This window comes from Diaphorina citri, unplaced genomic scaffold, assembly GCF_000475195.1.
Source record: "Diaphorina citri unplaced genomic scaffold, Diaci psyllid genome assembly version 1.1 scaffold653, whole genome shotgun sequence".
NCBI lineage: Eukaryota > Metazoa > Arthropoda > Insecta > Hemiptera > Psyllidae > Diaphorina > Diaphorina citri.
Window position 1 is genome coordinate 157,417 of NW_007378086.1, and position 66,230 is coordinate 223,646.

General features: G+C 36.5%; 4 protein-coding genes across 18 annotated transcripts in view; 2 read left to right on the forward strand and 2 right to left on the reverse strand.

Annotated features, from left to right (window-relative positions):
- LOC103510888 overlaps positions 1-1,293 on the forward strand; it is a 9,200-nt gene extending 7,907 nt beyond the window's left edge. Inside the window, exon 7 of the mRNA XM_017444776.2 lies at positions 1-1,293. This exon is cut by the window's left edge and continues 4,536 nt beyond it. Coding sequence (XP_017300265.1) covers positions 1-1,293 — 1,293 coding nt within the window.
- A 7,168-nt stretch (positions 1,294-8,461) lies between these two features.
- LOC113468140 lies at positions 8,462-9,232 on the forward strand. Of its 2 annotated transcripts, none has more exons than XM_026824832.1 (2): positions 8,462-8,769; positions 8,887-9,232. In XM_026824832.1, the coding sequence occupies exons 1-2, from the start codon at positions 8,665-8,667 to the stop codon at positions 9,157-9,159; spliced, it is 378 nt and encodes a 125-aa protein (XP_026680633.1). In that variant the 5' UTR covers positions 8,462-8,664; the 3' UTR covers positions 9,160-9,232. The 2 variants fall into 2 exon arrangements, with proteins under 2 accessions (XP_026680633.1, XP_026680632.1); XM_026824831.1 differs by having other exon boundaries at positions 8,462-8,688; positions 8,806-9,232.
- Positions 9,233-13,973: 4,741 nt separating this feature from the next.
- LOC108251835 (5'-AMP-activated protein kinase subunit gamma-1) lies at positions 13,974-48,621 on the reverse strand. Of its 14 annotated transcripts, none has more exons than XM_026824820.1 (11): positions 48,343-48,621; positions 47,383-47,615; positions 42,917-43,001; positions 42,232-42,395; positions 28,489-28,528; positions 19,433-19,768; positions 18,666-18,818; positions 16,737-16,912; positions 15,961-16,164; positions 15,207-15,353; positions 13,974-14,492 (listed from the first exon to the last, which is right to left on the reverse strand). In XM_026824820.1, exons 1-11 carry the CDS (start codon positions 48,452-48,454, stop codon positions 14,244-14,246), a joined length of 1,899 nt encoding a protein of 632 aa, XP_026680621.1. In that variant the 5' UTR covers positions 48,455-48,621; the 3' UTR covers positions 13,974-14,243. The 14 variants fall into 14 exon arrangements, with proteins under 14 accessions (XP_026680621.1, XP_017300257.2, XP_026680620.1 ...); XM_017444768.2 differs by lacking the exons at positions 28,489-28,528; positions 42,917-43,001 and adding exons at positions 28,612-28,651; positions 43,115-43,199; XM_026824819.1 differs by lacking the exon at positions 28,489-28,528 and adding an exon at positions 28,612-28,651 and having other exon boundaries at positions 48,343-48,619.
- Positions 48,622-50,176: 1,555 nt separating this feature from the next.
- LOC103510889 lies at positions 50,177-59,083 on the reverse strand. Its single transcript, XM_026824830.1, has 3 exons — positions 58,350-59,083; positions 51,065-51,155; positions 50,177-50,470 (listed from the first exon to the last, which is right to left on the reverse strand). Exons 1-3 carry the CDS (start codon positions 58,995-58,997, stop codon positions 50,226-50,228), a joined length of 984 nt encoding a protein of 327 aa, XP_026680631.1. The 5' UTR covers positions 58,998-59,083; the 3' UTR covers positions 50,177-50,225.
- Between the last annotated feature and the right edge of the window lie 7,147 nt (positions 59,084-66,230).

The following is a 66,230-nucleotide window of genomic DNA, read 5'->3' on the forward strand; positions in this document are numbered from 1 at the left end:
GATAAACACTATTTCAAAAATATTGATGTCCTATTCTTTACATCGTTCATTTTCTTGAATTATCCTTCAAGCCAACTTTTCATGTTTGAAGCAACTTATGCATTGAGTAGAATGATTCGATCAAACTCTGTATCAAATAGTATTAGCAAACATTATACATCTCGGCAAATGAATGAACTCAGAACTTTTGCAGAGTCACGTTTACCCCTGTGGGAAAAAATGAAAATCATAGATGATATAATCTTGAAGAAAAAAGGACCACATATTTGTGACACTATGATGATTATGATCAAAAAAAGTGACAACAAGAAAACAAAGGAAAATATTTTGAAAAACATTCATGAAGATAAAATTGAAGTAAATAAATGTAACAAAAATCCAAAATGTTATGGCAAAAAGAATTCAATAAATGATGGTTCCAAGTTCAAGTTTCCTCATCCATTAGAGCCAACTGTTATTATTACAAATGAACCGGAAGATAGTAAAGATTTCGACATGGCTGATGATACTACTAATTATAAGAAATCGTCCAAAAATGACCGAAAAAGACCTTACCAAGCATTGACGTCAGTTAACTTTGATGAAATAGAGGTGGATAATCCTAAAATACCCGTACCTAAAAAGAAGAAGAAGTATGGTAGAAGGGCTATCACATGCTCAAAGAAAACTGACGTTTCTAAGAAGACGCATCCAACTCATGGAGAAAAGCCAGGTAGTAAAATGTGTGAAAATAATAAACGGAATGGTCGAGTCTTACGAATAAATAAAAAACAAATCTTCAAGCCATCTATTCGGAACAAAAAGTTGAAACTTAATAACAACAAAAAAATGCTTCTGAGGAATAAAAACACACAGTCTGGCATGAATACCAAGAATTTAGGTAATCCTTTTGTTGGAAATCTAAGAAACAAAAGCCATCTGTCGCAACAAGGAAATGATAATTCAAATAGAGAAGCGAGTGTGAACAGAGGTAGCAGTAAACTACAAGTGCACAAAGCTGAAGAGCAAAGTACTACACGAAATAATATTAAACCCCGAGCTAGAAGAGCAAATAATTCCTCTGGAGTAAACCTAAATTTCGACTGGAATATTTTGGAATCAAAAATAAATAATGAAAATAAGGTACTTACCAGACAGTCTGCTGGGTCTAAACTCTTGATGAACAATGGTCATGAAATAGTTTCCAACCAAAAGTGTAGGAAGAGATCTCCAAGTCTTGTACAGAAAACTGTGGATAACATACCACTTGCACACAATCCTAACTCAAAAGTAATTGGAAAGAATAAGGGATGAACACCCACTTTTCATATTATAATTTTCTTTCATTTAATGTATAGATTGTGCCTTTTGTCCACACAATTTCACCTACGTTACAACTTACAACACCTTTAATTTTTTTACCTTTTTTCCAGTTTGCTGATATTGATTTGCCATTTTGTATCGAGCTGTTTACTAGAGCTACCACTATAAATATCAATGAATTCTCCAGTACCAAAATCAGCAAAGAAGAGAAGCAGAAGTTATCTGAAGTGTTGTGTAAACGATTCTTGAGGCTGGCAGAGTTGTTTCATTCATGTCATGGCATCAGAAAGGAGTGTATTCTAACTGCTTTCACTTTATATCCAACACAAGAACTATTGAAACAAATTGTCAAGCTTTGTGGATTTCTACCATCTTCAAACACTGTTATCAAGCAAGAAATTATCTCTGATGATGAGAATGAGCAGGTATAGTGTTACTTTGTATTATGATCAGATTATCCCTTTATCCCTTTTATATGTCATAGCTACTCATTTTCCTCACGAGGCTGAGTGGGCTCCGCAACATCTCTCAAAATGCAGTTTTTAAACTAATTGCTTGATCATATCATACGGAAAAAACATTGCAGTTGATTCTGCCTCATATAAATACGCAAGAATAAATTTTGTCATAATTATTTTCATTATTATTTATTTCAATTGTAAAGCTACTTTAACTAGGACTGATTTTTTTTCTTTCTATTACAATAAGTATCGTTTACTATCCTTCCAGCATAGAGGTGGAGGCTTAGGTCTGTCTGCGACTTCACTTCTAGTCAGCCTTTTTAAAACCGTTCTTAATTTGATCAACTCATCACTATATAACGAGTGTATGAACTCCATATTTCATATTACCTCCTTTTTATTTCTAGCGATTTTGGTTACAACATTTGTTTTTCGTTATCGAAAATGTGATTGAGGTAGAATTAACTGAAATTCCTTGTACAGCTGATATAGCAAAATTGATGATTTTATTGGTCATAAACCTTGGATCCATGTAAGATTTTTTCCATTTAAAAGTAAAAGGATACTTATCGCTTTATTGTGTTAACCTTTACTACTTTTTAAGTATTATTGAAATGTTTTTTAGATTCTAAAAAATTAGCCTTTCTTTTCTAGATTGTCATCACACTAGCTTAGAACACAGAAGGCCGGAGTTCGATGTCCAGTAGACTCAATAAAACTAAACTTGATTTTTCTGCTCTGTGGTTGGATTTCGGGCTTTATTTGGGCCTCATAAGGACTTTTAGGTGACCAGTACATCTAATGTGATGTCCTCCCATAAAAGTTTTGCCCAGATCCAGAAGAAAAGAAATAGGTCCATATCCCTAAAAGCATTATGTTTTCCTGTATTTTGCATTAAAGTATTCAGCATAGACTTGAAGTGGTTTGCTTCAAGGGTGTACATACCCTTAGGTTTCAATATCATGGTTAATTTATTTATAATTTAATACTGTCACATTGTGAGAATGTAAATTTCAAATTAAATGTTTTCAAACAACCCCCTTCTTTTGCAAGACATGGAATTTTTGGTGTTGCGTATTTTTTTTCATTTTCATTTAATGCAAGTGTTCATTATTTTTTTCAGAACTTGAACAACGCCGTCAACCCCGTTTTCTCGAAACCCAAGCCTCAACCGAAAGTTGAGAAGAAAGAAAACGGAGTTCAACAGAATGGTGAAACCGAGGAACATATGGATGATTCATCGCCCAAAGCAGAAACAAAAGCAGAACCCGATACTAAAGAGCCGGAAGCAGCTGCTACTAACTAGGCAGAAGACACTATTTACACTTCTGAATCCTATTGCTATAAGACTTTGTCCAATCTAGGTTTTTTACAATTGTAAGACGTCACGCTTTCGGATCGCTATTGCGGGATCCTAAAGTGAACGTATGTCATACCTAGTATTAGTGCATTATGTTGTTATATTGTACCTATTATTATGTACCTGTTGTAAATGAATTTAAAATAAACGAGAGCACTTTTTTGCTGATAATAATAATACGAAATGTTTGATGCAGCTTAGGGTTGTGAGTGCACGGTCAATATTAATATAAGTGTTAATTATTTTTTTCAGAACTTGAACAACGCCGTTAACCCCGTTTTCTCGAAACCCAAGCCTCAGCCGAAAGTTGAGAAGAAGGAAAACGGAGTTCAACAGAATGGTGAAACCGAGGAACATATGGATGATTCATCGCCCAAAGCAGAAACAAAAGCAGAACCCGATACTAATTGTTAAAATGAAATAATTTACTCAACAACTTGAATTATTTATTGGAACACGTCTTTCTTGTTATATTTTTTCTTTAGAACTGAAAACTGAACAAACCTTTTTTTCAAAAACAAAAACAAAAAAAATATTTTTTTAAAATTTCCCTCCTTTTTCACGATAAGATCATTTAACAGATATCTTTTAATATCTAATTTATAAACTCCAAATCAGTTTATTTCTATTTGCGAGGGATGCATCCGATCTGATTTTTTTCTAAAATATTTTAGATAGATTCTATTTCCAAGGTGAATAATGTAGATATACCGAAATTAGAAAGGCCTCCCATACCGAACACGAGTCACAAAGGAAAGTCACAACTTTTAATATCTAATTTATAAACTCCAAATCAGTTTATTTCTATTTGCGAGGGATGCATCCGATCTGATTTTTTTTTTTTTAATATTTTAGATAGATTCTATTTCCAAGGTAAATAATGTAGATATACCGAAATTAGAAAGGCCTCCCATACCGAACACGAGTCACAAAGGAAAGTCACAAAGTCTGCTTATGATTTCTCCTTGGACACTCAGGGACACCATTGGGCACCTTTTCTGAATGAGGTCTACGATATTGATATTGCTATTTCTAGTTAGTAATGCCATCACTGTCCTATTGCAGCCTCACAAGGTTGAGGGCACTCTGGTCTCTGAAGCCAGGTACTGAGTTAAAAATATTAAAAATCTTGGTTCTGCTAGGATTCGAACCTGGGTCTCCTGAGACCAATGTCAGGAATACTTTTACTCTTAGGCAAATTTTAAATAAATTCTTTTTTTTTTTTTTTTTTTTTTGGGAAAAAAAGATTTAATTTTTTAAAAAATTTTTATTTTATTTATAACTTAACACAGAGCCTTCATGAGCTTGTAAACTTGTAAAGTTGGCGGGAAATTCGAAATTTTGATTTTTTTTCCGCAACGCGTACAATCTGAATTCATTTTTTACTTTTTATCTCTAGTTTGCACGTTTATATTATACTTTTCATTTAAATTAGATATTACAAACAAGCGAATTACAAAGCAAACAAAAATAAATATAAAATAAATTTTAAAAATTGCCGCCGGGACAGAGGGTTAGAAAAAAAGCCCAACAATCCCACGCTTTCCTCGCTTAAGTTACCACTCCAATGCAAAACTGTAGAAACAATATCCTATCTCACCTCGTCCGAGCTCATCTCAGCCCTGTTCATAAACACAGCCTAAAGCAAAGGCTAGGAAATAACTTGTCCTGCTTGTTGGATGATCATGATTTACCGTAGAAAATAGCGCTAGTGGATGCAAGTTTCCATAAGTTACTTCCATCCGTCATAGGTACTCGATTTTTAGTCAATAGAAGGCCAGAAATGTTTGGAAAAAGAACCAATAATATAGCATAATGCGAAAATTATTAAAAATTAACTACGTAGTAAAATGAAAGTAAAATGAATTCTGTTTTTTTTTTTTTTTTTTTTTTTTTTTTTTTTCTCAAAATTTTTTTCCGAAAACCCCGGGTGGTACTTTTTTTTTTTTTTTTATAAATAAACTTTCCTTCCAAAATATTTTCTGGTCTTGGTGTGAATTTGTTTCTCTAGTCCCCTTTGAGTGATTAAAAAATTTCAGCTGTAAAAATAACTATTCAAATTTTTGTACATCTTTTCCATGTTTAAGTATATCTATATTGTATAATTCCATGTATTCTTCATAGTGAATTAGTGTTAAATATAATATTAGGTAGGTGGTATTTGTTTAGAATTCACAGAAGGTCTACTTTTATAAAATATTGTAAGCCTTGTATAAACTCTTTTCCATCTCTTTATTTAATATTGTTCCTGTATTTGTGTTCTTGAAATATTAATAATATATATATAGGGGGGAAGTCATTCCCTGATCCGAAATCTCGTCCTCCTCGTATTCTTCTATCTTAACTAGCTGAATTCCGTCGCTTTGCTCCGGAATCCCGCTAGTTCATCCCGAGGCATGGCCAAACTTGTAGAAAAGGCATGGCCGAACTTGTAGAAAATAATAAAAAATACGGTCGCGCTGCGCGCTCCCTATAGTTATCAAACTAAAAACATAAACAAAACTCAAAATGTTAGTCGAGAGCGGAACATTTCTCTCCCACAGTCTCTGCACTCGGTGTATTTTTACTTTCTATTACTACAGTATAGCGAGCTATACTAGTAATGAAAGTATTGCAATCGGTCCAAATTTTAATGGAGATTTTAGCGATCAAAAATTGGCCATATCTCAGGATCGGTTTAGATTTTCGCAAAATCCTTTCTTATTGCACACCTAGACCATAAAAGGAATATTCCTACCAAATTTCAGCTTTCTAGGTGTTGTGGTTCAGGAGATATAGCGATCAGTGTGTGAAATGTGAATGAATCTTGATTTTATAATACAAGATTGACTTGATTTTATAACACTTAAATACTCGTCACAACTATTATTTGACCAATTGTTGGAATATTGGCGAAATGTACTTCGGACCTTACGATTTCCCAGTTCTCGGATAAGGGACTCTCTTCAGACTCACAGTCTCTAATAGACTTCAATCAACTCATGCTTATGAACAAAATGCTGGCTCTTAAGTTCGTGCTAAGCATAATCTCAAGGCATTTGATTGGTCAATTTTGACTTCAGACTGATCTAAGAACGATCATTCTTGTTCATAAATTCGAGTGTCAGTCTCGACACTGTCACTGGTAAACTGCAAACTGATCTTATATCAAATCAAAAAGGAGCAGCACTCGCTACTACCCCTCGTACCCTTTTCCAAAATCAATGTAGGGGAAGAAGTGGAACTCGGTAGAGTATATAAAATCAAAAAGGAGCAGCACTCGCTACTACCCCTCGTACCCTTTTCCAAAATCAATGTAGGGGAAGAAGTGGAACTCGGTAGAGTTGAGTCCTTGTACATAACGCCTCATCCCCTTCACATATATATATATATATATATAAAAAAGAGAAATAAATGGTTGTTTTTTCTTCTGGTCGCTGATATTTTATTGTAGGTTTGTATAATTTGTAGGATGATCAATCTGATTGTTTGCCCTGCTGGGATAGTAATGAAAACTGAGAAGTCCTTAAGAACTACTTCAATGGGTGAGTAATATGTGAATAAAGCAGGAATGGAAAGTCTTTGACTCTACTAGGAATTGAACCCAGTACCTCCGGAAATCTAGCCTAGTGTGATACCCACTCGGTCATGGATGCTACTAGTGTACTCCTGAGTTGAAGTTAAGAGAAAAGAAATAACAACAAATTAGGCAAATAAATATTAAATTAATAATGTAATAATTTTCGATTCATAGAGACAAACTTTAGACCAGGTCTTGTTGTAAATTTATGAACAAATATTCAAAAAAATAATGGATCCAATAGAAAAACATATTAAGATATAAATTGATACAAACTCTTTTGTTCAATGTTGAAAATTCACGCAATCTAACCTAGGAAATGGATTTATAATTTAAGTTTCGTGTTGAGTCGTCTTGAAATGGCTCAGAATAAGGCTGCGGTTACATTGGTTACAATGCGACATCGTATCAAACGACATCACCTTATGCAATAATTCACGCGGACAATGTCATCAATCCTTCTCGTGAAAATCCATCCAATGTAACCACAGCTTTTAGATTGCATGACATTAATCAAATACTTTATTTCATTTTATATCTTGATTATTTGACTATCCTGGATATAAATACATGTAGAAAAATTACATCATAAAGGCCAAAACAATTTTATTTTTGAAAGTCAATCATATTAAGTAAAAACAAAAGATAGCCACAGTAAAATGTACACGAACAAAAATAAAAACAGAAGAATACAATTTCATTTAAGAAGCAAAGTGAACTAAACAGTAGAAAAGGCATTCATGAAATAATAAGAGATAGGTAAAAACAGAAGAATACAATTTCATTTAAGAAGCAAAGTGAACTAAACAGTAGAAAAGGCATTCATGAAATAATAAGAGATAGGGCCTAGATAGGATTATAAATTGTCTCTGGGCACTGTGCGTACAGACGTTGAATTTTGGCACGCCACAAACCTATCAAAAATTGGCAAGCAACAAAAGAGGATATGTCGATAAACAGAAATAAACCTGACATGATATTAGAAATCAGTCGGGTTTAGTTCAACCAAAAACTGGCTTCGGAAACATAAACGACGGAAATACAGCTCGGAGATTTTTCAGAATTGAAACGGGCTTGCCAAAACTTCGTTCAGACATTGAATTTTGTACTCCCGTTAGAATTGTGGCATCTTATTCAAGATGCTCATCTAACAAGGATGGTGACAAACGCCGACCCAGTTGGAACGGGAAAAGGCAAATCAGAATTATTTCTCTGACTTGCCTCATTTTCCTGGCTTCGGAAACACAAACGACGGAAATACAGCTCGGAGATTTTTAAGAATTGAAACGGGCTTGCCGAAAATTCGTTCAGACATTGAATTTTGTACTCCCGTTAGAATTGTGGCATCTTATTCAACCACAAAGCAAAGACGCTCATCTAACAAGGATGGTGACAAACGCCGACCCAGTTGGAACGGGAAAAGGCAAATCAGAATTATTTCTCTGACTTGCCTCATTTTAACTTGTAGTAACTTTCCCTGCCTCGGTGGTGTAGTCCCTCCCTCGGTGGTGTAGTGGTCAAGGCGCTCGCCTGGTAAACAGGAGGGCGTGGGTTCAATCCCAGCCGAGGTATGGAATTTTATCCATAATAAGAATTTGTCTTTAGTTAGTCATGTGTGACGAGGGAGGGATAGAAGATAGGAATTGGGAAAGAGCGAAAGCTAGAGGAGACCAAAGTTCAGTATTGTTTTCTCACTTGAGTATAAAAATCAACGAACTTTCGAAATTATCACATAAAAAGTCCTCAAATTTTAACACCCTTTCCTCCTTCTCTTTCCGTTGTTAAATCGCATGTCTTTGCTTAATGGATTATTATTGAGCAAATCCAGATTTGCAAACTTCAACAGTGCATCATCATGTTCTGCATCATATGTGTCCTCAAATTCTTCACCTGTTTTATTGAATACCAGTTCACATCCATCTTTACTTAGTGCCTCAAGATCAATTGGTTTGGCTAATTTCCTTGAGTGAGCTTTCATTTCCATGATTGGATTTTCACCGTCCCATCTCTATCCGGTATTCACAATTTACAAATTTGTCCACGGAATATCGAAAGGGTTATCCGACACCGCCGCAATCGTAGCGGAGATAGCCATTTCCATGATTGGATTTTCACCGTCACATCTCTATCCGGTATTCACAATTTACAAATTTGTCCACGGAATATCGAAAGGGTTATCCGACACCGCCGCAATCGTAGCGGAGATAGCGCCCAGATTTCCGGAGGGTCACCCAACAAAGGTGAAGAGATTCAGCCCCTTACATTGGTTGCTACACAGTTGCTGCAACATCGCCACCACGGATGACACAGACGAGTTGTTCCACACCCTATATCATCTCTCCGCCCAAGTCGAAAACTTACAGCTGGCAGTGCACAACGAACATCGAAATGTTATTCAGGCAGTGAGCAATATGGAAGAGCTCACAAAACAATTCAACACAATCACAGGTGAAGAAGAAATGAATTTTCCGAGATGAGGGATTGTTCAGCACTTTCAACTTGCTGATCCTGAGATCTATTTCCATCTCCCCAATAAATTGAGAAATGAAGAGGAAACTGTTAGACTTGCCCATCTGAGGAGTGCAGTAGACTTGGAGACACATGAATTAATAGAATCCTTCAAAATACAGCATGAAACTTGTCAAAATGTGCTCAGGGCACTGAGCGAACATTTCACACCTCAGAAAAATGCTGTAATGGCTCAGTTCAAATTCTTTTCACATAATCAAAATGGTGAAAGTTTTCTAAACTACTACGCCAATCTCAAAAAATTGGTGGTAGAGTGCGGTTTTGGTGAGCAAGAGGAAACAATTTTATTATGAAATCTCGTATAATTCTTGGTATCCGAGATCCTGAATTACAGGAAAGACTTCTGCGAAACAGCATTAGTAATCTCTCGGAAATTGTGCAGTACTGTAAGAATGCTGAAGAAGCCAATAGGAATAAAGCCAGCCTACATCGGAGATCGGAAGTTGGAGGGAAGTTTCCCTTGCGAAACAAACGGAGCGAGATCAGTCGCCCTCGCGCATATCATACCCTCGCATTGGATTCCGGAGACGCCTGGATGGCAGAGTCCAGGACCAAAGAGGGAGATTCAAAACGGCCGGATCAGCCCACAACCCCCTCTTCATCCCGAGATGAGTATGGTATCTACATCAATCATTAGGATGGCCAATCAAAACTCAGCAAAGAGCGCAGATCTTTGGGACGCCTGGATGGCAGAGTCCAGGACCAAAGAGGGAGATTCAAAACGGCCGGATCAGCCCACAACCCCCTCTTCATCCCGAGATGAGTCCAGTGGATTTGTAAAACGGAGATTTGGTAAACGTTTATATCGCTCCCTGATCCTGAAAACCTCCAAGGCGATTGGAAATGTCAAGAATAATCTCTTGAAATGTCATGAACCAGAGACTCGTGGGACCCGAATGGTAGGGTCTGGCATCCAGCCCCTCCACCACCACTTGTCATTACGGCTGGCGTAAGCGGTACATTAGGGCGAGTGGGTCCAAATACCCATTACAATTATACATCATGCTTATCACCAAGTATCACAATGATGAGCATGCTCCAAACACTACTAGCTACCTTGCAGACAAAAAAAGAATCCATTCGTGTGAACCCTACTTACTTTTCGGGAAAAGAAAGTGAAGATGTTGAAAAATTCATCAGTTCCTACGAAAGGGCAAAACAGGCAAATAATTGGTCAGAAAGTAATGCAATAAACTACTTACCAAACTATTTGAAAGGTGCAGCATTTGAGGCCTTGGACAATTATATGTCCGAAAACCCCCTAGCCAACCAAATTCGTGACATCTACACATCGATCGGTTTTTGAATCGATCTTTTGCCCTTGAATCGAGATCGATTAATCGAAATTTGAAGAGAGATCGAGACGGAGTCCATTCGTGTGAACCCTACTTACTTTTCGGGAAAAGAAAGTGAAGATGTTGAAAAATTCATCAGCTCCTACGAAAGGGCAAAACAGGCAAATAATTGGTCAGAAAGTAATACAATAAACTACTTACCAAACTATTTGAAAGGTGCAGCATTTGATGCCTTGGACAATTATATGTCCGAAAACCCCCTAGCCAACCAAATTCATGACATCTACACATCGATCGGTTTTTGAATCGATCTTTTGCCCTTGAATCGAGATCGATTAATCGAAATTTGAAGAGAGATCGAGACGAGAATCCATTCGAGTGAACCCTACTTTCTTTTCGGGAAAAGAAAGTGAATATGTTGAAAAATTCATCAGTTCCTACGAAAGGGCAAAACAGGCAAATAATTGGTCAGAAAGTGATGCAATAAACTATTTACCAAACTATTTGAAAGGTGCAGCATTTTATGCCTTGGACAATTATATGTCCGAAAACCCCCTAGCCAACCAAATTCATGACATCTACACATATCTAAGGTTGTACTTTAAAACTAACAAACAAAACCAACTGAAAACACAACTCGAAAATCGAATTCACCAAAATGGCGAAACGGTATTCGAATACATAACAGACGTATTAAGATTGGTTAGGCTGGCGGATCCTAAAATGTCCGAACCCGAAAAGGTCAGAAATAATTAAAGGATTAACCGAATTAACCGAATCAGATTATACAAGGTTGAGTATGAAAAAAGGCAGGGTCTTGCTCAATTAAGCTTTATGTAAAGGTTCTAAAGCTTAGTTACACATTTTATACTTCATTTGTCATTTTAATATACCTTACTTTTATATTGTTGGAGTCTCAAACATTCCGCCAACCCATTGTTCATCTTGCCAAAAAATTGGTCGATCAAAGGCCCTCCCAAAGTCAAGTGTCACATTTTTCAAGCTCTCAATCTCAAGTTCAATGGTAAAAAAGGTCGACTATTAATACTCACAATAAAATATAGAATCACAATATAGAGCGTATCATACCGACACAGGAACTTCCCCCCAGCAAGAGTTTTGTACGTAGTCTCTAGGCTCTTCGTTCTCTTCAAACACCTTATCGTCCGAACTAGCTAGGTCTGGGTCGACAGGGACTTCTGAGTCTGAAGACGTTTCGTCCACACCAATATCATCATCAGAAGGCTTGAGTACAAGGTATACTAGAATGTCGGTATTATTAAATAATAAGAAATTGTCTTTAGTTAGTCATGTGACATGTGTGACGAGGGAGGGATAGAAGATAGGAATTGGGAAAGAGCGAAAGCTAGAGGAGGAGACCAAAGTTCAGTATTGTTTTCTCACTTGAGTATAAAAAATCAACGAACTTTCGAAATTATCACAATAAAATATCACATAAAAAGTCCTCAAATTTAAACACCCTAACTTTCCTCCTTCTCTTTCCGTTGTTAAATCTGAAATAACCCAAAACTGTTTTGAACATTTTATTACTAAAGTAATTGGAAAGTATTGCAATGAGTTAAACAAGCTGGGCCCGTCCCTCCGGGAATTTTTAAGCCCGTAGTTTATTTGATCGTGGTTAAAGAAAATCAGTACCTATGTACCTACCTAATGTGTTTAATATTCAGTTTATTATTATTATTACTGATTTGATTTTACTTTTAAATCTGAAATAACCCAACACTGTTTTGAACTTTTTATTACTGAAGTAATTGGAAAGTATTGCAATGAGTTAAACAAGCTGGGCCCGTCCCTCCGGGAATTTTTAAGCCCGTAGTTTCGTGGTTAAAGAAAATCAGTACCTATGTACCTACCTAATGTGTTTAATATTCAGTTTATTATTATTATTACTGATTTGATTTTACTTTCATGTAATGATTTAAAATCAAGAGAGCCCGATCTCCCTTTATTCCTTTTAATGTTTACTAATAACTACCAATATAATATTTAAGTCACCCATCCATTTATTGGCCTTGCTCGGCGTAGCTTAACATAGATGACGCTTTAGAAATTGACCATTAAACAATGTTCTTTCATGTATTTTATGTGCAAATAAAACGTATATTATAATTCTATTCTTTTCCTTCTTCTTCTGGTATACCTACCCTATCCTTTCATAGCTTCATACTCCGCAATATTTTCCTTCCCATCTCTTTGACTATTAGCTCTCATTGAAGTCTGCTTTATTTTTCATCCTTCCCTTCCTATCTTTGACTAATATTGGCTTCTCAATCTATTTCCCATTCTTCCTAGAGAAATTTATTGAGATAACCTGTTGCTCTGGAAATTCATTTGTTGAACGTAAAGTATAAAGTCTTTTTGTTATTTGACATCAAGGGTAATTAATTATTTTTCCTAGATACCTACGAGGTAGCTCTGGCTTTTTGGTTTTCTGGACAAAATTTGCACCACCACTTTCGTTTTCCTGGTAAAAAGACCTTTAATTTGATATATAGGTCGACCAGGTTTGGATAAGTCCTTCTATGGGAACAGACGACACCGAAGCAAATACAATAGTCCGTCCCTTGTACCTTTTATTATTACTATTGTAAATTAATAAAGGAAGGACGGACTAAAAAGAAGAAGAATTTGCTTGGTTTGGCCTGCAACGCTATAAGTTTAGTTCACTTTGCTTCTTAAAAAAGAAAAGAAAAATAGCATAAATATTAAATAAATACAGAATTAAACACAATGTCAATATTTCTCAAACAAACGTAACATTCTGGTATAACAAAGAACTAATGTGTGTTTTACATGGGTTTCATTAACTTTGGCACACTCAAGTACCTTGGATTACTCTACGTAATAAAACTCATTTTAAATTTCTGGAAATCAGGCTAACATGGATTCCCATTTAGATATTTTTCCCATAACAAATTAAAAAAACTTCAAGTGTTACAAATGCATATTATCTAATGTAACTGCTTTGACAGTTATTATTTTTATTCCAATAAAAATAGACTAGTTGAGTGGAAGTTTTGGGAAAAATGAATGCCTAAGGCGTTTTCTACCACTCTAGGAGCGCTATACGTAACCGATTTCTCATAGAATAATATAAAAAAGAAATTCCATGTTTCGGTTGGGATTGAACCCGCGCCTTTCTGCTAACCACACGACCTGAACCAATTTTCCAGCAAGGCAGGCAGACATTTATATTTTAAACGCAAAATATTTCGTTTGTTTAGTTTGAACAATACACTTGAGAGCATTGAAAAGGGGGACACTCGGTATTTTTGCAGACACATTTTTACCATTTAGGTATGTTTCTTCAAAATTTTACAATCACTATCTAATTGGCTCTATCTTTAAAATTATACTTCAAATTGAAGATTCGTACAAGGTTGAGTATCTTTAAAATTAAAACTCAAATTGAAGATTCGTACAAGGTTGAGTATGAAAATAGGCAGGGTCTTGCTCAATTAAGCTTTATGTAAAGGTTCTAAAGCTTAGTTACACATTTTGTATTTCATTTGTCATTTTAATATACCTTACTTTTATATTGTTGGAGTCTCAAACATTCCGCCAACCCATTGTTCATCTTGCCAAAAAATTGGTCGATCAAAGGCCCTCCCAAAGTCAAGTGTCACATTTTTCAAGCTCTCAATCTCAAGTTCAATGGTAAAAAAGGTCGACTATTAATACTCACAATAAAATATAGAATCACAATATAGAGCGTATCATACCGACACAGGAACTTCCCCCCAACACGAGTTTTGTACGTAGTCTCTAGGCTCTTCGTTCTCTTCAAACACCTTATCGTCCGAACTAGCTAGGTCTGGATCGACAGGGACTTCTGAGTCTGAAGACGTTTCGTCCACACCAATATCATCATCAGAAGGCTTGAGTACAAGGTATACTAGAATGTCGGACAGAGAGAGAACACCTAGAACATGGTCGTCTTCGTCTACCACGACTAGTCGATGAACCTGGAACATGAATTAGAACCATTAGAAACTTGGAATCAGGTTCATTAGAAACACTTTTCTTCTTCTTCTTCTTTTAAGAGGTTTGATAGAGGGAACTGCAACCGATAAGGTCTTATCGTCCCGAAATCGAAGAGAGAAGGAAGATAGTTAAGAGGTTTGATAGAGGGAACTGCAACCGATAAGGTCTTATCGTCCCGAAATCGAAGAGAGAAGGAAGATAGGATAGGAGAAAGCTAGCCGTTCCGAGAACCGACATTATCTTTTCAGGATAATATCCGCCCCGCGGCCTAGCCCTTACAAGGTAGACGCGTTACTAACCAAACTAACTAGGCTGTTGTACCATGATAACTTGACAACTCTGGGATAATGATCGCAGACTACACCTGAACAGAATCCGCCCCGCAGCCTAGCCCTTACAAGGCAGACGCGTTACTAACCAAACTAACTAGGCTGTTGTACCATGATAACTTGACAACTCTGGGATAATGATCGCAGACTACACCTGAACAGTCTCGGAGAATTCTCCAAAGTTAACGAACCCTTACTATTCTCGACCCGGCAATAAGTTATTCCATTCTACTCTGCAGAACCCTGCTATTACTTATTTATTTAGACTCTTTATTGGTTTTAATTCAATGTACACAAATACATGAAATTACCAACAAAGGGTGAAATTATTGCCTGGGGCAATCTCTACCATTCAACCCTACTTACTTCTGCTCGAACTATTCTTTCCATCACAGTAAATAGGGTTTCGTCAAGCAGACATTTCTCCACTCCTTCGAACCAGTCCGTTTTGTGTTCGTTAGCTTCTTTAAGTGTAACATCTAAATTTGTGTAAGTTTTTTCAGCCGCTAAATTCTGAAAAGAAGAAAGAACAGTCTCAGTTATAGCAGTCTTAACCGATGGGGATTGACTAGATTAATAACCTCTATGTTGTTGTTGTTGTATTATTTTCCCTTTTGTGTCCCAATATCTCCATGGACCCAAGGTTCTCAGAATAATTAGTATCAAATCTGCCATATTCGTAAGAATTTCAGGACCGCTGGGGATTGACTAGATTAATAACCTCTATGTTGTTGTATCATTTTCCCTTTTGTGTCCCAATATCTCCATGGACCCAAGGTTCTCAGAATAATTAGTATCAAATCTGCCATATTCGTAAGAATTTCAGACGGGACTTGGACAAAATAAAGAAATCAGTTCAAGAATCGTTCAATACTACAAACAATAATAGTTCACAATTAATCAATCGTGAATTTATTTGTGTTAAAGCAGAGCCTTTTTACAATTTTTGTGGATATCACAGCATTACTAAGTGCTTCCTTCGCAAACAATTTCCAACTTTCAATAATCTTTTTACACTGGTAATGCCGCCACTGGTCGCTACTCGATTCAAGTAGCTTGGACAAAATGAAGAATTCAGTTCAAGAATCGTTCAATAGGTACTACAAACAATAATACTTACAATTACATCGAACTTGGCGAATATGTCCACCAAATGTCCCTCACTGTCAGTCATTGGTAAGGCACTAACTCGTCGCTCCAGGAATTTCCGTAGGGCGTGAATGATGGAGGTCTCCTCGGCCACTGTCTCCACATTCTCGTACGTCCCTATTTTGAGATCTCGTAACGTTTTATTCAAAAAACTTGGCTTTGGTAAATCATTGATCTGAAAGAAAGGAAAGTAAAATTAGTGGAATGAAACCACTAGGCGAAGTTGAGCTGTATTTTATTATGCCACTTTTTTGATTCCGCCAAGGAGATTCATATTTGGACGTAATAGAATGACCACATTTGCTGCCACGGACCACTTGTGTAATTTCAATGGTTATTTGACATTGACAGAAGGCCTCTGAGTGAAATTTTGCCAATCTTTCATGAAAAAATAGCTTTTATGTTAAGGGAGAGGTTTTAATGCATGGCTCTCTTTGGACGTAATAGAATGACCACATTTGCTGCCACGGACCACTTGTGTAATTTCAATGGTTATTTGACAGAAGGCCTCTGAGTGAAATTTTGCCAATCTTTCATGAAAAAATAGCTTTTATGTTAAGGGAGAGGTTTTAATGCATGGCTCTCTGTGAGTAAACAGCATGGATTATGCTTTGGCAGTCAGGGTGTTGATGTTGAAAATTCATACCTATTTCCTTGGTGGAATTAATAAAAAAAATCACATATTAAAATATAGCTTTAATACTCAACACAGATACGGGATTGCTCCGCCACGAAGTATGTACTTACATATAGAAATAAGAATCGCAGAATTCGCTTGTGGGTCAGAATGTAGAGGACGTTCCCCATTTCGTCAATCACAGGAAGTCGATGAATTTTATAGTCTATCAGGTTTCTAATTGCGTCAAACAGAGATTTGTCGGGACCTATACTCACTAGAGGTTTTACTTCCTCTTTGAGTACCTCTGAAACAAAAAACAAAGAGAACATCTTAAATGAGGAATAGATCAGTTGCGCTTACTTGGGTGATGTTTCAAAGTCATAGAGCAGGAAAAATGAGGACCAACGGAATTTTTCTTTTTCTTGAAAGAGAACATCTTAAATGAGGAATAGATCAGTTGCGCTTACTTGGGTGATGTTTCAAAGTCATAGAGCAGTAAAAATGAGGACCAACGGAATTTTTCTTTTTCTTCTACGACTTCTAGAGAGAGAAAAAAAAAATGCTAGTTTCAGAGACTCTGTATTTGCAGTGTAATGAGTTCAAATTTAGAAAGCGGTCAATATTGACTAACGGAAATAAAAGAGACCTTTGTTCATACATCATACATCATCATACATCACCTTTCTTTTCTGACAAAATCACTTAGTTCGGAGTCCAATATTTAGTATTCGATAACTCTCAGACGTAAACAAATATTTTAGGCTGTTTAATTACCCTAAAGGTAAAGACTTCGTTTGATAAAAAATAATTCCATAACAAAATCAATTCATATTCGTACCTTAAGTAGCTTTCTTCAGAAGTTTACCTACAATATTGATTATTGCCGACCCTTAATGCCGACCCTTGGTAATTTTATTATAATTTAATCACTACAAATTGATTTCAATAGGTAGTGTTATACTTTTTGGTATTCCTATAACTCGTTTGTCGTATGACGACTATTGACGGCGCTTTACATCTTTCCTGTCACCCTGTAACTCGTATCAAGTAGTTTCCTACCGTACTACTGACCTAAAACAACCTGATATATCAATGTTTCCTGTCTCCATTGGTGTAATTTTGAACCTACTGTTTGCGCAAAACAACGCGAAGCGCATAACGCAAAACAATAAGACCTGTTTGGAAAATTGAAACAGGTCTTATTGTTTTTTCTTTAAAAATGTTGTGATTTATTGCCAATCAAACATACAATGAGACCTTGTTTAGACTGAGAGCGTAAAGGGACTTTCCAGCCCTATGCTGGCAGTATTAAACAAGGTGTATTCTATTCCATTCTATTCTACTGATTCTATTGGTTGATATTATCTAGTCAATTCTAGTCACCCGCACAATAGATAGTTAATTTGACTCGTATTTCACATGGTTTGTTAAAAATTTGACTCCTATTCACATGGATTTGTAAAACGACAGAAGTGATTGAAACGAATACACCTTCAATAGATAAATCAATTTGAAGGCGAACCTTCTGATTTGTATGCCAGTTCATTAAAATGAATATCTTCAATGTACCTTAGTCTACGGCCGTCGATCGACGCGACGAGGTTAATCACTGTCGAGGCAGTGTGGACGGTTTCAGTCGACATGGATCGACGTTCGTCGACATTACAGGTAAATTGGACAGTGCATATAAAATCATAGACAGTCACTTTTTTTGTTGATGCACTCTTTTAAAAAGTAAATTGGAAGCACAGTTGGCTAAGTAGGAAAGCGCTTGCTTAGCAAAAGGTCCGGTGTTTGATTCAAACCATATAAAAAAAAAAAAATGGGTAGATACGAGTACATGAATCGCAAATATTTCAACGAGTTATTTTCTCGTGGTTTCCTGTTGACAAAGCACCTAAACGGGAAGTACCGTGTCTTTTCTCGGCCATTCGAGTTTAATTTAGAAGTTATAATAATAATAATAACAATAATAATAGTGCTTATTTATACTGCTCGAATAGGACTGAAAAGTCCTTTTACTCCAGCAGTAGGCTACTACTATTATTGTGGTCAACCTCTCCACGTTTCTAGCTTATGCTCCTCTAATTCTTCCATGGTTATTGAAGATGACGTATAATACATTTGTAGAATCTTGATGAAGTCTGTGATGGTCAGCATACCCACGTATTGTTGATGTACACTGTCCCACAGTGGAGCTGCCCTGATTCCTGCAAAACAAAATTAAACATGGTTATAATGATAATATACTCTTTAATGGAATTCAATCAATGGGTGGGATTATTGCCTATGGCTATGCAACCCAACCGTGCCTTGGGGTTTTTCCATAAGGAACTGTTGAAAATGTACCCGCTCCCCCAAAAAAATGAACGCTAGTCGGAGGTTTTTTTTTATGTTAAGGCGGTCTGGTCTCTTCTTGATCCCTTGTGTGCCGCATCCATTTTAGTTTAGGACTATTGCACTGGTCCTTTGCATTCGGAGGTGGTGATGATGATGATGAGAGCTCTGGACGAGGCGCATTCGGAGGTATGTATCTGTGATTTAAAGGAGTCCGTTTTCACTGTAAAACTTAAGTCTCTTACCGTTATAAACTAAAGCGAAGAACGCCTTTTTGACTAGTAACTGCGTGTCAAACACAACGAGTCTGGTCTCTCCTTGATCCCTTGTGTGCCGCATCCATTTTAGTTTAGGACTATTGCACTGGTCCTTTGCATTCGGAGGTGGTGGTGGTGATGATGATGAGAGCTCTGGACGAGGCGCATTCGGAGGTATGTATCTGTGATTCAAAGGAGTCCATTTTCACTGTAAAACTTAAGTCTCTTACCGTTATAAACTAAAGCGAAGAACGCCTTTTTGACTAGTAACTGCGTGTCAAACACAACGAGCTTGGCACTGGTGGGTATCAGATCGTAACACTTGTGAAACTTGAAGAACTTGACGAAGATCTGATTGCCGCCGTCTTTTTCCAGATCCGCGAAATCGATCTTGTCCAGAAATGACGTGGCTACGGGAAGGCCTCGGGAGTCGCGGAACAGGACTGCCGCGTTAACGGCATGATGCAGGTCTAGCAGGTCAGAACTGCCGCGGTAAGAGGAGTTGACTGTGCCGAGGGACAGACGGCGCCTGTCCGGGTCCAGGGAACTTCGCCGGAGTAAAGCACCTGGGATGGGAGAGGAAGAAACACTTTTAGGCCGGGTTTACCGTGAATTCAATCCCAGGCGAGGTATCGAATTTCATACTCAATATAATTTGAGAATTTGACCACAATAATAGTCGGAGCCTATTACTATTGCCGACCCTGGGAAAATGGCAAAGTGAAAGAAGAAGAATAGTAGTAGCCTATGGCTGGAGTAAAGGGACTTTTCAGTCCTATTCGAGCAGTATTAATTAACCCTGTTATTATTAACACCTCACATTATATAACCAATTGTGTCGGAAGTTAGGTGTGTCTCATTTACCGGAGTTAATTTGATCTCTAAATCCAAATTACTGTGTTCGGGGAAATCACTATAGAACGGAAATATGAACCTCCCAGTTATTTATCTGCCCGGAAAATAATAATAATAAATAAATGACTAATAGAGGATAGAAAACCATGACAGAGAAAAGGTGACAAGAATGGATCATCCCTAAAACTTTAAAAGTTTTTGGAGAGAAAAAAAAAATGCTAGTTTCAGAGACTCTGTATTTGCAGTGTAATGAGTTCAAATTTAGAAAGCGGTCAATATTGACTAACGGAAATAAAAGAGACCTTTGTTCATACATCATACATCATCATACATCACCTTTCTTTTCTGACAAAATCACTTAGTTCGGAGTCCAATATTTAGTATTCGATAACTCTCAGACGTAAACAAATATTTTAGGCTGTTTAATTACCCTAAAGGTAAAGACTTCGTTTGATAAAAAATAATTCCATAACAAAATCAATTCATATTCGTACCTTAAGTAGCTTTCTTCAGAAGTTTACCTACAATATTGATTATTGCCGACCCTTAATGCCGACCCTTGGTAATTTTATTATAATTTAATCACTACAAATTGATTTCAATAGGTAGTGTTATACTTTTTGGTATTCCTATAACTCGTTTGTCGTATGACGACTATTGACGGCGCTTTACATCTTTCCTGTCACCCTGTAACTCGTATCAAGTAGTTTCCTACCGTACTACTGACCTAAAACAACCTGATATATCAATGTTTCCTGTCTCCATTGGTGTAATTTTGAACCTACTGTTTGCGCAAAACAACGCGAAGCGCATAACGCAAAACAATAAGACCTGTTTGGAAAATTGAAACAGGTCTTATTGTTTTTTCTTTAAAAATGTTGTGATTTATTGCCAATCAAACATACAATGAGACCTTGTTTAGACTGAGAGCGTAAAGGGACTTTCCAGCCCTATGCTGGCAGTATTAAACAAGGTGTTTTCGAAAAACATTTTTTAAAAAAAAAAAAAAAAAAAAAAAAAAAAAAATGTGAAATTTTTTCCAAGTCCCAAGCCGCCTATATGGCGGACGATTTTTGGTCGAAAAATTTTTATCTCAAAATACTCCCCATGTAATAATAAGAGGTCGTTTAAAATGTTCAAAAATTGACCTTTTTTTGAAAAATTTTATAAGTGCCGAGCCTGAGCCACCTGTGGTGACCGATTTTTGGTGGAAAATTTTCTATCTTAAATACTTCCCGTGTAATAAGGATGATAAAGTATAATGAAATTGGACTTTTTTCTTTTAATTTTCTCCGAAGCAACATTGACTTTGGTTGATATCTGAATGAGTGACAGTCCGATTTTTACCAAATTGTTACAGTCGCGTCCATACGTACGTACATACAGACCATGGGCTAAAAACCACTTTTTTGACATCAGGGGATCCCAAAACGAATATTTCCAACCATTTCTCGATTTTGAAAATTTGGACCGATTGCAATACTTTCATTACTAGTATAGCTCGCTATACTGTAGTAATACGAGTAGAAAGTAAAAATACGTACTTTTCTTTACGAGTATACCCAATAACTTAAAAGTCTTACCAAAGAGGGGCCTTACAACTCTACTCTGCGGAAGTGAGATTAGAACCAATTTAGTTCCAAAATTAACACTAAACTTTTTAGTTTAAATTAACACTAAACTTCAGCACACACATATACACTCCTCAACTCACACACTTCGACTGCCACGAATAGTGGCTATGTCACATCCAAGAACTCCCAGAACTGCTGACATCAGTATGCAATACTTTCCCTGGTCATTTTTTAGCCCAAATTAACAAGTTAGGTTTGTCGGACAACTCCCATTTTTACATTAAACGAACCGTCTACCCATCAGGAATCTAAAACTGTAAAAAAGTTAAATTCGAAATTATGTGACTAATTCCCTTTTTACACTCAGCGATTCATCTAATCTGCCTCGGTGGTGTAGTGGTCAAGACGCTCGCTTGGTAAACAGGAGGGCGTGAATTCAATCCCAGGCGAGGTATGGAATTTCATCCTCAATATAATTTGAGAATTTGACCACAATAATAGTCGGAGCCTACTACTATTGCCTACCCTGGGAAAATGGCAAAGTGAAAGAAGAAGAATAGTAGTAGCCTATTGCTGGAGTAAAGGGACTTTTCAGTCCTATTCGAGCAGTATTAATTAGCCCTGTTATTATTAACAACTCACATTATACAACCAATTGTGTCGGAAGTTAGGTGTGTCTCATTTACCGGAGTTAATTTGATCTCTAAATCCAAATTACTGTGTTCGGGGAAATCACTATAAAATAGTATAAAACGGAAATATGAACCTCCTAGTTATATATCTGCCCGGAAAATAATAATAAATAAATGACTAATAGAGGATAGAAAACCATGACAGAGAAAAGGTGACAAGAATGGATCATCCCTAAAACTTTAAAAGTTTTTGAGAAAAAAAAAAGTTTAGTTTTAGAGACTGTGCATTCGCAGTGTATAATGAGTTCAAATTTAGAAAGCGGTCAATATTGACTAACGGAAATAAAAGAGACCTTTGTTCATACATCACCTTTCTTTTCTGACGAAATCACTTAGTTCGGAGTCCAATATTTAGGATTCGATAACTCTCATACGTAACCAAATATTTTAGGCTGTTTAATTACCCTAAAGATAAAGACTTCGTTTGATAAAAAATAATTCCATAACAAAATCAATTCATATTCGCACCTTAAGTAGCTTTCTTCAGAAGTTTACCTACAATATTGATTATTTGTTAAAAACGTCCTTTCTCTCTACTCAGTAATTATATTTATTATGTATAGGTAGATTCGTACAAGCTTAACCCATCTTTTGGGGCAGTTGCTCCCTACACCTAAACCTCAGAGTGGGCTTTTTGTGAAACTTGAGTGTCATACTGTAGCGTAGGTAATGTTATACTTTTTGTTATTCCTATAACTCTTTTGTCGTATGACGACTATTGACGGCGCTTTACATCTTTCCTGTCACCCTGTAACTCGTATCAAGTAGTTTCCTACCGTACTACTGACCTAAAACAACGTGATATATCAATGTTTCCTATTTCCATCGGTGTAATTTTGAACCTACTGTTTGCGCAAAACAACGCGAAGCGCGTAACGCAAAACAATAAGACCTGTTTGGAAAATTGAAACAGGTCTTATTGTTTTTTCTTTAAAAATGTTGTGATTTATTGCCAATCAAACATACAATAAGACCTTGTTTAGACTGAGAGCGTAAAGGGACTTTCCAGCCCTATGCTGGCAGTATTAAACAAGGTGTACGAGTATTCTATTCTATTCCATTCTATTCTACTGATTCTATTGGTTGATATTATGTAGTCAATTCTAGTCACTCGCACAATAGATAGTTAATTTGACTCGAATTTCACATGGTTTGTTAAAAATTTGACTCCTATTCACATGGATTTGTAAAATGACAAAAGTGATTGAAACGAATACACCTTCAATAGATAAATCAATTTGAAGGCGAACCTTCTGATTTGTATGCCAGTTCATTAAAACGAATATTTTCACTTTATTAGTTAGGTTTTGTGTTTTTACCGGTTTTCCACTAGATATACTAAAGAAGATCATACAACGGAGCCTGGTAGGCCTCAGAAAGTTGTCATTAAGCTCCTGATAAAAGAAGAAAAGAGAATAATGATTACTATTCTCGACCCGGCAATAAGTTATTCCATTGTACTCTGCAGAACCCTGCTATTACTTATTTATTTAGACTCTTTATTGGTTTTAATTCAATGTACACAAATACATGAAATTACCAACAAATGGTTGCTACACAGTTGCTGCAACATCGCCACCACGGATGACACAGACGAGTTGTTCCACACCCAACATCATCTCTCCGCCCAAGTCGAAAACTTACAGCTGGCAGTGCACAACGAACATCGAAATGTTATTCAGGCAGTGAGCAATATGGAAGAAATATAAATATTAACTGTCGAACTTTTTTTGGCTTGGCGGGGCGGAGCGCTACCACGCTTCTTAATCTTAAAAGAAAATGCCTAGATTAAAATAATGTAGACTTGTCAGCTCTCAGGCAAAATTAGGAACAGCAAATCACATCCGTCCTAAAATTCTACACAAAAGTAGCACTGATGATATTTCTGTTGACGAGTCACTTGCGTCATATCCTCATCAAGATAACTAAAGGGTTAATTCGATAAAATAAACAAAGGAAACTTTTAGCCGTCCAGTTGCTGTCAAATTTTGAAAGACCAACCGAAACACAATAGCGGATGCAGAGCTTTGGAAAAATTGATACCAGAAAAAAAGGTTTGAAACTCAATCTACTCATCTATTGTTCAAAAGTTCTTCGGAAAAACAAAAGTGTCCGTCATTTCATTAAAACTTGTCCAATAAACAAAGGGGTTTGGAAGATAAATTAAAAAAGAAGATAAAAAAAAAAAAAAAAAAAAAAAAAAAGGGAAGAGAAGCACAGTACAATTTGGGTATCACTTTGGCACTCATTGTGGACGGCTTACTTTTATCTTGCTTCATATTGGACATGAGATTACGCTGCACTTCTAGATTTTAATTGTTCATTATAGACTTTGAAAAGAGCTTCCGACATTCATTTCTCGGTAGCTTTAATGTTTATTGAATCGTTTAACCTTTGAAAGATCAGACATGTTTGCAACTGCACTTATAAGAATGTGTAAGTGTGTAATAATTAGAAGTAGTTAAAATTCTGAAAGTAATTATTACCTAAGTGAGTAACTAACCTCACAAGATAATTTCATTTCAAGTTATTAGGATAGTTTAACCAACAGGGGATTTTATAATTCCGTTCGTCACTTGGGATGGACTTAAACCTTCCAGACATAAATGACATACAAAATAAATTAATTATTACATTTACTATTTTTACTTTCTATTTTACAAGCTTTGTGTTACCACGAGTTATTCTACAAGTTTTTAAGTTAAAGGATATTAGGTTTTTATTTATAAATAATTATATCTATCACTAGGTCACAGAAGAACGGTGAGAAATGCACGAATGACCAGAAACATGAATCAGTGCACGTCCCTTCTTCGTTTTATTTATCAACGGTCTACTTTCACTGATAAAAACAAAAGTAAAAATAGTGGGATTTAATATTTGTAATGACCCTTGTGGTTTATACAAAAATCCAAAGGTCATTTTGTTTGTTATGATTGTTATCGCCCCGAACAAACACTTCCTTTAAAAAACTGCCAAGGAATACACGCAATGTTTTCAAACTTGGAGCAAAGAAAAAAAGCTGAGAGTAAAGTTTACGGAAATGAACAGCTTCTGCCAAGGAATACACGCAATGTTTTCAAACTTGGAGCAAAGAAAAAAAGCTGAGAGTAAAGTTTACGGAAATGCTTTCTAAAAGTATCCGTAAGCAGGTACTCGCAGAGACGGATTTCCTGGGCATTTTAATGATAATCCGATTGCTTTCGAAATGTATTTCCTAAAAGTGCTTAAGATTGAACGACCGAGAAACAGCTTTCTAAAAGTATCCGTAAGCAGGTACTCACAGAGACGGATTTCCTGGGCATTTTAATGATAATCCGATTGCTTTCGAAATGTATTTCCTAAAAGTGCTTAAGATTGAACGACCGAGATAGACAGCGAATTTTTTGGATCTTTAAGGATAGATCGATATTGCTTTTAAAATCAATCCCCAAAACAAACCAACTTGTGAATCTCACGAGTCTCATGACTGAATGAGATATACTGAGAGTTAATGACTGAATCCAATGCATTCATTCGATAAAAACAAACAGGTGGTATACATGCTTTTCCCAATTCAATATCAAACTATATCGTCAACTTCAATAGTCAATAACTCTCAGACAAAGACTTTCTCATTTACGGCATCAGTTTCACTCTAAACTTGGTAGAGCGGAAGGTAGATCGGGTGATATAACTGAGCAAGGTCTTGTGCTATAAACATTCTGCACTATGTTATAAAACCTATAGAATACATTTGAACCCTTGTTTAGATTGCTGGGGTAAAGAGACTTTTCAGTCTCATTCGAGCAGGATATATTAAACCTATAAAATACACGAGACCTTGTTTAGACTGCTGGGGGGGGTAAAGGGACTTCTTAGTTTCAAGTACCAAAATTGCTAAATTCAATCCCTAATGAATTAGGGAATATTGAAAACAAAAATAAAATGAAGAAGGAAATACAGAAATATTATTTGGAAAACAACAATGAAATATAGAATCAAGACAGAAGTCCAAAACAAACCAACTTGTGATCTCACGAGTCTGCTCATGACTGAATGAGATATACTGAGAGTTAATGACTGAATCCAATGCATTCATTTGATAAAAACAAACAGGTGGTATACATGCTTTTCCCAATTCAATATCAAACTACGAGTATATCGTCAACTTCAATAGTCAATAACTCTCAGACAAAGACTTTCTCATTTACGGCATCAGTTTCACTCTAAACTTGGTAGAGCGGAACGCAAGGCTGGGCCTTCATACAGAACATTTTAAGCTATGTTTTTTGAACAACTTTCTTACGACATTGTACTGCATTCCAATACTGCATTCCTAGTCTCGATAGTGTATCTTTATCTAGCAAGATTGCAAGATTCACTGACTTCTGTGTTATCTTAACAATACATAAAGATAAATAAATAATTCATCTCAGTATTCTCATGGTTAATACTTCTTTTCTAAGATATTTGATAGAGGGAACTGTAACTGCTAAGGTCTTATCGTCCCGAAAGCGAAGCGAAGGAAGACAGGATAGGAGAAAGCCGGCCGTTCCGAGAACGAACCTTCACTTATCTTTATCTAGCAAGATTCACTGACTTCTGTGTTATCTTAACAATACATAAAGACAAATAAATAATTCATCTCAGTATTCTCATGGTTAATACTTCTTTTCTAAGATATTTGATAGAGGAAACTGTAACTGCTAAGGTCTTATCGTCCCGAAAGCGAAGCGAAGGAAGACAGGATAGGAGAAAGCCGGCCGTTCCGAGAACGAACCTTATTCTTTCTGGCTAGTACTATGATACCAGAGTGCCTTGCTTGCCATAAAGGTCCCGGGTTTGATTCACAGAAATCGCCAAATTTTCATTCGTAATTCGACTAAACAAGGTTTAGAAATTCGATTCTATCCGTTTTGCATTAATGAATAATTCTCATGGTATGGTGATATACTGACATTATGAGTTGGTTCTGATTAATATTCAGCCCAACATACACTGCAACCTTCCTTGCAGTTTTTTTATGTGTCTAGAAGAGGACAATGACCAAGTTAGCAGTTCAGAAATAAGAAATTATGTCAGCTTGCCATAAAGGTCCTGGGTTTGATTTACAGAAATCGCCAAATTTTCATTCGTAATTCGACTAAACAAGGTTTAGAAATTCGATTCTATCCCTTTTGCATTAATGAATAATTCTCATGGTATGGTGATATACTGACATTATGAGTTGGTTCTGATTAATATTCAGCCCAGCATACACTGCAACCTTCCTTGCAGTTTTTTTATGTGTCTAGAAGAGGACAATGACCAAGTTAGCAGTTCAGAAATAAGAAATTATGTCAAATTTTATCGTCTAAATCCTGATTAGCATTCGGCTTTAGATTTTCTCAGCTCAGAAATATGAAATTCTGTCAAATTTATTGTATGGAATTCTGTCAAATTTTATTGTCCTAATATTTTGATTAGCATCAGCATTTGGCGACCTTTTAGCTTTTCACCTTAACTCACATTCCGAACGTTGTGTGTGACCTTCAACTAGTGTAGCATTCGGCTTTAGATTTTCTCAGGTCAGAAATATGAAATTCTGTCAAATTTATTGTATGGAATTCTGTCAAATTTTTTTGTCCTCATATTTTGATTAGCATCAGCATTTGGCGACCTTTTAGCTTTTCACCTTAACTCACATTCCGAACGTTGTGTGTGACCTTCAACTAGTGATGAAACGTCTACAAGGAAATGGAAAGTATGAATGATTTTACGTTGTGTTCGCGGACTAGTTTGTTATTCACTTTTTTTTGCCTGTTGAACTTCTGAACTAGGCTCGCTTTCCATGAGAAACTTCGGTAGCATTTCACACTTCCCAAAGTTGACGGAAAATTAAGGACGAAACCTTTGAAAACGTTGTTTATAGGATAGTAAATTGTTAGCCTAATGAGAATTTTGGTTGGGAAATGGTTGGCCTTACGTTAGATTTTGGTGAGTCCCTTTACTCCAGCAGTAGGCTACTACTATTATTGTGGTCAAATTCCCAGATTCTATTGAGGATAAAATTGAACCCACGCCCTCCTGTTTACCAGGCGAGCGCCTTGACCACTACATCACCGAGGCAGGTATACCATTAGAGTAAACATAATATGTATAGGTACCCTACTTATCATAAAGAGTAAAAAAAAAAACACTTACTTTGAGCTGCAATTTGTTGCTGGTGAATCGCCGCTGCTCTCTCCACCGAGGCAGGTATACCATTAGAGTAAACATAATATAGGTACCCTACTTATCATAAAGAGTAAAAAAAAAAACACTTACTTTGAGCTGCAATTTGTTGCTGGTGAATCGCCGCTGCTCTCTGAAACAAAATTGAAACCATGTTTATTATTACTTCACATTAAAGCCTTGTTTAATATTTTAACATAAATTGAGGCGTAATCTGGAAGAAGGGCATAACTGCAAAAACATAGTTTCGAGATAATGCTGTTTAAAGTTTTTATTTTCAAATGAAAATAATGTTACAGGTTACAGGGTTCACAAAATTTGCCATAACTTGTAGAAAAAAGATAGAAAGATGGTTCTTTCACTGTCGTGTTAAGAACAAAATTTGCTATCCAAAATTGCAGACTCCTGAAAAAGGACGTAAGTGACCTTACGTCCTTTTTTCAGATCACCCCTCAATTTAAACCATGTTTAATTTTATCTACATTTTCCTCGTTTAAGAATCTAATTTATCATGTACCTATTGATTCATTACCTCATCTGTTCTATTCTATAACTATACGTATGAGTATCTACATAAGGTGTGTTGTTGTTTTTTTTTTTTTAATTCAACTTGACTTTAAACCGTTCAAGGTATTTCATTGTAGCATTGAGGAAAATATTGTACATGTGGTTTGTAAAATTGTACGTAGGTATTTTTTACTAGCTGCTACACCCTCGAAAAAAAAAGTTGTGTACTTCCGGATATATGAAATTCGGACTGGTCTTACCAAAATGTATCACCACCAAGTTTAACCAACGCTGTGGTAGTAAATAGAACGGCAGACTTCGGATCCAAGTGACTGCAGAAAATTTATAGGGTGCCGAAAGCCCAATCGAGTGACTGGGTTCCGGAACTCTATATTGGGAAGTTCGACACTATAATATAGTATTCCAACAACCTAAATCAGGGGTATTAAACCAATTATAGAGTTCTTTCGATCTAACTTGTGACATTCTATCACCAATTTTTTCCTCGGGGTAAGAATTTTAAATCAGAAGAGAAGAAAAACCTACTTGGAAAGTTCTGATTCCAGAGGCTTCCAAAGACCTTGCGTCCAGAGATCGACTCCTATGCTTGTCATCATGGAATTTCAACCGTTCTATGGCTGAAATTTTGTAACTATATTCGTCCAAACATTCGCCGGACATTTTGCACATTGGAAATTTTGTTAACTTGTATACGATTGGACTTCCACATTTTCTTCATTTTGCTAATTTGTTGAAGTCTTTCATTTTGAAAACAGTTTGTGTGTTGAATGAATTAATTCTGTTTAGTTTAGTTAGTATGTTTGTATAGATGAGATTTAACACACTACCTAGTTAATTTTGTTAAAGTTATCTTCTAGTTAAACAATAGAAAGTTAATTATGATTACCGATACTAATCATGGATACACTTGTGGCCGATCTTACCACTGAGAGTTAACACAGTGTCAAGGGTTTTCTTTGATGTCACCCATTTGATTTACACAGTCCAGTATTTCTTAAACTCTGGATTAACTGAAAACTCTCTGTGGTAAGATTAAGCATTATTCGTAATTCTGAGTTAACTGAAACGCTTATGTAATTCTTTTCCTAGTAAGTACATTTTTCTGTTAGATCATTTATTATTTTATTATGAAAAGAGGGTCGTTTTTGGGTAGTATTTTCGGTTGAAGTATTTATCAGGAGAATGATACGAGCATCTTTTAATTTGATATTTAATTTTTGCCTGTTGAACTTCTGAACTAGGCTCGCGTTCCATGAGAAACTTCGGTAGCATTTCACACTTCCAAAGTTGACGGAGAATTAAGGACGAAACTTTTGAAAACGTTGTTTATAGGATAGTAAATTGTTAGCCTAATGAGAATTTTGGTTGGGAAATGGTTGGCCTTACGTTAGATTTTGGTGGAAAAATGTATGGGTTGGCGCTTACTGTGAGGTCAATTTTTTTGTGAAATGTGAACTGCAGAGTTGTAAATGCAGCCCCTCATTGCCTATACCTACATGTAGCCTAATTCCATAAACAATTTAGGCTCCTTTATATATAGGAATTGGATCTGATAGGTTAAGAGCTGAAAACACACATTTTGGCCTTTGTTTTGTTATACTGATTTAAACTTGGTTTAATCTCGTGTTTGGTAAATTTATAGATTAATTAACCAAAAATCTCGAAATAATTGAAATGTGTTGAATACGTCTAAAAACATCAGCGTTTCTATCCCGAAGGTGTTGAATGAATTAATTCTCTTCTTTAGTTTAGTTAGTATGTTTGTATAGATGAGATTTAACACACTACCGAGTTAATTTTGTTAAAGTTATCTTCTAGTTAAACAATAGAAAGTTAATTATGATTACCGATACTAATCATGGATATACTTATGGCCAATTTTACCACTGAGAGTTAACACAGTGTCAAGGATTTTCTTTGACGTTACTCATTTGATTTACACAGGCCAGTATTTTAACTCTAGATTAACTGAAAACTCTATGTGGTAAGATTGGGCATTATTCGTAATTCTGAGTTAACTGAAACGTTTATGTAATTCTTTTCCTAGTAAGTACATTTTTCTGTTAATTATTTTATTATGAAAAGAGGGTTATTTTTGGGTATTATTTTCGGTTGAAGTATTTATCAGGAGAATGATACGAGCATCTTTTAATTTGATATTTAATTTAGGTATTGGTATTAGGTACTTGATTTTCATTTACAAGATTGTCTCTTTAAAAACAGTTGACCAAAGGGGTATTTTTACTTTTTTTTTATTTATTTTATTATTATTATTATTTTGTCTGAAGTATAGGTAGCTATCCCGAAACTTCTTTTTTAGCCCATCTCCATAGAAGCTCCAGAAAACGTAAGATTTCCCGTTTTAACGTTAATGTTTATCGGATCTGAATTTATATTTTCGTTTTCAAAACAAATTAGATGTGTTGATGAAAACAACAAAAATTTAATGGAAATTTCAATCATCAGGTTTAAAACGAGATTTTTTTTACTTCATAATTTTAACAAAAAGTAACGTTTAAAAATAAATGAACGGATTTAGAATTAGAATGGCTACACACAAACAAATTCACCATTATTTTTTCACCGATTAATTTCGAATAAAAAATTTACGATGAATTCTAAAATTTTGACAAGAAAAACTCGGAATGGAAAACATGTGTTCTGTGTTGACGTTAGAGTTTCCCCCGTTTTTTACTTTCTATTATTACAGTATTTATTATTAATTATTAGTATTATTATTATTAAAAACGTGTTACATTAAAAAAAAAATCAATACCTACCATTCAAAAATCAATCCAACAAATAAACTATAGGCTCGACCCGATGATTTTCGAATACAGGTTAACTCTACAGCATATTGAACGCTGGATGGTGAGCGTGGTAGGAGAAATTAACCCGTAATGTACTATTTCCATATCAGAGTAACTCAGTAAGGCACTGCTTTGATAAGCTATGATAATTATGATGCTTTTATGATGTTATTTCAATTGATCATAAAAGCATGCCTAGAGGCATTGGAATTATCAAAGTCAAGGGTACTGGTGATGGGAAAATAAAAGTAATTGTAAACAACGTCTTGGAATCGTTGAGAAAAGCTGAATTGTTGGGAATGATTAAAATATGCCTAATGATGGTAAAAAAGTATGAAGTTAATGTTTCAACATGTTAATTCGACATAACACACTGAGCAAAATAAAGGTAATCTTAAAATACTAGGCTCATTCCAAACCTCTAAGACAAATATTAACTGTCGAACTTTTTTTTGGCTTGGCGGGGCGGAGCGCTACCACGCTTCTTAATCTTAGAAGAAAATGCCTAGATTAAAATAATGTAGACTTTTCAGCTCTCAAGCAAAATTAGGAACAGCAAATCACATCCGTCCTAAAATTCTACACAAAAGTAGCACTGATGATATTTCTGTTGACGAGTCACTTGCGTTGAATATTTTCACTTTATTAGTTAGGTTTTGTGTTTTTACCGGTTTTCCACTAGATAATATACTAAAGAAGATCATACAACGGAGCCTGGTAGGCCTCAGAAAGTTGTCATTAAGCTCCTGATAAAAGAAGAAAAGAGAATAATGAACTTCTAAATTTGATCATAAATTACCTTGCTTCAAAATGGAATCGTAAATTTTATAAGTCGACGCGCAATCTATCGGCAGTTGCGGCTTTTTCGACACCGTCGTTCGTTTGCCATCATCCAAAGATTTCGATCGCGACCTGAAAGTATCCGGCAGTTCCAGGAACGTCGAAACCTTGTTGGTTCCCGGCTGTTGATTTGGTACATCGTTTGGAGAGCTCCTTTTAGAGTCATTACTTGGGGTGGATTCCGGCACAAGAAATGTCAAAGGACTAGGCGAGCGATTGAAGGAATTGTTCCTTGAATATGGCGAAGGAGAGGCTGGTCGTGACCGATAGGTATACTCGTGATCAGGACAATCGATCTCTATCGACTCACAGTACAATTTGGGTATCACTTTGGCACTCATTGTGGACGGCTTACTTTTATCTTGCTTCATATTGGACATGAGATTACGCTGCACTTCTAGATTTTAATTGTTCATTATAGACTTTGAAAAGAGCTTCCGACATTCATTTCTCGGTAGCTTTAATGTTTATTGAATCGTTTAACCTTTGAAAGATCAGACATGTTTGCAACTGCACTTATAAGAATGTGTAAGTGTGTAATAATTAGAAGTAGTTAAAATTCTGAAAGTAATTATTACCTAAGTGAGTAACTAACCTCACAAGATAATTTCATTTCAAGTTATTAGGATAGTTTAACCAACAGGGGATTTTATAATTCCGTTCGTCACTTGGGATGGACTTAAACCTTCCAGACATAAATGACATACAAAATAAATTAATTATTACATTTACTATTTTTACTTTCTATTTTACAAGCTTTGTGTTACCACGAGTTATTCTACAAGTTTTTAAGTTAAAGGATATTAGGTTTTTATTTATAAATAATTATATCTATCACTAGGTCACAGAAGAACGGTGAGAAATGCACGAATGACCAGAAACATGAATCAGTGCACGTCCCTTCTTCGTTTTATTTATCAACGGTCTACTTTCACTGATAAAAACAAAAGTAAAAATAGTGGGATTTAATATTTGTAATGACCCTTGTGGTTTATACAAAAATCCAAAGGTCATTTTGTTTGTTATGATTGTTATCGCCCCGAACAAACACTTCCTTTAAAAAAACTGCCAAGGGGTTCTACCTGATAGTGTGTGTTCTCATTAAGTATCAGGTAGACCTGACATTCGGATCTTTTCAGCCGTACCTGTCAGATCTACCTGATAGTATGTGCTCATCCTCATTCTGATGGTATACCTGATAGTGAATGGCTGGCCTTAGTTGCTAGTTAAATCTACTTGCTAGTCCATCTTGTAACAGAATCAAAGAAACTTCACTAACATTTAAGGCTTCCTTAACCTTTTAAGGTTTCAAGTTGGTTGTACATCTTAGTAGCATAGCTGCATACAGTTTGGAATAAGACAGATCTTGGTCCACTGATTCTCAACATTCTACGATTGTTCTCCGTAACTTATAGTACGAATTACATTACACTAGGCTTGCGCGCCGGAGATCCCGGGTTCGATTCTTGACAGAGTCAACATTTCTTTCAGTTCTGTATGGTCCAGTCCACCTTTAGCAGGCTAATTGACTCGAAACTTGCCACCGTTACCCTCAGTTCTTCGGTCTCATGTTTACTTTTTTTGGTCAATTTTTGGAATGTTTACATGAACCTGCACTTGCGCAGGAGACCAAAGTGCCTTTCCACATGAGACAGACCTAAATTTTGGAAATTTACACAACAGACCACATGCTTAATGGCAACCCTCTTTTTTAAATTCACTTGTTTCTCCCATTGGGGTCGATTGGATTGGGACACATCACATGCCTTCAGGTACACTCCATTTGTCAAGGGTCTAGGTTTTCCTTGCCCTTGGGATCAATTTAATTTGAAGAAACCATTAGTTCTACCTGATGGTGTGTGTTCTCATTAGGTATCAGGTAGACCTGACATTCGGATCTTTTCAGGCGTACCTGTCAGGTCTACCTGATAGTGTGTGTCCTCGTTAGGTATCAGGTAGACCTGACATTCGGATCTTTTCAGCCGTACCTGTCAGGTCTACCTGATAGTATGTGCTCATCCTTATTCTGATGGTATACCTGATAGTGAATGGCTGGCCTTAGTTGCTAGTTAAATCTACTTGCTAGTCCATCTTGTAACAGAATCAAAGAAACTTCACTAACATTTAAGGCTTCCTTAACCTTTTACGGTTTCAAGTTGTTTGTGCATCTTAGTAGCATATAGCTGCATACAGTTTGGAATAAGATAGATCTTGGTCCACCGATTCTCAACATTCTACGATTGTTCTCCGTAACTTATAGTACGAATTACATTACACTAGGCTTGCGCGCCGGAGATACCGGGTTTGATTCTTGACAGAGTCAACATTTCTTTCAGTTCTGTATGGTCCAGTCCACCTTTAGCAGGCTAATTGACTCGAAACTTGCCACCGTTACCCTCAGTTCTTCGGTCTCATGTTTACTTTTTTTGGTCAATTTTTGGAATGTTTACATGAACCTGCACTTGCGCAGGAGACCAAAGTGCCTTTCCACATGAGACAGACCTAAATTTTGGAAATTTACACAACAGACCACATGCTTAATGGCAACCCTCTTTTTTAAATTCACTTGTTTCTCCCATTGGGGTCGATTGGATTGGGACACATCACATGCCTTCAGGTACACTCCATTTGTCAAGGGTCTAGGTTTTCCTTGCCCTTGGGATCAATTTAATTTGAAGAAACCATTTACTGATGAAAATTTGTAATGAAACAATAAGTTGAAAATAATTTCTCATGATTCTGGGATTGAGAACCACTACTGGTCATCTTAGAAACATAGACATAGATAAGTAGGCAAGAATAACATCGACCTGTGACCAGTGATGCAAAAAGACTACCATAATAGGGATCCTAGAGAGCACAAGGAATCTAAGTAACAACTATGACTTTCATAGCACAGAAGCTGGTATGTCATGAGAAGATCAATCAATCAATCAATTAAATCGTAAAATTAATCAATCAATCAATCAAATCGATAATTACTTTCTATTACTGTAAGTATAGTTTTTGTAATGAAGCTAAAGAATTCGCACCATAAAAAGACGAGTATGATATGAGAAGACCAATCAGTCACTTCAATATTAACTTTGATTTAATAACATTTATAGCACCATTAAACATTTATAACGCTGTTAATTTTGTTTTAATATTAGATTCAACAGAGCTTTAGCAATATTTATAAATAATAATGAACTCTTGAGTGAAAGGTAACCACTAGGCGAGGTTCACGCCGGAGGCGTTCTCTACCACCTAACCATTAGAGCTTCAAACTTATCGAGAGTTATGAGGTCAATCTATCAAATAAATGAGGATTTTCAAGCGGCATCGCGCGACTACGCTTCCAATATGCGAGAGGCCTCATTATAATCAACCAACTGTTTATTAATGTCCATAAGATAATAATAATAATGGTGCTTATTTATACTGCTCGCAAAAGTCCCTTTACTCCAGCAGTAGGCTACTACTATTATTGTGGTCAAATTCCCAGATTCTATTGAGGATAAAATTGAACCCACGCCCTCCCCTCTGCAACTACATGTGTTCTATTTAGGCCCTGAAAATTTTAATCTATGGTGTCGATATTGGGAAGATGGAGGAGGAGGGGGGACCACCATGTCATGTCATACACACTCTGTAAAAAAAACTCGAGCTAGAAAACCAGAACCTTATGTAAAACAAAGTCATTCGACTTGAAAAACGAGTATTCCTAGGCGATTCAATTAGGTCTGAGCAACTTGAAATTATTTGTCACTATATCACTATAAAAAATAATGGAAATTAAATGAAAAAAAAATCACGTTGCAGATAAATTTCAACACATAACACATAAGACACGATAAAAAAAGCCTACAACCTCGTGCACTGAATACGAATAAGAAAACAAAAATCGGAAATTTCTGGACGAGACCTTCGATTAAAAGAAATGATCGCTCCGAAACGATTCGTGGATTTATCTTCGCGGTAACTAGGTAGCAGACTGGGTGAGATAGCTCATAGGAAAAAACCCATTTAGACCTTGCCAAGTCATTGATGAACTTTATCAACACAGACAGCTATGTGTTTGATTAAGCGACCAATATTCAGCATCCTCATGTCCATAAATTATGGCTCGTAAATCTAGCGAGGGGTCTGATAAACGATAGTGCCGGTAAAAACCGGCATTGTCTGGCTTACTAGAGTAATATTTTTACTGAGCAATGTTTTGCACCCACTATTACACCATGTATAGTTGTATATGGAACAATGTCTTATTAAATACTAGTGGTTGACCCGTCCTTTGTACGGGACCACCACACACACAAACACACCCCCACACACACACCACACCCATCACACACATGTTCCTAGTACTAAGTAAAGCGAACTGTAGGAAAAATACCCTAGGGGACCGATGAGCCAATTAGGCCCTAAAAAGATCTGATCAGGAACTGCCTTTCAAGTGCTGAAGATATGTAGCAAATGTCATCAAAATCGTACAAACCGTTTGAGAGTTATCGCCGGACAGGCTAAAATAGGTCTTTCTTCGACCTATTTTGCAGAAGGAAAACATAGACCTAGGGGACCCCCGATCAGCCAATAAGGCCTAAAAAGATCTGATCAGAAACTGCCTTTCAAGTGCTGAAGATATGTAGCAAATTTCAGCAAAATCGTACAAACCGTTTGAGAGTTATCGCCGGACAGGCTAAAATAGGTCTTTCTTCGACCTATTTTGCAGAAGGAAAACATAGACCAGTCTAAAAAGGGTCTCATATACGAGTGTAAAAAAAGGTCTCAAATACAACTCTAAAAAGGTCTTTTTTAGACCTATTTTGTAAAACGAAAGGAAACAAGAAAAAGGCACATCCCTGGGAGTCGAACCAATGCCTCCAGCTTACCAGGCCAGGTGGCCAGACTGGGATTCACACAGATTTATTTTGACCTCCAAGGGACGAAACCTTGTCTTACTCCAGTCTACAAGGAATCTACAAAGTTTTTAGGCAAAGTCACTATGGATATGGATGGCCTTGGTTTGGAGTCAATCTAGTTTTTATTTTTATTCGGGATTCACACAGATTTATTTTGACCTCCAAGGGACGAAACCTTGTCTTACTCCGGTCTACAAGGAATCTACAAAGTTTTTAGGCAAAGTCACTATGGATATGGATGGCCTTGGTTTGGAGTCAATCTAGTTTTTATTTTTATTGTATTTTCACTGCGAGTACTAACTTTGTTCACATACTATTACTCAAAATGTTCACTCTAATTGCACATGATCACTAGTCGACTTCGTGTGACGAGAATCAGGCCGGGATTCAAGAGGGAGGTCATATCGAGAATCTTACTCTGAGGATTCACTTCAGCAAATACTGACAGAATTTATTGCTATTTGGTATAAATAGAGCCACGGCTATTTAAGCCCTATGTCACTGCGACCTGATTGGATCTTTTGAGACTTGTTTAACCTCTAAAGGCGCAAGAACTTTTTGGGTTTTTTAGGCTTAGGTATAAGCCTAATGTTCACAAAAGATGAAAATAGGACGTACAGAGAAGTCGTAGGGAAAGCAGGAAATAGGGGTTACAGGTTAAAATGACGGTCTTTGAAAAACTGTTTGATGTCAGGGTCTGAAGGACTGAGGTGAAAAACAAATCAAAAAGAAACGAACGAACAAATCGAACTTTGAGTTTTAACGCGACGATTTTTTTTCATGTCTGTCCGTTTACTCCGTTTGTTCGGGGCTAACTTTCACGAATTCGGCGCTTTCACGAACGAGACACAGAAGGCTTGTGATGTCTTCAAATCTTCCAATCGACTAGTCACTAGACAAAGTTTTACTGATGTGCCTACTTGAATTTCACATGGAATATTAATGATGCCAATAAGGTAGTACATACTGAAAATTATCCAAAAATAACTTTTCGAGTGTTCAGTTAGGACTTCTATACTAACGAAATTATAGTTTTTTACTGGGTATACCTATGAGCCTATGACTCTTAGATACGAGTAACTATCTAACAATAAAGACTGTAAAGTTTAAACAACTCTGAAGGTTATAGCAGAAAATAATAAAGCAATTACAGAGGTAATCCAGTAGCTACTGCAGTTAGTGGAAATATTTAGGATTCAAGGAAGAGATTTGATGGTCGCCCCTCCTTTTTATCTCCACAGTGGCTCAAAAATGTTTTAGGAAAGAAGTTTTCAATGTTAGAATCTTACCGTAAACGAAAATGGGTAAATTTTAAGCATAGGATTTCCCGTTAATCCGTAAAAAAAAAAAAAAAAAAAAAATGGGTAAATTTTAAGCATAGGATTTCCCGTTAATCCGTAAAAAAAAAAAAAAAAAAACAGAGGAAGGGTTTAAGAGAACTGTCTGAACTATTTGGTGCCTCACTTTATGCCCACCCGGGTTGTCAGGATTAAAACCACCTGATCGGGGTAAAGCCACGGGATTAAAGCTTAACATACTCGTAATGATTGCAGACCATGTAACGTTGTCAATTTCTATTTATTAACCAGCTACAGCTACTCAATCGACGAAGTTCATGTTAATGCAAATTTTCGCCTGAACAATGGAACGTCAATTTAGAGCACTACTGTGAAACATAACACCCTTTATACGCACAATTATTTCATTAGGTACATTGTCGGTCTAGCACGTGTATTTCATGTGTGAAACATTTAAACCCAGCTACAGCTACTCAATCGACGAAGTTCATGTTAATGCAAATTTTCGCCTGAACAATGGAACGTCAATTTATAGCACTACTGTGAAACATAACACCCTTTATACGCACAATTATTTCATTAGGTACATTGTCGGTCTAGCACGTGTATTTCATGTGTGAAGGTTTTGAAGGCAAGTCACAGATTCAAAGTTATACCAAGGACAGACTAGTACAGCTGTATTGGACCTGTTAAACTTCAGCAGTCTGCTCTTTCCTCTGAGTCAGACACAATAGAATAGAATGTATATTGCTTATCCTGCCCGAGTAGGACTGAAAAGTCCCCTAACCCAGGCAGTCTAAAAAGGGACTCATATACGAGCCTAAAAAAAAAGGTTCTCAAATAAGGGTGTAAAAAGGGTCTCAAATAAGTATGTAAAAAGGACTCTGAGTCAGACACAATACGTACGTAGAATAGAATGTATCTTGCTTATCCTGCCCGAGTAGGACTGAAAAGTCCCCTAACCCAGGCAGTCTAAAAAAGGACTCATATACCAGTCTAAAAAGGGTCTCATATACGAGCCAAAAAAAAGTTCTCAAATAAGGGTGTAAAAAGGGTCTCATATACGAGCCAAAAAAAAGTTCTCAAATAAGGGTGTAAAAAGGGTCTCAAATAAGTATGTAAAATGGGTCTCAAATAAGTATGTAAAATGGGTCTCAAATAAGTATGTAAAAAGGGTCTCAAATACGAGTCTAAAAAGGGTCTCAAATGGCATTCAAATAATCTCGCCCAAAAGTGACCAAAATTTATTAATTCACAAATATTCAGATAAATAAATACGCATCTTGGACCCTACCAAATTTCCTCCAAACCCTGGTCTAAAATAATCAAGTTTTTTTTCAACAATTTGAACTGAGAACAAACAACTTAACTCACTGTTTATAGATTAATTGTTGTATTATGTATAATTTTTAGATTAATTCGTTTATCAATACCGAAAAAAAATCATTTATTGGAGAAAAATTCAGATGGGGTTAAAAGTTATAAAATATCAAACAGTTATTTACTATGGGATAGTTAAACCTTGGAGAGCACTAATAAAATACTGTAGATTGATTATTCACTCACAATATCAAATTAAAGGAAAAAGAAATTACAACACTTCTTTTTTAAATAGTTAGACACACTAAATCTCCATAAAATAAATAAATATTTGCTCATGTCGTGTGATATGAAAAAAATATAAAAAAATTAAATTCGGACTACAATGCACAATATTTGTTCCAAACTTTGTTATCAATAAACAATTATAAACAGGTATTTCCATGGCTAGAATAAAATTCTGTATGATAATGAATTTGAGCTCGTTGCTCTTGGTTTGGTACAATACTCCCTCGACAATTTTCTTTAGAATTTCCTGCTGAGATAGACTTCATCAATGCCATGGTATGTCAATTATGATAAATACTGAGCGGCCCGGTAGGGGAGTGAACGCCAAGGAACGTAATTATCTTACCAGATAATATCTGGTTGCACCGAATCACATGATAATCGAAACATTTCATTTATCACTTGGTATTTACTTAGGTACCGTGTATTGTCCTATTGATGTCTACTGGGACAAAGAACACCACTTTTCAGTGACTTCTCTCCTTCAACTAGAATTTTTTTAATTATTTTTTGGAATGAACAACGGACGGAAAACTTCTAGTACCTACTCTTTATTACTTTTATAAACTGGTTTCAACATGTAAAATTATGTCCGAAATTTTACTGATTACCTACTTGGGTTTATTAAAAAAAAAAATCACGAAAATTCAACACACATCCTTTTCTGAGTCAATGCAGGTACTAAGAAAATAATGTTTTCAATGTTTTAAAACTGAAAACAATTAAGCAATTAACACATACATAAAAACTCGTTAAATTTTTCGCAAAAACCCCAATTTGTGAAGGTTAATATTCTGTTGTATCACCGATTTCCGACTTATTTAGTTTGGTTAATCCCCAAGTTTTGACGTTCAAATTGCACCCGTCATGTTTTTACTGAGTATCAGTGATTTAACAAATGACCCAGCAGTCTGAAATGCACACGGTTGGTTAGGAGAGGTCATACTATCATAATCTAATATATAAAAAATAATGTTTGTTTGTTTGTGTGTTCGAACTTTATGCCTGGCCAAACCGCTCATCCGATTGCTATGAAATTTTGTCAACTTATTGCTTGCACTCCCGTGAAGGTTATAGATGTAAGGGGTATACCCTTTCAATATCAACCTGTTTGCCATTTTGTTCACAAGGGATTTCATTTCAACCTTTTTAGAGTTTTTAGAATGGCCAAAATCAACTTAATGCCCTGGTCTACTAAAGTTAGAGCTTTCGACCTCCACCTTAGCACACAGCTAACTAGCCGAGATAAAAAAAAGTCAACATGGATTTGCAAATAAGGATTCTTAGGTAAGAGACGAGATTTAGCACCAATATACGTGATTGGGTGACTACAATGTTCAATGTGGCGACACTGTAAGGCGCCTTCTGATTGGTTCAAAGGTTTTCGTCGCCTGAGAAACTTATTATTGCTGCCATACACTATCAGTTCTACCTGATAGTGAATGGCCAACCTTAGCATAATGGGACTTCAGATTCTAAGCTAAGAGCCCAAATAAAACACTAATGGCCGCTCTTACCACTGAGAGTTAACACAGGGTCAAGAGTTTTCTTTGACGTCACCCATTTGATATACACAGGCCAGTATTTCTTAAACTCTGGATCAATAGAAATCTGTCTGTGGTAAGATTAACAGATAACTGTCTGATGGTTGGGTGGCGGGTCCTCCAGGAGAACCCCGCCACTCAAAAGAAAGCCATAAAAAAAGATCGGGCATTAAACACTTACCGCTTTTCGTTTATCCTCGGCAGACACAGCACTTTGAGATCTATGTCGAAATAGTTCGATGACTTTGGTGACGGCACCTTTATTGTTGTTGCTACTATCTGAATCTGCCCTCGGCCGGGACACAGTCCCGTTCCAGACGTGATTCTCTTCATGCTTCTGTTTTCCTGGAATAGAAGGGATCATTATTATTGGTATTAATAAAAGTAAGGTCATGGGCTATTCCAGCGACCTGATTACATCTTATAAATCAAATCATGAATCTTTATGGTAAAGCAGAGAGTTTCTTCACAACTTTAGTGGGTATCACAGCATTAATAAGTGCTTCCTCTACTATTAATTTTCATCTACTCGATTAAAGTAGCTACTCAATTATCCTCACGAGGCTGAATGTAACCCGAACTCCAAGCACAGAACCGAAAAAACTTCCACCCTGAATCGAACCCGGGACCTCCGGCGTGCAAACTTAGTGTGATATCCACTCGGGAACGGAGGTCGATTAGGGATCATTAATCTTGGTATTGGTAAAAGCCATTGGCTATTCCAGCCCCATGTCACTGTGACCTAATCAAATTCTTAAATTATATTGGAGACAAATTTCCATGCCTCAGCTGGGATTGAACCCAGGCCCTCCTGTTTACCAGGCGAGCGTCTTAACCACTACGCCACCGAAACAAAATATACATACCTGAGGATAAATTGTCTTTGCTGTCGGACACAATGGATGCACCACTGCTGTGATTTGTCTTTGAACCAGAGGACATTAAGGAGTTCTGAAACACAAAACCAAGATATAGTCAGAAAATTTGCACGAATTGAACCCAGGCCCTCCTGTTTACCAGGCGAGCGTCTTAACCACTACGCCACCGAAGTAAGATATACATACCTGAGGATAAATTGTCTTTGCTGTCGGACACAATGGAAGCACCACTGCTGTGATTTGTCTTTGAACCAGAGGACATTAAGGAGTTCTGAAACACAAAACCAAGATATAGTCAGAAAATTTGCACGAAAAAATCTAAAATACGCAAAACACCAGTGCCCTATATCACCAAAGTATGGAAAAGTATTTACAATTCCATATTTCGATCTAATTCGTCAAAATTCAAAATTCTGCTTTTCCATTGGCTATTACACTTGTAAGATACTTTTTCATACTTTGGTGATATGAGGCACAGACAAAAATCGAAACAGATACACAATGGTTGACTGCAGTTCAGAGCAAGCCAATTAAACATGGCTAAAGATCATCTACCCGGTGTATGGCTGATATAAAAAGATGTCTTTTCTTTATCCTGCCATCACCATTCGGCTAAAGCCACTACAACAACAACTACAACCACATTATAAGCACATTGCTTATAAAAGTGCAGTCCGCCGGAGGATATTTTTTACCCTGATCCAATACTACTTACCACATACAATCTCACGACTACCAGAGTCAAAAATTTGCACTTATACTTATATTTCAACGGTTTAAAAAATCGAAACAGATACACAATGGTTGACTGCAGTTCAGAGCAAGCCAATTAAACATGACTAGAAACCATCTACCCGGTGTATGGCTGATATAAAAAGATGTCTTTTCTTTACTCTGCCATCACCATTCGGCTAAAGCCGCTACAACAACAACAACTACAACCACATTATAAGCACATTGCTTATAAAAGTGCAGTCCGCCGGAGGATATTTCTTACCCTGATCCAATACTACTTACCACATACAATCTCACGACTACCAGAGTCAAAAATTTGCACTTATACTTATATTTCAACGGTTTACTTGTTACTTTTCGGTGCACTTGTGTTAACCTAGGACCTAAATGGGAACTACTGCGTCTCTTTTCGCCCGTCTGACGAGGGGCTATTTACTTAGTACAAGCGAGACAAAAACTATTAGTTTAATCGCTGCAAGGGGGAGGGGGGGCTCTTTTTATCTTTGGCTCCACGTTATCAGAGATGATTTATTCGCGGACTTGGCGTATAAAAGATTTGGTCCAGTGATTCCCAAACTGGGGTCCAAGGCCCCCGAGGGGGACTTCGCGACCCCCGGGAAGATCACATAAAATATAGTAAAGGGGCCACGAAGCGTTCACAATATTGAAGAAAAAGGGCCGCGTAGAAAAACAAAGTTTGGGAACCGCTGGTTTAGTCTAAAGATAATAACAAGAAACATGGGTAGGCGAGATAAAACATCGCCCAGAAGGCACGTTTTGACTTTGGATTTTTTCATTCTGGATCCGGTGGCTTGGGCAAGGCGTTTGGCAAACAGGAGGGCGTGGGTTCAATCCCAGCCAAAGCATGGAATTTTATCAACATTTATTTGAAAATTTAACCGCAATTGTAATGGAGCTGACAAATTGGCTACATAATAATGGAGCTCTCTGAGTCAGTAGGTTCTCTAAAATTAACCTCACCTAGTGATTGTGATTAACTGGTTGTTACCTTCCATTCAAGAGTCTATTAGTATCAATCGTTAGTCGCCCATTAAGATATAGCACACTCAAATAAAAATAAATCCCTTCAAAGTGAATTGAACCGCACCCTCCTGAATACCGGGCGAGTATCGTGACCGCTCTACCGTTCAACGTCCCTAAAATCGAATAATTTCGCTGGGACTCAAACTTGTGAACCCTCATATAAGAAACACTGAAGTGTTATTGCCCCAATACGTCACAAATCACGAGTTCAGTAATCACAACATTACGATAGCTAGATGACCCCAAGCTTTTCTCTCTTGCTAAAGGACATTACCTGTTGATTAACCACATGTATAGGATGGTGATGGTTGTAATAAACATTTGGGAACATTTGTACTAATTTTGCAATTATAATAAAGACTTTTTCTTTTTTGAACAAATGAAAATATCGCACTGCACACAAAATACACAAATGACACCTGAGCATTATCTGTTCACACGAATCTCTTATCTAAATACAGGGTGACTGGTATTTCCGTTATCTTGTGAGGTTTGATTTCTGTTAAACTGTTAGATACTGAAGCTTTCGTGAGAATGAGAATCTGATTTGTAGACTTCAAAATGATCCCATTTCTTGACTTCATCCATCTATAGAAACTTTACTATAGTATCGCTTTTGCGATAATTTCACTTTTGATTCGTTTACAAGCAACTGGATTTATTCATCCTTCAGGAAAACACCAAGAGAACACCAATTAACCCTTAACTGGTGAGCTGTGAGGTGAGTTCAGTCAGACCCCACAGAATTAATTTTTGTCTAAAAAAAAATCCTAAGACTTTGAAATTTTAAATGGCAATAAAATTGATTTAAAAATAAATTAAATTAATTGATTTAAGTTTGATTTGATTGAAAAATATTATTCGACTTTTTAGGCTTGTGCTTTAAATAAAAAGTACATAATTACCTCGTATATGGCCTAAAGTGAATGCTTCTCCTACCTTGTAGAGTTGGAAGCAATTATTTCAGTTTCAGATGTGAGATAAATTTTCATGTGTAGGTATTTCGAGTACAGTTATTTTATTTTTATAAAAACAATGTCTTAGGTAGGTATTTAATATTTAAATGCAGTTATTTTATTTTTATAAAAACAATGTTTTTTAAATAATTAAATGCAGTCCCCCGATAGGTATGTGAAAGAATAAGCCTTGAAATAATTCGAAGCGGTTCCATGGTAGGTACAATCTTTCAAAAAATTGTTAAGCGGGGTCTTTTATTGCCGTACTTTTGTATGTATTGTTATCCTATCAGATGTACGAGACCTTGTTTAGACCGTAAAAGTCCCTTTACCCCAGGGTAAAGGGACTTTTCAGTCATATTCGGGCAGGATAAACAAAGTACATTCTATTCTATCATTCTTGTTATGCCTATTTACGGTCTTGTTGCCCGTTTATCAGGAGCCTAGTAAGAGATGCCTAGTAAGCTCTGAAGTGCGTCTGGATGCGTGTGAAACTCATCGTTAAGCAATAGTCATGACTAATTACCTCGGTAGTGTAGTGATTAAGGCGCTCGTCTGGTAAACAGGAGGACGCTAGTTCAACCCCAGCTGAGGTATGAAATTTTATCAACTTTTTGATAATTTTAGCAAATAATTGAATGATCATTCAATTCACTCCATTTTCCTACATTCACATAAAGAGACGAGACAACTCCTAAAATGTCAGTGTCACTCACTGAATGGCAAATGGACTCCAAAAGATCGCACAGAATCAACCATAAAGGATTGAAAGAAAATAGGTAGCCACATAAAAAGTATCTCATCAATTTTTAAATAAAAGTCCCTCAAAAACGGGGAATGAATCAAGCCCACCTAAAAAATTATCTTAAAAGATCGCACTAAACCAATTCTAAATCACTATAAATATAAAGCCAAAAATAATTAAAGGAATTGAAGTTAGCCCCCCCAAAAAGCCACCTCTCTCGCATCACCCTGTAACACTTCATAACAACAAGCCGACCTTATGACTTGATTCAAATTAGTCGTAAGAGTATGACTGGAATGCACATTTCAATTTCAGTCGTTGAGTACAATTCTAGCAGTACATATGACTTGGGAATTGGTTTCAAAGACGGGGGAACTTCGGTTTGAATTCCAAAAGTGTCGTGGAAAAATTGAGTAGACCCTTCTACCCTTCTTACGTGCTTTTATATCATTTAAGATCTCCGTTTGTGTGGGTCAAATCTTGTAACTAAGTTTTCAGCTACGATTGACTTGAAACTTGGTCTTATTCGAGCAGTATAATATGGACTATTACTTATTAGTCCTATTACACATACTCTTATTAAGCACTTTAATTGTGTTTCCCATAATGATACATTTTATTTTGTAATTTTTTATTGATTTTATTTCTATTTTTTATTTTACAATAAAATATGTAGATAGGCCAAACAATTAGACATTTAGAATGAATCTTCATAGAGTTACCAAGGTCTAAATATGGTTGGTATCAAATGCTGGGAACTGACTATCAGGTCATTTTCCTAATCTTAAATATTTACCTGTACAGCATTCTTCACATGGGTAATGATGTTTCCACCTTTCTTCGCTGGTTTTGAGCTGGCGTCAGATTTCGACCGCGGCCGAATGGCATCAAACACCGACGCCGATCCTTTTTATGGTTGGTATCAAATGCTGGGAATTGACTATCAGGTCATTTTCCTAATCTTAAATATTTACCTGTACAGCATTCTTCACATGGGTAATAATGTTTCCACCTTTCTTCGCTGGTTTTGAGCTGGCGTCAGATTTCGACCGCGGCCGAATGGCATCAAACACCGACGCCGATCCTTTTTTTGGTGACTGGCTCTCCGAATTACTGCCCGAATCTTCTCCACATTTCCGCTTGTCCTTGAAATTGGATTTGATTATAGGCGGTGTAGTTCGACCACTCCTGGACTGACCCCAAGTACCTGAGAATGACCGAAGAGGAAATACGTTTTAGGCCCGTCACATATTGGAAGCGTGGTCGCGCGACCTTTAGACGCAATGTACACTGGTGAAACGTGTTTCCTATGTCAATTCACAGTGAGTTTCATGAAACTCGGTTTCACCAGTGTGTACTGCTTGACCTTATGTAGGGGTTTCATGAAACTTGAAACGCGTTTCACTAGTGTGCGTTACGCGGTTACGCCTGAGTAGCGCGTAGTGGCCTTAAAAACCAAACCTATGGAAATGATAGTGTCTAATTTAAAGAGAGCCTGTATCATTTTCAGACGACTACGCTTCTAACGTCTGACGGACCTTATTGTGTTGAACAGAATAACTGAACAAGTAAACATATTAAAATACGATCCTAAGCTGTATTTTCCAATTAGAAACTGAAACGGTTTTCCCTCGATTTTCCAATGGTTTCGACAGGCGCTACCACGCGAAATGATAAACTACTTTACTACTAATATACAACTTACCTCTTATTGAGAAACAAGACCACTGAGAAGTTAGCAAGGCTTTTTCTTTAACTAAAAATTCCTGGCTGAATATTTTCTTTTTACGAAAAAACTTACCAGAACGCTGTCGATGTTGGCTCCCTGACTACCTCCTATTGAGAAACAAGACCACTGAGAAGTTAGTAAGAAGAGGCTTTTTCTTTAACTAAAAATTCCTGGCTGAATATTTTCTTTTTACGAAAAAACTTACCAGAACGCTGTCGATGTTGGCTCCCTGAGTTACTATTGTCGACATCTTCTGTTACTATGGTGGGAAGTCCTTGAGAGTGTGAAGCAAGCTCCTGAGGAATAGAAATAAACATTAAGCTTTATTGGATGTCAATAGTGAATGCGATATAGGGCCGAACGGGTAGGTCATTATGTCATAGGCGTTTTTTATGTCATTGCTTTACTTGTATTAGTTTAGTCGGGAACTGAAAATTCAAACTGTAGGTGTGCGGACAAAAGGGGTCGCAGTTTGTTTACATTTGAAAACATTGTTGCTTTAAAGCCGCGGCGGGCGTCAAGCCCGAAATTTTAGCGGGCCAAAACCTCCCCCTTAAGTTATAAAAAGACTTATTAAAAGTTAAAAGAGAGGAGGCATTGCAAAAGAGGATCGTAGTAACGTTGACAATACCCACAAAACTTGTGAAGAGGCTCCATTACCATTAGTTTAAAAAATATTCAAATGGAATTTAGTGAGAGACAAAATTTATTGCTGTTCATTCCGAAACCTTTACTAAGTACTGTTACTACTCAATGTATTAATATTAGTTTCGATTCTGACTTCTGAGATAAAGAATAAAATGTATTATTTTCCTCCCAAGATCCCCAAGTATTATCTTTGTACTGGCCGCGAGAGAGATTCAAATACTTGTGCGTTTGGGTAGTTTGTGTCGTTTGGGGCATAGATTTTTCTTACATTATTTGTATTTTCTTACAATTGTATATTTTTCCAAAGTTTTTCGGTTCGGACATTTTCAACAAAGTTCTTTTGCCGTTTTTATTTCGTAATAATGAAATAGCTGCCATATTCGAGTTGTGTGTCGTCGAATATCCATACTGTAGTATAATCCTCGTTAGATGAACGAAAAGAGACACAATCTCAATTAGGTGCTGGGTCAACACAAAAACACCAAAAAGTAACCAGTTGAAATATCTACAGGCAAATTACAAGTTTTTTTTTTGTGGAGATCGAACCCGGGACCTTCTGTTTGGCAAGCAAGAACGTTACCACTGGACCAGTAAGTTTGTTTTCTCTCTTATCTCAGTCATAAAAATACTCATATTGCACCAGAGAGGGTAAGCAGTTTTAATGAATGCTAAATCAACAAAAACCTGACAAAGTACAATGGTGCTTGGAAGGAAATCTTCTAGACATTGTTATTTTTCTATAGAACACTCAAGTTTACACTTAGCCTGTCAGACTTTTGAGTATTATCTTTGTACTATAAAATCACACTTCATAACAACAAGCCGACCTTATGACTTGTTTCAAATTAGTCGTAAGAGTATGACTGGAATGCACATTTCAATTTCAGTCGTTGAGTACAATTCTAGCAGTACATATGACTTGGGAATTGGTTTCAAAGACGGGGGAACTTCGGTTTGAATTCCAAAAGTGTCGTGGAAAAATTGAGTAGACCCTTCTACCCTTCTTACGTGCTTTTATATCATTTAAGATCTCCGATGGAAAAATTGAGTAGACCCATCTACCCTTCTTAAGTGCTTTTATATCATTTAAGATATCCATTTGTGTGGTTCAAATCTTGAAACTAAGTTTTCAGCTACGATTGACTTGAAACTTGATCTTATTTGAGCAGTATAATATGGACTATTACTTATTAGTCCTATTACACATACTCTTATTAAGCACTTTAATTTTGTTATTGTTAATTGTGTTTCCCATAATGATAGATTTAGGTATTTTGTAATTTTTTATTGATTTTGTTTCTATTTTTTATTTTATTTTACAATAAAATATGTAGATAGGCCAAACAATTAGACATTTAGAATGAATCTTCATAGTTACCAAGGCCTAAATATGGTTGGTATCAAATGCTGGGAATTGACTATCAGGTCATTTTCCTAATCTTAAATATTTACCTGTACAGCATTCTTCACATGGGTAATAATGTTTCCACCTTTCTTCGCTGGTTTTGAGCTGGCGTCAGATTTCGACCGCGGCCGAATGGCATCAAACACCGACGCCGATCCTTTTTTTGGTGACTGGCTCTCCGAATTACTGCCCGAATCTTCTCCACATTTCCGCTTGTCCTTGAAATTGGATTTGATTATAGGCGGTGTAGTTCGACCACTCCTGGACTGACCCCAAGTACCTGAGAATGACCGAAGAGGAAATACGTTTTAGGCCCGTCACATATTGGAAGCGTGGTCGCGCGACCTTTAGACGCAATGTACACTGGTGAAACGTGTTTCCTATGTCAATTCACAGTGAGTTTCATGAAACTCGGTTTCACCAGTGTGTACTGCTTGACCTTATGTAGGGGTTTCATGAAACTTGAAACGCGTTTCACTAGTGTGCGTTACGCGGTTACGCCTGAGTAGCGCGTAGTGGCCTTAAAAACCAAACCTATGGAAATGATAGTGTCTAATTTAAAGAGAGCCTGTATCATTTTCAGACGACTACGCTTCTAACGTCTGACGGACCTTATTGTGTTGAACAGAATAACTGAACAAGTAAACATATTAAAATACGATCCTAAGCTGTATTTTCCAATTAGAAACTGAAACGGTTTTCCCTCGATTTTCCAATGGTTTCGACAGGCGCTACCACGCGAAATGATAAACTACTTTACTACTAATATACAACTTACCTCTTATTGAGAAACAAGACCACTGAGAAGTTAGCAAGGCTTTTTCTTTAACTAAAAATTCCTGGCTGAATATTTTCTTTTTACGAAAAAACTTACCAGAACGCTGTCGATGTTGGCTCCCTGAGTTACTATTGTCGACATCTTCTGTTACTATGGTGGGAAGTCCTTGAGAGTGTGAAGCAAGCTCCTGAGGAATAGAAATAAACATTAAGCTTTATTGGATGTCAATAGTGAATGCGATATAGGGCCGAACGGGTAGGTCATTATGTCATAGGCGTTTTTTATGTCATTGCTTTACTTGTATTAGTTTAGTCGGGAACTGAAAATTCAAACTGTAGGTGTGCGGACAAAAGGGGTCGCAGTTTGTTTACATTTGAAAACATTGTTGCTTTAAAGCCGCGGCGGGCGTCAAGCCCGAAATTTTAGCGGGCCAAAACCTCCCCCTTAAGTTATAAAAAAGACTTATTAAAAGAGAGGAGGCATTGCAAAAGAGGATCGTAGTAACGTTGACGATACCCACAAAACTTGTGAAGAGGCTCCATTACCATTAGTTAAAATAAAAAATATTTAAATGGAATTTAGTGAGAGACAAAATTTATTGCTGTTCATTCCGAAACCTTTACTAAGTACTGTTACTACTCAATGTATTAATATTAGGAACATATATCGTTAATTTTTCAATTGTAGCTGGTGGAAATTTGCAAAGAATCACACCCTTAACTCCCTGTTTTAGGATAGAATTTCCAAGCATTCCTTCGTAAGCACATCCGGCATTCATTCGAAGTGCCCTAGCTGGGAACGATGTGGGATGAGGGCAACTTGTTAATACAATATCAAAGGGTTTTTTTTTTTTTTTTTTATCAACTGAGAATACTGGGATTAGCTGTTTCGGACAACATCCGCTAGGGTTAAGAACTTTACATTCAAACTTTACAAACATACAATCAAAAGTTCAAAACAACTTTACAAACGTACATTCGAACGTTCCCAAAGCTTTTGCCTTAGCGATATTTTCGTTTAGGCCGAAGCTCTTTGTCTGTAGCTCTTTAACAGATTTGTGCTTGGAAAAAAAAAAAAAAAAAAAAAAAGGTATTTCGATTCTGACTTCTGAGATAAAGAATAAAATGTATTATTTTCCTCCCAAGATTCCCAAGTATTATCTTTGTACTGGCCGCGAGAGAGATTCAAATACTTGTGCGTTTGGGTAGTTTGTGTCGTTCGGGGGCATATATTTTTCTTACATTATTTGTATTTTCTTACAATTGTATATTTTTCAAAAGTTTTTCGGTTCGGACGTTTTCAACAAAGTCCCTTTGCCATTTTTATTTCGTAATTATTAACTGCTACATTAGCCTCGTTTGTGTCGTAGTATGCCCCTCGTCAGATGAACGAAAAAAGACACCATCTCATTTAGGTGCTGGGTCAACACGAGAACACCAAAAAGTAACCAGTTGAAATATCCACAGGGCAAATTACGAATACTTTTTGCTTTCTATTATTAATGGTGGAGATCGAACCCGGGACCTTCTGTTTGGCAAGCAAGAACGTTACCACTGGACCAGTAAGTTTGTTTTCTCTCTTATCTCAGTCATTTTGGGTCGTCTTGAAAAATAATATCCAAAACATCCATAAAATGTTAGTGGGTCATTAACTCATTAACACTTCATATAGGCCGAAGCTCTTTGTATGTAGCTCTTTAACAGATTTGTGCTTGAAAAAAAAAAGAAAAGAAAAAAACATAAAACGTTAGGGGATGTTATTACTACAGGAGGTTTCATTTTAAAGAGAGGGGTTCAATTCAATTTGAAGGAAAGCTCTCAGTAGGAACACTGTGATAGTACATTTGTACATTTCAGCAGAAAGGACAGCTTGGCACGCAACGGCACATAGTCGTAAAATACTCCAAAAGTACCCATACACTAAGCCTCGTTTGCACAGGACAAGTAACTTGCATGCAAATGGCATGCTAGCTGGTTACCCCTTCACGCTTGTAATCGACGGACACAGTCGTGCATTACGATCTCAGGAGACCGTAGGAAGGTTGATGCCAAATTTATACCCATATCATCATACACCCAACCCGAGCGCAAAAAAAAAAAATCCTGGTTACCTATACCTCTCAAGAGTAGCGATTGCCAACCTAAGAAGTAGTCCTTCCGCGGAATTTGGGAAGGCCTTCAAATTCCACTAATATTCCCAGCAGCGAAAAGCGATTTGAAGAGAGAATAAATCTAACTATGTTCCGCCCCTTTAAAAAAAAAAGAGAGAGTGAGACAGAGGGAGAGAGAGAGAAAGGTTGGGAATCGCTGATCTGGGTCATAACCCGCATGCACCACGGAAAATTTGAGGTTTCATTTTAAGGAAAGGGGTTCAATTCAATTTGAAGGAAAGCTCTCAGTAGGAATACTGTGATAGTACATGAAGTACATTTCAGCAGATAGGACAGCTTGGCACGCAACGGCACATAGTCGTAAAATACTCCAAAAGTACCCATACACTAACACTCGTATTTATGAACAAGAATGATCGTTCTTAGATCAGTCTCAAGTCAAAATTGACCAATCAAATGCCTTGAGACTATGCTTGGCACGAACTTAAGAGCCAGCATTTTGTTCATAAATATGGGTGTTAGCCTCGTTTACACAGGACGAGTAACTTGCATGCAAATGGCATGCTAGCTGGTTACCCCTTCACGCTTGTAATCGACGGGCACAGTCGCGCATTACGATCTCAGGAGACCGTAGAAAGGTTGATGCCAAATTTATACCCATATCATCATACACCCAACCCGAGCGCAAAAAAAAAAAAAAATCCTGGTTACCTATACCTCTCAAGAGTAGCGATTGCCAACCTAGGAAGTACATAGTCCTTCCGCGGAATTTGGGAAGGCCTTCAAATTCCACTAATATTTCCAGCAGCGAAAAGCGATTTGAAGAGAGAATAAATCTAACTACGAGTATGTTCCGCCCTTTAAAAAACAAGCTGGGTCCGTCCCTCCGGGAATTTTTTAGCCCGTAGTTTATTCGATCGTGATTAGAGAAAATCAGTACCTATGTACCTACCTAATTTGTTTAATATTCAGTTTATTATCATTCTTGATTTGATTTTTCGATTTTACTTTCATGTAATGTTTTAAAATCAAGACTAGAGCCTGTTCTCCCTTTATTCCTTTAAGTCTCCCATCCATTTATTGGCCTTGCTTAACATAGGTGACGTTAAAACCGGTTTTAAAATAACGACTCAAGTGTTATCTAAAACTTTCTCGCTTTAAGTTCATAGGTCATCGCGACAAATTTCAAGATCAGAGCTCATTTGTGTGAGAAAATGTGAAAAAAATCCCCCAAAAACCAGTTTTTTTTTTCTTTTTTTTTGTTTTGTTTTGGCTTTTTGGTTCTCTGGACAAAATTTGCACCACCACTTTCGTGTTCCTGGTAAAAAGACCTTTAATTTAAAAAATCCCCCAAAAAACAGTTTTTTTTTTTTTGTTTTTTGGCTTTATGGTTTTCTGGACAAAATTTGCACCACCATTTTCGTGTTCCTGGTAAAAAGACCTTTAATTTGATATATAGGTCGACCAGGTTTGGATAAGTCCTTCTATGGGGACAGACAGACAGACAGACCGAGCGAGCGAGCGAGTGACAGACACCGAGGCGAATACAATAGTCCGTCCCTTATACCTTTTTATTACTATTGTAATAGTAAAGGGAGGACGGACTAAAAAGAGAGAGTGAGACAGAGGGAGAGAGAGAGAAAGGTTGGGAATCGCTGATCTGGGTCATAACCCGCATGCACCACGGAAAATTTCGTCAAATTCGGTTAGTACATTTTTCTACTGATCTGGTGTATGCGCTTTAGGAGAATTACTTAGATACTGAACACAGAAGGACAAATCTGTCTTGAGTCTTGGTCTCTAGTAGGTGTTAATTTTATTCTGACATTCAAATCGAGCTGCTCAGTGGAAGCGACAAAAAACTTGGGGATAAAATAAAGGGGGGGTCTACCATCATTATGGGGAATGATTCCAATAATATTGCAAAAAAAAAAAAATCTTGTCCAAGCGCAAAGGACAAAATTTTCATATCCCCGAAGTAAACATCATAGGTTCCGCTACTTACGGAAGCAAAAAAAAAGCCCAATAGATTAAAAAGCGACACTCACAGCAAAACAAATTCCTCAATTGTCATTCAATGTCAATTATCTCACTACACAGATGTTCACTGGACACTACACTGGAGTGGGATGGGTACTCATTGAAAATCAGAGTCAAAATGTTAAATTTGCAGCTTTGATAAAAATTAATTTTAGTTCTTTTACAAAGAATACAAAATGTTTCTAATACTTCACATCCTATCCATTTTCAGCGACAATACAAGACTGGATACTTTGAGAACAAAATATTTATGTAAACTGTAAAATTCAATATCTATGGTTTTTGTTTATATTTTAAAATCTACTGGTAGCACACTTTGAGAAAAATTAATTTTAGTTCTTTTACAAAGAATACAAAATGTTTCGAATACTTTACATCCTATCCATTTTCAGCGACAATACAAGAGAAAGACTGATACTTTGAGAACAAAATATTTATATAAACTGTAAAATTCAAAATCCATGTTTTTTGTTTATATTTTAAAATCTACTGGTAGCACGCACTTTTTTTCACAAAACATACTTGAACTCGGAAAGAAAAAGTTGAAAATTATTTATGTCAAACGACGTGTTATTTTACCCATGTCTCAAACACAACGTACCTACTAGCATGTGTGTATAATGTTGGTGTTATTGAATGAAAACTGTTTCTACGTAGCTTAGCACACTGAATAGGGAATGGTCAGAGACTAAAGATGTTAACAATATCTGTAAACAACGTATCTTTCTATCCAAGTTAAAAATAACTTTGTGAATAAATATAAATAATTAGGCATTGTTTATCCACCCATATTATAGGGTATGAAAAACTTGGGTGACAATATTACGACTACAAGCCATCTTGATTTATAATTACAGACACATTGGACATTAAAACATTGGTTTGGTGCCATATGAATATCAAAAATTTCGCATTCTGTGCAAACAAATTACATTAAAGAGGAGCGGAGAACTCTTGTTTCATATTTCACTTCGTTGTACTTTATATTTCTGCTTATGTGACGATACATTTGATATGGCTCGTATATAGGGACGAATGCATAGAGCACAGAAAAACACTCATATTGCACCAGAGAGGGTAAGCAGTTCTAATGAATGCTAAATCAACAAAAACCTGACAAAGTACAATGGTGCTTGGAAGGATATCTTCTAGACATTGTTATTTTTCTATAGAACACTCAAGTTTACACTTAGCCTGTCAGACTTTAGCTTTCTCACAAGGTATTATAAAATCAACCTGTAGGTTAGGTGGTAGTGTTCTGACATTTTACTTACTCGAATACAAAGATGACCTGCATTACCCGCATAAAATTCACCCGATGTTAGCTAAGTAATAAATTAGATATTAGATTTGATCATATCAAGTATCTACAACTACATTATGACTAAAAATCTAGTATAACTACTTTTAAGCTGTGTCAACACAGTTTTAAGACTGATTTGTGGATACCTATTACCTACGTCACGATTAAAAGTCCACTAACTATTTCGTCTCCAATGGTTAATCAGATCCCAGATAGTATTTTTTGACAACTCAGTATGGAAGACATTTCACGTTCAGAACTTCAGTCGTCAGACTTTTCTCACACCCTGTATGTTTTCCTAGGCGTTCGTAGCTCTTAAGGTGCCTCAACTCCAATGGTTAATCAGATCCCAGATAGTATTTTTTGACAGCTCAGTATGGGAGACATTTCACGTTCAGAACTTCAGTCGTCAGACTTTTCTCACACCCTGTATGTTTTCCTAGGCGTTCGTAGCTCTTAAGGTGCCTCACTTCTCGTTTGAAAACATTTGACGCAGATCTTTCCTTTGTCTGATTACAACCTTGATTCTGGACCGAGTGGCTAGCAGGAAAAGGTACTGGCACCATGAGAGTGGAATAGGGTTCCTGTACTTCTGTTGGCAGAGGTTCTTGCACATGGTAATGGGGTTGGGTAACGGACTGGCTTCTCTGCCAAATAGTGTCTGGAGGGGAAATATGCTGAATCTGCCCCATTTGTAACTGGTTTTCTTTTATGCCTCTTCCAAGGTATCATGATTTTTATTTTTCTTCTTTTTTTTCCCTTTAAATATGCTGGTAGTTGCTACATCTTCCACATTTGTTACTGGTTTTCTTTTGTTATTCTTTCTGGTATCATGATTTTTATTTTTCTTCTTTTTTTTTTCTTTCCAATGGCTATTATTTTCTTCAACATGTTTACTTATTTACTACAGTACATAATTTGCCTGGCTGCTCTTCTTCTAAGTATTTTTACATGGTTGTACTTAACTTGAAATTTCTGTTTGTTTGTAATGTTGGTTTGTTTATTTTCCTTGAAGATGGCTAGAGGGTTGTTTGTTTGGCACGTTTGGTTCATTTTTGAACCCAAGAAAATCTATCATAATTTCATAATGAACGAGTTTACTATCAGAAAATGGTTGACATCAGTGACTGTGGTGCGTTGGATAGACCGGTATTCGTTCTGTCACTGAGGTTAAGCAACGTCGAGAATGGTCGGTATTTTTGAATAAATTTAGGAGTTTCGTTTTGAATTGTTTAGGAGAAAAAACCACGTATAAGTAAATTGAGCCATTCTGTATTATCCTAAACGACAAACAAACTTGCAATTATGTATGTTATAATTTATGACGATAAGGATTTGTTTTCACTGGGCATTGCAATGTCGGCAAATAATTGCAAATTGGACAACTCAGCATTCTTTGACATATTTTTCCAGTTCTAGGTAACCAAGGAGGTATGTCGTATTATTTGCTATTTTTGTTTATTGTGTGATTCCGAATCAGATAAATAAATTATCAACATCATTGCCGACCAATCAATTTCTTTAACCTAACAATTGGAATGTTGATTAATAGAAAACAGACTCAGGGAAACTATCTACTTATTTGATAAATATTTAGATGCTGTAATATGGTTTTTAATAGTAGGTATTAATTTTGAATATTTACACTGGATTGCGTACCTACTCGCACCATCGTAGTCAGTAATGGTCGGTAAGTTAGCATATCATGCAAAATGCAAGGATAATTTCCCCCATCAGACGAGCTATGATTTGTTTCCTTCTCCCTTGAATAAAATTCAACAATCCCTCGTGCTGAAAACCATCAAGTCCCTTTATAATACAACTATATTATATAATAATACAACTAGCGAGTTAGGGTAAACAGCTCAAGCCAAATGATTAATATTGGATTAGTAAAATGAGAGCGGGAGAGAAGAAAATGGACTTACCGATTTGGACCCATTACAACTGACATTATCGGACGTGCGTCGGACCCAGAGTTCCTCCCCGGAGTCATATTCTATCGTGGAAGTAGAGGATGCCTGAGATTTCATTTCTACTAGAGAACTATCGAAGAAGTATCTGTCAATGCGGGGGGAAGTGGCTCTACTGCGAGGTGGAGAGATGATGTCTGTGGTTGAGATACTCTTGGGATTTCTAAACAACTCCACCAGGGACAGAGGCTTCTTGGCGTTCCCGCCACCTCCGCCTGAACTCTCATTGGTCGGTGGACACATTCGAGATTCACTAGAGTTGTGTGATGATTCCTGAGACGGTGTGTCAGATTCCTGAGGTGACTTGTTATCGTGTTCATTCCCCTCGTCTTCTTCACGACATTGCGATAATCTTCTGACCGTGTACTGATGTCTTGATGGTAGTCGGTTCACATGTCTCAGGAAGTAATGTTTGAACCAGAGATTGTCTGGACCGTTTGCATTCTGAGTGATAATCTCCTTGAGAGCATCCAATGAGTTGATGGTATTGTACGTGGTATCCTCACGACTGTCATTGCCATCGGATCTACTATTGTCACTATCATCAGAATCACTCCCCGCGGTGTCTACAAAGTTCTCATTTTCAATGTCACCATTGCTCATATTTTATCAAACAAGGAGATAGACAGGCCGGCATCAAAAACTTCCTTTATAATGTTCGTCTACTTTTTTTTATTTTGGTGCTGCTTTCAAAAAATCTCCTCTATAGGGAAGGAAATTCAGTTTATTATTTTTCCACACATACCCTGGCCTTGTTATTTATAATGCTTTTCCATGTTGTTTTGTTTTCAACAGATCCGTGTCACTATCATCTCCAGAATCACTCCCCGCGGTGTCTACAAAGTTCTCGTTTTCAATGTCACCATTGCTCATATTTTATCAAACAAGGAGATAGACAGGCCGGCATCAAAAACTTCCTTTATAATGTTTGTCTACTTTATTTATTTTGGTGCTGCTTTCAAAAAATCTCCTCTATAGGAAAGGAAATTCAGTTTATTATTTTTCCACACATACCCTGGCCTTGTTATTTATAATGCTTTTCCATGTTGTTTTGTTTTCAACAGATCCAGGTTCGGCCGATCAAAAAATAACAATAAAAAGCATTATAAATACCAAGATACAAGGTCACTGCATTCAACAATAGTAGGCTACAAACATCTTAAGTCCACTCCCTATGATCAGAGAATAATAAAATATGTTATTCTCTTAACATTGAAGCATTCAGTATGTCAGTACCAGAAGGTACCTATGGTCGGAGATTATTTTCCAAACATGATATACAATTATGTACTTGTATTAGTTCATGAAGTTTTTACTTCTCATACAACTGAGAGTTGATAGATGATTGGTGGTGGAGTTGATGGTGATGAAGAATTAAGGGATCCCTAGATTCCCTACTAACTTAAATGTTTAATAATTTAAATGCAGTTTCTTTGTGTTATTATGTCACAACTTTAGTGCTCACTGCAGCATTGTAGGATTTTCCCAATATCTCAATAGTCCTAAACTAAACGAAATAGGATCGTCTTCTAAAATGGGTCATAATATGTCCTGAAAATGTTGTGAGAAACTTTTAACAGCACTACATGTCATCAGTGCTATGTACCATACTACATTGGTGGTCCTTATTTTATGACAATTTTACTTAGGTAGGTAGGTACTTACTTATTATACTATTTTAATTATTTTTACTTTTTATATCTCTAAACTGGGGCATGTCCCATCAATTTGTAAGAATAAATAAATTTTGTTTAGGGGGGGGCTTCTATCTCCCACAAAGCAATCTTGGGTATGTACCAAGGACCCATGAGCCAAACATTTAGGGCAGGAGCCCTGCTTACCTCTTATTTAGGGGGTCTCTGGAGCCCACTGAACCACTGTATACAGGGTAGAGATTATTTTCCAAACATGATATAAAATTATGTACTTGTAATAGTTCATGAAGTTTTTACTTCTCATACAACTGAGAGTTGATAGATGATTGGTGGTGGAGTTATGGTGATGAAGAATTAAGGGATCCCTAGATTCCCTACTACCTAACTTAAATGTTTAATAATGTAAATGCAGTTTCTTTGTGTTATTATGTCACAACTTTGGTACTCACTGCAGCATTGTAGGATTTTCCCAATATCTAATAAGTCCTAAAATCCAATGTTTACCTACCATGCTGGCACCGATCGCTATGCGCATTTATATGTCATAGCTACTCATTTTCCTCACGAGGCTGAGTGGGCCCCGCAACAGCCAGTCATGGAATCAATCATTGGCATGATACAAATTTCTTGACCCCGCCGGGAATCGAACCCGGGTCTCCCGCGTGCAAGGCGAGCACAGGTGACCCCTGGCCGTGGGAGCTGACTTAATGTTTAATAATAATAAAGTTACAGAATTATTTCACTAAAGAAAAGTTCTTGTAAGAAAAATCTTAAGTAAGTATATTGGTAATGAACTTATGTATTGAACCTTTGTATTCAAGAAAGAAAGCTTGTTTTAGTTTAGTAAGAATTTTGCTTTGAATGGTACTTAGTCAGAACTTGGGCCTGAAATTATGTTCCTTTTTTTATTCATTCACCCAGGTGACTAAATATTTTCATATATCATATCCAGTCTATGAGCACCATAACCATAAAAAGTTCCTGAAATCACACAGAATTATTTCACTAAAGAAAAGTTCTTGTAAGAAAAATCTCAAGTATATTGGTAATGAACTTATGTATTGAACCTTTGTATTCAAGAAAGAAAGCTTGTTTTAGTTTAGTAAGAAAGTTTAGTAAGAAATTTGCTTTGAATGGTAGTCAGAACATGGGCCTGAAATTATGTTCCTTATTTTATTCATTCACCCAGGTGACTAAATATTTTCATATATCATATCCAGTCTATGAGCACCATAACCATAAAAAGTTCCTGAAATCACACTTCCAAATCCTACTCAGTACCCATCCATTCAAAAAAGATTAAAGGAGCTATTGATTGAGAGTTAAAAAGAAATTTCATGAAAACTTCCACTCATAATCTCATAAATTTTGTAATTCTATGCATACCTATGCCAAATTAACCTAGCAAAACTTGGTGTTTTATTCAACATAGCTATGATTTTATTGGATGTTGTGAAATGAAACTGAAACTTTTTATTTAGGTACCTACCTATTGAATGTAATTAATTTTTTAATGAGATTATTAGACTCATTTTAGGAAACTATTTCATACTGTTCATTCAAATAAGTAATGGAAGATAGATTTCAATGGACATTGGAATAAGCACATTACTTTATTATTAAAATAAATTCTAACTAAATAGACTGACTTGTTTAATTTAAATTGGATGATGTAACTAACTACATAAGCTGTCAAAGAAAGCTAAGCTTTGGAATGATACTTAATGTAAGTGCATGGTGTAAACTTACAAAGCATTGCATAAAACCTCAAAGCAGTGTGTAAGGGCTATAGAGTCCAGAAATGGCAAAATATTTATTGGTTGTCACGGTAACTTGCAGTGCCAAGAGATTATGAATATTGACTCTATGACAAATCTGTTTAACAAACAGATGATTTTTGGAAGATTGCATATTCTTTTGACAATAAGTAATTTGACGGGACATACCTATGCCAAATTAACCTAGCAAAAATTGGTGTTTTATTCAACATAGCTATGATTTTATTGGATGTTGTGAAATGAAACTGAAACTTTTTATTTAGGTACCTACCTATTGAATGTAATTAATTTTTTAATGAGATTATTAGACTCATTTTAGGAAACTATTTCATACTGTTCATTCAAATAAGTAATGGAAGATAGATTTCAATGGACATTGGAATAAGCACATTACTTTATTATTAAAATAAATTCTAACTAAATAGACTGACTTGTTTAATTTAAATTGGATGATGTAACTAACTACATAAGCTGTCAAAGAAAGCTAAGCTTTGGAATGATACTTAATGTAAGTGCATGGTGTAAACTTACAAAGCATTGCATAAAACCTCAAAGCAGTGTGTAAGGGCTATAGAGTCCAGAAATGGCAAAATATTTATTGGTTGTCACGGTAACTTGCAGTGCCAAGAGATTATGAATATTGACTCTATGACAAATCTGTTTAACAAACAGATGATTTTTGGAAGATTGCATATTCTTTTGACAATAAGTAATTTGACGGGAAAAAGTAGAACAATAGGTTATAGGGGGTAATGAAGATATATAAATTGTTATCATTAGTATTCAACATCAAAAAAAATTTTCCTTAGGAGTAATCTCCTTGTAGAAGTATCCGGAGCAATGGAATTTCAAATTTTAGCACACCTAGTTACCATTTCTAATAGCAACTGTTTTTTTTTTCCAAGTCATTTATGTTTCACATTTCAATAAAATCAATTGAACCCCAGTAAGGATTTATGTCTACTTCAATCACACAGGTACCTGTATTTCCATAACAAAACTGGGTAACTATGATTTCATTAGGTAAATAGTTCAATGTTTTTAACTATACAAATCAATTTTCAGAACACCACTGTCTCAATTAATGCACCCCAGTCTGGAATTTATAACTGGCAACTTCAAAAATGTCTTTTATTGTGTGTCAACTATCAAAGATCTAAAGAGTGATTTGATGGCTAGGGTAAAATAAGGCCTTGAAGACCAAATGGACCCAAAATGTAGAAGCTAGTTTGGGGCTCTGATAGGGGATGGTTGAGAGGAAAAATCTCCATTTATAAAATACTCATTTATACAAGTGATCAAGAGTGAATCCGACTTTTCTTTCTCTTTGCCGAAGCGGCCTTTCCGTCCGTAAAGGTGTGTGTCCAAAAATAGTCAATTGGCCATCGATCGTTGTCGATCAACATCGATTTACATCGATCAATGTCGATTTACATCGATCGACGGCCATCGACTGTGTTTTTCCCTCAAACAAAATTGATTTCTCTTAAAATTGTGCGATATTGCTCTTCGATACTGGAATTTCCGTACACTGTTGTCAGAGCTGACAGAGTCGTAAGTACTAAGTAAGCCGGTACATCAATCGACCATGTTCTTACAACGCTACACGCATAGCATAAATAATATTTTTAAGCTTTGCATTTATTCCTAAACACGTTCTATTATTATTATTATCAAGTAAACAAGTATGAAATAATGAACGCGGGCGCGTCCACGGATTTTATGGGCAAAAACAGCACTTTAAACCGTATGTTTGGAGCCAAACAAGACAATTTGACCAATTACTTGCTCTCATTACGCCTCGCCTTGGGCGGAGATTTTTTTTTATTTTTTTTTTTATGGGTAATAATTTGTAAGTAATTTAAGATTTTCTCTGACACATATGCAGACATGAAGAAAAGAGCAGAATGGAGAGCTATAAGAAACAGATGATGATTTTCTCTCTCTATGTTTTGTAGTGTACCTACTTGTAGGCACAAGACAGACTTGCAGGAGTTTCCTCCCCCCCCCCCGGGCCTTTTTTTTAAGATTGGAAGAGGGGCGGGTTGGGAAGGAGGGGTTTCCTCCCCCCCCCCCGGGCTTTTTTTATATTTTTTATTGTTAAGTATCAAAGGTCCCTCTCCACTCATCCAAGTATCCACTCATACCTAGGTACCTAAACGAAATAGGATCTTCTTCTAAAATGGGTCATAGGTATGTCCTGAAAATGTTGTGAGAAACTCTGACAGCACTACATGTCATCAGTGCTATGTACCATACTACATTGGTGGTCCTTATTTTATGACAATTTTACTGAGGTACTTATTATACTATTTTAATTATTTTTACTTTTTATATCTCTAAACTGGGGCATGTCCCATCAATTTGTAAAAATAAATAAATTTTGTTTAGGGGGGAGGGGGCTTCTATCTCCCACGCAGCAATCTTGGGTATGTACCAAGAACCCATGAGCCAAACATTTAGGGCAGGAGCCCTGCTTACCTCTTATTTAGGGGGTCTCTGGAGCCCACTGAACCACTGTATACAGGGTGTCCCTATAGTAGATTGAGTCTCTACTGCTTGTACCTAAACAGACTGAAAGCTGTTTAGGGTCATTTTATAACATTTTTCAAGCTTCTGTGCTTGCATAGAAACCCAAATTTTATTTCAAAAAATTAAAGAGTAGAGCTAAGGGTAAGCAGTTAAACCATTTTGGATGTCAAAGGGCAAAAGAATAAAGAACCCCTTCCTCCAAGACTACAAGAAAAGAAGATAATATGCGGATTTGCGGAATAGGAAAACCCTGAACTTCAAAAAGATTGATTGTCCTAAGGATAAGCAGTTAAACCATTTTGGATGTCAAAGGACTATTTTGCAAAAGAATAAGGAACCCCTTCCTCCAAGACTACAAGAAAAGAAGATAATATGCGGATTTGCGGAATAGGAAAACCCTGAACTTCAAAAAGATTGATTGTTGCATGTAAATTTAAACAAACCTCAGTACCTCAGTTTAAATTGACAGTTAGAAAGAAGAGATACCATTGCATTGTTCAGCTACCAGCTACACATTTTTGGTTCACTCCATTTTCAGGTATTTTCTAAAATCTCACAAATTGGAAATATTTAGGTCTGTCATTCATTTATTTCTTTTGAATAAGTACCTAATTATTTTATTGGTTGCTCCAAAATTCAACAGAAAACAAAAAGGAAAGTTGGTAAAAAGTCACGGACACGGACACATTTTGGTTCCAGGCTTCCTCACAAATTGGAAATATTTAGGTCTGTCATTCATTTATTTCTTTTGAATAAGTACCTAATTGGTTTTATTGGTTGCTCCAAAATTCAACAGAAAACAAAAAGGAAAGTTGGTAAAAAGTCACGGACACGGACACATTTTGGTTCCAGGCTTCCAGCGGTTAGCGATTTCTCGAGATTTCAACGGTTGTTTCGAATGTTACATTCTTTTTCAGTTATGGCAATAAAAACAACACTTTTGTTAGCGGATTTAATTAAACTTCAATAAAAATTACCATTTTTAGCCTTTTCGTAAGAAAAAATTAGAAAACTGAAACTTTTGAAATTAAAATCAGCACTTTCCACAAAAAATTTGCACATTTTAGGGTGTGTTTATGAACAGGGCTGAGATGAGCTCGGACGACGTGAGATAGCTGTCCCGGCGGCAATTTTTAAAATTCATTTTATATTTATTTTTGTTTGCTTTGTAATTTGCTTGTTTTTAATAGCTAATATAAATGAAAAGTATAATATAAACGTGCAAACTAAAGATAAAAAGTAAAAAATGAATTCAGATTGTACAAGTTGCGGAAAAAAAAATCAAAAATTCGAATTTCCCGCCAACTTTACACGCAAAAAGTCCGACGATGTCCTACGGTGGCCCTGTTCATAACCACGGCCTTATCGTAGTAAAATTTGAATTTTCGCGCTTCTGTTTGTTTACAAGTCAGAGATTGCGCATTCGCGAAAAATGGCCGCAAGGCTTCACTTTTTGATCAAAAATGCCCCTGATCCACTGCATATTAACCTCTTTGATCGGCCTTGAATGGAATGCGGAAAGCGGCCATCATAATTCGCAGGGGTCATTGACCTCTTATATCCCCTTGAAGTGTGTATTGCATGTTGCATACTTCGTTTCTCCCGAGACTGATCTAATGAATTTATTTTGGCATTACCTTCGGAACTACTCAACGGATTTTGCTGAAATTTTGAAGGGACCTAAAAAAAAGATTCCTCCCTCGACAAAATCCTGGGATACGGCCCTAGTCCTAGATAAGGTGTGCTAATTTTGTTGAGTTCACAGATTCTTGATTTTTAATTAATCGCAATTTCCCGCCCTCTTAAAAGCACACTACATAATTTGGGTTTTATCACCTAGGTACCTATAATACTTATGGGTATGTCAATAA

Bases quoted from the DNA above. Each gene is read 5' to 3' on its own strand.
- LOC108251835 (XM_026824820.1), bottom strand. From the start codon at position 48,454: ATGTTTATTTCTATTCCTCAGGAGCTTGCTTCACACTCTCAAGGACTT. The intron at 42,396-42,916 runs GTATGTATATTT...CTTCTATTCCAG, and splicing joins CAAAGACAATTTATCCTCAG to GAAAACAGAAGCATGAAGAG. The intron at 19,769-28,488 runs GTAAGTGTTTTT...CTCCCATCCCAG, and splicing joins GCAACAAATTGCAGCTCAAA to GTGCTTTACTCCGGCGAAGT.
- LOC103510889 (XM_026824830.1), bottom strand. From the start codon at position 58,997: ATGAGCAATGGTGACATTGAAAATGAGAACTTTGTAGACACCGCGGGG. The intron at 51,156-58,349 runs GTAAGTCCATTT...TCTATTCCTCAG, and splicing joins GTTGTAATGGGTCCAAATCG to GAGCTTGCTTCACACTCTCA. The intron at 50,471-51,064 runs GTAAGTTTTTTC...GGTCATTCTCAG, and splicing joins CCAACATCGACAGCGTTCTG to GTACTTGGGGTCAGTCCAGG.
- LOC113468140 (XM_026824832.1), top strand. From the start codon at position 8,665: ATGATTGGATTTTCACCGTCCCATCTCTATCCGGTATTCACAATTTAC. The intron at 8,770-8,886 runs ATAGCCATTTCC...ATCGTAGCGGAG, and splicing joins CCGCCGCAATCGTAGCGGAG to ATAGCGCCCAGATTTCCGGA.